The sequence below is a fragment of the Falco cherrug genome, chromosome 5, assembly GCF_023634085.1.
Source record: "Falco cherrug isolate bFalChe1 chromosome 5, bFalChe1.pri, whole genome shotgun sequence".
Classification (NCBI taxonomy): Eukaryota; Metazoa; Chordata; class Aves; order Falconiformes; family Falconidae; genus Falco; species Falco cherrug.
The window spans coordinates 78,719,787-78,791,875 of NC_073701.1; the positions used below are offsets into that span (position 1 = coordinate 78,719,787).

The 72,089-nt window shown below is 39.7% G+C and overlaps 1 protein-coding gene across 1 annotated transcript; it reads right to left on the reverse strand.

Annotated features, from left to right (window-relative positions):
* Positions 1-21,705: 21,705 nt before the first annotated feature.
* Positions 21,706-48,335, reverse strand: PPP1R3A (protein phosphatase 1 regulatory subunit 3A). Its single transcript, XM_005441763.3, has 4 exons — positions 47,542-48,335; positions 26,896-26,954; positions 26,648-26,784; positions 21,706-24,409 (listed from the first exon to the last, which is right to left on the reverse strand). The coding sequence occupies exons 1-4, from the start codon at positions 48,333-48,335 to the stop codon at positions 21,878-21,880; spliced, it is 3,522 nt and encodes a 1,173-aa protein (XP_005441820.2). The 3' UTR covers positions 21,706-21,877.
* Between the last annotated feature and the right edge of the window lie 23,754 nt (positions 48,336-72,089).

The following is a 72,089-nucleotide window of genomic DNA, read 5'->3' on the forward strand; positions in this document are numbered from 1 at the left end:
TCCATTTTCACAGTGGACTCCTACAGAGGAATTAGTGTCCGCACAAAGAACTGTTTCTTAGAGGTATTCCGAGATACTTTCCAACTAGACAAGCACTAACTGTTAATATATTTTAAAATATATATTTCCCCATAGTCATAAAATAACAAACCTGAGTACTTTTTCAGAGGAAATTAGAGTTCCTCAGAGACTAAATCACCCCCATCTGCTGTTTTGCAGCCCATGTTGTATGGCAGCCTCTCCTACTTAGACATGCTAAAACAGTGCATGAACAAAGAGCAACTCTGGCACATGCATACATTTCCCAAATTTACATAAAATTAGAATTTCTAGAATGCATAATGTGCCAGCCATCTCAAAGTATTGTTAGTCTGACTAGTCTTTGAACCGGGTTGGTACAGTATCGATTATATATGAAAAAGGCTGTTACTTTCCCTGTAGTACATGCAGTATTGCAGAAAATGTCACTACAATTTAAAAAATGTGCCAGACTGTTCATATAAAGTGGCATGCAGAAAGCAGGTACATTTTTTTTTGTTCAGTTAGGAATTAATTTCATCATCAAGTGTTTGGCTTTCCTTGCCTGGAAAATGTGAATGTAAGCAGCCAGTCACATCCCTGAAGCAGGTAGCTGAGTTACCTGTTTCACTGACCAGAAAGGTTTAGGTGTTGTCCATCAGGATGGGGATCAGCGGGCGAATCACATCACTTCTGCTAGTGGGACATTTCAGATACAAATACTATGATGCGACTGTGAGTGTTACTTAGTATCAGAATTTTAGATTAATTTTAAATATCTAGAAGTTTAATACACAGTATGAATTGCTCCAGGTCTCACCTAGTAAGTATTACTGGCATATCACATCTTAATTGCTGTTATTTTTGAGACAGATATGTGAGAAGAGGGACTACACAGAGAAAACATTTCCCTCCATTAGGAATAGAGCAAGGTAGCCCAAAATACATCCTGTCTGCTGAGGGTATAACGTGAGATTTATTACAAAAGTTTTGTCTGTATTTCAAGTTTAAACAACATTATCAAAATACCATAGATTTCGTTAGAACTCACACTGAGGGAAAGCAAAATATTAATGCAGTGAAAATTGTTTGAAAATAACAATTTTACCAATAGTATTAGTAAAAGGAGAACTGTATTTGAAGAAAAATTGCCCCAGCAGGTAATAAAAATGTACCCTGACATTTTTTAGAATTTCTTAGAACAATGAGACATAGAACATCAGCAATGTTCAAAACTGTGTTTCCAAAAAGAATCTCACTGTTTCTTGAATAGTCTATTGCTCTGAATTGTACCAAAAATGCTAACTCAGGTCTTGATATTCCATTTTTATTCTATTAAGAGTATGACTTTCCACATTTGACTAGTTTCATTTAGCACTTTTCATGGCACAGAAATGCCATGGAATGTCAATGTAAATAAATAAAGAAAGAAAGAAACGAAACAAGATCCCATTTTTTTGTTTTTAAATATTCCCACTAAACCTAGCAGGGGGTAATCAACTTTAGATGCTGGGTATTAATCAGATGGGAGCAGGCTAATGGAGTATCTCACAGCATCTTGTTATTTGTGAACTCAGCGTTTGTGCTGCTTGGCAGCCCTTGCTCAGCAGAGTTTGAGGACAGCCTCCAGCTCTTACCAGGAATTTCTATACTTCTGCCTGCTTCTTCAGTTCCAAGGTAGTAATAGGTCTAATTATTTATTTAGTTTTACTGATTGGAAAATATTTCTTAATACATATAAAATAGAGGTGGGGCTTTTTCAGTTTTGCCCATGTAATGATACTGTAGATTCATACCCTGGTCTTACTGCCATAAATGTTTATCTTTGAAGTTGGAACCTTGATGCTGAAAAAGGTTTCAGAGACATTATGCAGACTTGTTGCTTTTGTTCTTACCAACTGACTTCTAATATCAGCATACTTTTTCTCTCTGTATCTGGGAAATGCGACGAGTTTGGATTTTAGGGATTTTTGTTATTGATTTATTTTCTTACGTTTGCATGGACAAACTTTCACTTTAGTGAAAAGAACTCATACAATCAAAGAAACTGAAGTTCTGGGAATCTTCTGTTTATCTGATTTGTTTTTTTCTTTTTTTACTAGTCCCAACTTAATTCGGGACAAAACTTTTTCTAAAGATGCGCTATGAATAAATAGGGTTTTTAATGAGCAACCATTACACATTATTTCCTCACTCACGTGGAAACCCCCATAACTCACTAATGAAATCACCACTTGCAAGTCTTTCCTTGGAAATGGGTTAATCATATTTTATGATGAATGTTATGACCCCTTTATTCATATATAACATTCTTTCATTTGTATATACTGTATATTTTATGGTTCAGTTTCTTATTTTGTTGCATTATGACTTTAAATATTCTGAAGGACTTTTGGATACTAAAAATATGTCATGATAAGGCTTCTACTAGCCTAACTACGACAAAGATCCTTAGACTACTGACAAATAAAATGAATATTTTTTTGGTTTTTTCACCTTTTCTTCCAAGTGCTTCAATCAGCTAATGTGAAGAAGCCTATCAAATAGAAAAAAAACCAACGAACCATACATCTACTTTTATTTTCCTTTTCTAAAATTCCCTAGAGACATAATGTAAACTTCAGCTTGGTTGATGTTTACCCAAATGTGTCACTCTGTGACATGGCAACTATGCAAACTCTGCTGGAATAACACACTTTATAGTAGTAAACTGGTTTCAGACAAGCGATTTTCTGTAGCACACAGTTCTATTTTATTTTTGGTATTCCATTCTTCCTTCGGTAGTAGTTACAGTGAGCAAGAAATTCAATAAGGGATATCTTCAGTATTATTCAGTCTAATGCAGCACAATTTTCATGCAAAACCACCATAAAACTGTAACATTGCACCATGACCTTTAGGCAGTGTTTCTGCACAGTAGACAACTATCACAAAGGAACTGTGACTTATCCACTTCAAGTGATTTTATCTGTCGTTTGACCCACTGTTATTTCACGGGCAGAAAATGAGGCTGAGTACAAATACTGCACGTGAAACAGTACTTGCCCTTATCTTGGGAACACTGACATACTTTTCCGCCATATCTGAATTTGTTTTACACAGTGCCATATTAGGTTTCCCTTACAGAGAGCAATACCGTGCTAAACTAAACATCTAACTTGATAAAAACTGGGATTACCTTCAAATCCACAGCCCATGAGTTGTATTTCCAATGTAAAGCAGGCATTTGAAGTACGTGCATGCCTGGGTGAGATGTTCCTGCCTACTCATGAAATACTCATGTTACAGAATCCAAGACTACTTAAACGCACCATGAGCACAGCATTACAAACATTCCTTTACAGGCTTGTAAATGCGAACATTGCTTTCTGAGTGGCCATGACAAGGAGCACTTACCACTGTTTCTAAAGGCAGCAGGTGGTAAATAAAGGTAAATCCCTAGCAGCCAAAGATGGGTGACAATGAGTGTTTTGAAAGGTCACCAAAATTCACCTGCCTCAAGAGGAAGCACAAAGAGTTACCAAGATGAAGGCCTAAAGAGACATTAAATTGCATTCTGCCTCACAGATACACTGCCTAAATCCAGCAAATGCATGACTGAGACAAACAGGCCATGCGGTCATACCTGAAGTCTTTTGGACCGATTAGGACATATAATAGTCAACTTCATAAATTATGGGTTTTTTTAACTGTTTTGAGAAATTTCTACCCAGGATTATATGGTTTTGGCTATGGACTGCCCATCGCCCCAGATGCAGGTGACCGTTTAGATCCAGCAGATGTGGGAGAGCATCCCTTCCCAGCCCTGGCTTGCAGGTTCAGAAAGGTTTCGACTGCTTTCCACATAGCTTGAAGGTGGAATGAACAAAGGCAAATGGCTCTGTGGAGAATGAGCTCATGCAAGCCTGCAAGGCACTTTCAGAGCTGGAAACACTTAGAAACATCACAGTAACACTCAGCTGATCCCCTTGGAATCATAATGGCTCCTGCCACGTTTATTTGCTCTGGCCACGAGTGGTTTTGAACCTGAACTATTCCATGTTGCTCCACTAATTTTTCTCACGTTCCACAGTCTTTCTGTTTACCCTGGAAGGACGCTGTTAATTTGGGCACAGTACTATGAGGATACAGTCATCATCTCAGGACCAGCAGTTTGCCCAGCCTGGTGAGTTTTGTTGAACGCATAGTGACAGCACAGAGCTCCTTCCTAGCTCTGTGGGAACCAGGGAAGCTCCAGAAACGTGAACAAAACCAGTAAGCCCAGCTGCACCCAACTACCTTCTTGGACAGACAGCAGAGCGCCTGTAGTCCTTTCAGCTATTTTATCTGAGTTTTAATATGATCTCAGGCAGTGGCTGCCCATTATTTCAGATATGGAAAGCCATTACTTCTCTGATATACTTTTGTATTGAATTAATGCTACTGTGCTTTTAAAAGTCTGGCAGGTGACTGAACTGCCCTGTAATGGCTTCAAGGAGAGAAGGATCCAAGTGCAGAAATAGATTCTGGTTTGCCAAGCTGACTGCAGTGAATTGGTGCCAGGAGTATTGGCCTGGAGGACGAGAATTTATGAGGTTCCACAAAATCAAAAGGCCAGTTGAAGCCTGAGGTGCAAAGAAACGAGGCACTGCAGTCATGACTGAACCTGCAGGTATGTATGGTTTCCAAAGAAAACGCTGGGCTCTGCGAGTGGAGGGAGAACTGCAGAGTCGGACATCAGGCACCTCCTCAGCCAGCAGCCACCATTTGCCTGGAGCAGCAGTGCTGCATCATTGCTACCCGGTGATGATTTGTGACTGCAAAATTAGCGAGTTTGCAAAGAGCTGAAAGTATGAATAGAATGCATGTCAAAGAAAATAAGTCCCAGAATGACTTTAAGGATGCCAAAACCCATCCAGGTACTGAGATCTGTTCCTCTCAATGACCATAAGTGACTCTTCCTTGCTATTTCAGTCCCCATAGGACTTCAGCTTTATAAGACAAGTGTTTTTTTGGCTAAACCCAAAACGTTGGACTGTATAGCATTTCCCAGCTTTCCAGTTTGAGTGCAAATCTCTTTTTTTGGTCTCAACTAGGAGAAGAGCTGGGTGCATGGCATCTGCCTTGATCTCCTGTGTGGGTAGGGAAGCTGGGCACCTCCTAGGACACAGGTAGGTCACGTACCAGATGGAGGCACTCAGTGTACGGAGGTCCCAGGCATGCCATTTATGGCTCATTTTTGAGACATGGATGAAGTTATTCTTTGAAAACACACTGGATTAAACCAGCTCATCGCTATTACCGTGTGTAAACATTTTTTACTCTTGCTCTACAATAGATGTTGGAAGGGTGGTTGTAATATTGACTCGAAGTAAGGAATCATCATCCCGAAAAGACTGAGGAAGACTGGCCTAGAACACAAAGAGGTTATTAATGCTTTTGAAAAATATACCACCTGAGCTTGAGTCAATAATCGGTAAGGCAATTAATAAAGAGCAAGGCTAACAATATATTTGTATTCTCTTTGTGTACAAAATGTAACTGAACAGACATAAAATCCATCCTGCCATTGTCTTTCTCTTCCTGTGGTTGTGATGGAAAGGAGACGAATGGATTTAAGAGTGGTTTCCTATATAGTGGTAGTCTTGTACAGTATCCCATTAACATTACAGAATAGGATTGGTACTGCAATGAATTACCTAGACAAGAAGCTCTATATATACTTCTCTAATCACTCATGCAGGGTATGTGACTAGACTTTCACACAAATTCACCAACTTTCCACAGAAACAAAATATAAAATATGGCTACTCCTGTAAATTCTTTTCTCTAGGAAAGCTGGAATCCTGAAGAATTTTAAACATACTCCTTTCAAGGAAAGCAAAATAATTTTTCGTTAGGGCCTTTCATGCATTTGTTTTGAAATGTTTAATTTATAATATTACATTGCACTAAATCACTCTCTATTAGATTGTTGGGGTGCATGCTGACAGCTGATTTTTGAGTAAATTGCTGCTGGAAAGGCAGGTTAACTTCTCCCCACAGACCCAGTTGCATGCTTCCTTCCTCTCTTCATACTGGAGCATCATTGGTGCAGTCAGCTGGGTTCAGCTAGCAACTTGTTTATTTTTCTGGCATTCCAGGTGGATATCTGAGTGACAATTTATGTCACATCTGAGTAAATGGGTGAAAAGTAAATCAAGTTTGCTTTAGTCATATTCTAAGGTAGGTTATTAGCTTAAGCATATGTAGTTACCCTGTTTCCAAGCCAAAGTTGTATTCCAGCACAGATATATATATATATATATATATATATATATATGTTTGTACATTCCTTGAATGGTTCACTTCCAAGCAAGTTTTAAAGTTTTTTAGAGTAAAACACATTAACTCTAGGGGTTTTGCCAAAATAAACACAAAATCAAACAGAAGCGGAGCTTCCTGATATCTGGACTGCACAGTACTGTTCAAACAACTGGAGCACCTGCTGCTGTGAGTCCCAGTGCCGAAAGTCCAGGCGGTAAAGTATAAATGGATTGCAATATGCATCACAAGGTAAAGCATTTCAGTTACAGGGGACTGAAGAGCTGCCACAGTCACGCTATGCCTCACTGTTTCAAGGACCTTGCAGGCTAATTCCCTCTTTAATGAAAAAGACAGCTAAAAGAAGATAAATATTATGGAGTGAAAAAATAGTGGCATGCATAAACAAAGCCATTCTGAATTGTTCTGAGCAGCTTTATTGAATTTGGTCTCATGCATTGAACATTTCTTTGTCTATATTCCAAGTTTATTATTTAAAAAATGTTGTTAAATGTTATTTACATTCAAGGATGCACTTTTTTGTCTGTGAGGCAACACAAATATTTGGGAAGAAAAAATGAGCGCAGAGAGAAATCAGGTCCTTGAGCACAAAACACTGCCAAGAAAAAAAGCACTACAAGTGGCCCAGGCACAGATTATAAGAGGACCTGCTCAACGAATGCTGAGTTTTCCCCGTACAAATACTTGCTTAATCTTCCATCAAGTACTTTTCTGTATTATTCCCACTTTCCATAAACTGTATTCTGCATGCCTTAAAGGTGATGACAAAGAAAAGACAATAATATTTCAGAATCTCTGGGAGGGAGGATTAATGAATGGCTTAACCTCAGTTCCTTTGAATAGGCATTTATTGATCCTCACAATAACATAAAGGAGTGAATGATGGAGAATTCACTTACTCACTTTGTCTAGCTCACTTCTTTGGCGTGGCAGACTAAAAAGGATTGAAGCTAATGGTAGTGAGACTGTGAAAGTAATATACGAGACTTAAGAAACCTGTTTTCAACAGAGCAGGCATTCTTATTTTCCTCTTACATTCTGTTAACAGTTTGAAACTTGAGGTGCACATACGCTATTTTAAAATGCAGAATTTGGATAAATTCACACAAGAAAATTAGGTCCTTACTTTACAAGGTCAAAAGCAACTTTTTTTTTTCCATTGACAACTCAGCTTGACCTTGTTGAACATTTAAAAATCAATTTATGTTTTTTTCTGACAAATCTAGTACATAAGCATCAGCAATAATGATTTGAAAGCCACATATCTGTATAATTTTAGCTGTTATTCCTAATGTGACCATAACTATAGCATCTAGGTGGAGTACTGATAGCCTTGTTAAAGATTCATGCAGTGCCTGGGACACAGTTCTGTTCTATAGCTACATCAGCGCTGCTGGGCTGACAAATATAGCGCTGTTTTTCTTCCTGTGGTGTGACTCACAAGCACATCTCACAGGAACAAGATAATACTTTTATAAAATAAAAATGTATTATTATGTAAAAATTTACATCCTGCAGGATGTAAATATAATTTGTGAAATAAAAATAACAATAAATGAAAAATTAACATTTAAACAAGCCATCTGTAAATCTCATTCTCATTTAGCTTGGCTTACTGTGGAATTAGTAGCAATTACAGTATCTAAGATCAAACTGCTTTGAAAACAGCGATGCAAACTTCAATTTATGCTGTTACACCTTACCGTAAACATAAATAATACAAGAATTGTACAGTCACTGTTCACTATTTTACACCAGTCAACATTCTAACTCTAGGAAAGTTTCTCAGTTTACACAGGTTTTAAGAACAGCAGTGGACCTTTCTGTGCAAACACCACAGGTGCCAATTCTGTGCTATGTCATGACCCACAGCACCCTGTTGACTGTGACATGAATACATCAAGTCTGAGACATCACAGCTAGTATTTCCAAAAGCAACTCCTGTGCCCATCAGAGATGCCTGGCCCATATTCTGTTTCAGCCAAGCACCCAAAATCACAAAGGCACCTTCACAAATGTGCCAAAAGTTATGCCTGTTTCCTGACATTTCATTTGCAAGCTCCCCTATCATTTTTCCCCACTGGCCAGCTTAAATTCACAACTTGACCTGACAGCTTGCTGGAAGAGCTTGCACTGCAATGCATCGAAGCTGCCATGGGATCCTAAGAAACAAAAGAAATACATCTAGCCGGGTAGATTTTTGCTTCCCATTCTGCTGTGTTTCTCTGCTACCTCTTGGGCAACTGCAAGGGAAAAGGTGAGCAGTACAAACTATATTTAATCCAAACTACATGTCTTATATGTTCAGAACTGGTTTTAATCCAGAGACGAAGATTCTGCTGCATTCACAGAGTTCTGCTATGTTCTAAGACGCTGCAAGCTCTCATTGTTAATAAAGTGTGTGCAGGGCAAAGGAAATACACACAGACCTTCCATGTGAAATACGCCAGGACATACACTCGAGGGCATAAGGCTGGGCTCTGGTGAGAGGAGCCATGATAACAAAGATATCAAACAGCATGCATGCTGAACTCCAGCATCTCCCCAGCTGCAGCCTGTGGAAGGCAGAGACTGATGCCATAGTGCTGCCCTGCCATGATGTGCCCCTGCCAGCGGATGTATTTCCCATGACGTGACCTCACATTATTCCAGCTGTGTGCAGGCTCCAGTCTGAACCACCACACATGGCTGATCTTTACACCTACTTCTGACCCTTAAGTATCAGCCTCTTCAGCTGTTGCTTCTCCTAGAGGTGGATGCAGCCGCACGCACGCGGTGCCACAGGTGCCTTGGCAGCAGCATCACTGCCAAGAGCTCACAGCGCACACTGTCAGATGGCCAGAAATGTTTTGTAAGATCATGGATGTGGGGGAAGGGTATCACGGGCCGCAGAGAGGTGGGTCAAGCAGGTACCATGACTCTGTACTCAGTGCAGCAACAGCACGTAGGTCTTAACTTGTTATAGCTTCATTTTCCCCCATTTTATTCCTTGAGAAGTGAGACTCTGAGACTAGCTTTGTTTAGGGGCTGGCTCAGAATGCGTTGTCTCACACTGAGTGCAGTCTCATTTTGATCGGTAAAACTGTGGCCTTATAACAATTAAGCTGGTAATAAACTACTAACTTAAAGTGGTTTTCCCAATTAAAATAAAATCTAAGTTTGTTTTATAGAAATAAAAATGTCTTGCAACTTTACTTCCTAATTATAGCTTTTAAGCGCCAAATTCTTTCAAAAAATCATCACAAGCCAGCTAAAGGGAGAGGTGAAAAATAGTTTTATCATAATTATATAATTGGGAAGTTTTATAATAAAGAAGTATTTCAGAATTTCCATTTGTCTAAAGTGTCTTGTAATTTCTCCACGGTATTTTAATTGCACAATCAAAACCCAACACCTGTTTGAAATTAGCATACATCCAAACAACAACAACAAAAAGACATGTATTTTTGACAGTGAGAATAATTAACTGCTGGGACAGAGTATCAAAGGATACAATACATTCTCATTCACCCTCTTCAAATCAAGAGTAGGTCTTTTTTAAAAGACACCATCCTTACCCTGAGATGGTTTATTTGAAGTTCCACTACCTGTGCTATGCAGGAGATCGTAATAATGACAGTCATTTTTTTGCCAGAGATGTCAAAAAAACGTTTTGGCTTCTGGGACACTCCCATACCACATCCCTTGAGCTCGGTCAGCTGCTATCAGCCTGCAATCCCTCTTTCCTGCAGATGAAACAGCCAGCAAGTTTGAAAGGTATTTGTCCCCATTTGGTCTGCATCTCTCACATTGCCCCTAGTATACCGCTCCACCTGGCCCTGAAATGTCTTTACTTATTAGAATAATATAGTAATTGCTCTGAAAATGTTTTACAAAAGAAAAAAGTTATCCCACATCTTTTACTAAGATGTAAGAGCCCTATTAAGAGGTGTTTTAGCCATCTTTCATTGATTTCACTACCCTAATAACTTGAAAAACACTGCCGTTACATCTTAGACTAAAATATTTGGACCTTGTTGTGTCAAGAGTTGTTCAAAGACAGAATTAAATGCTGTCCCAGGCATGAATGGCTTATAAACCTGCTGCAAAGCAGGAAGCCAAATTCCACTCCGATGCAGAATTTTCCCCATTTGTACCTTAAGTATTTCCCACCCCTGCTGCCCTGGCTAGGGTAGGGACTAGACCTGATCTTGAATAACCAGAGGATCCGGGAGCCCAGGGGATGTCCCTGCACTCACTACAGGACAGAACCAGGCACCTGAGGATTTGTCACCCAAATCCAGCTTACCTCAGTCCTACCCTCTAGGGACTGTAGGAGGATAGATCCTAAACAGGGAGCTATCGCCGGCCTAAGCTGTACTTATAAGTCAGGTATGGATTTCTGTTAGGAAATCCACCCACGCACAACAAAATTGCACAATGATGGTTTCTTTCTGCTTTTTCTCTGTCCTCTCTGCATTCCTCTCATTTCATAGCTCAATGGACATGTCTGCAGCATCCAGGCAGCAGGCAAGATCCTCAGAAAATGTCTTTGTTATATCTGTAATTTTATTCAGTGGTTTTAATTTCCACTCAGTTTCAAGGGATGAACGTGTAGCTGTGGTATTAAGTATCTTGTTATGGGAAAATGTTCAGCCCAAAATACAGTCTTCATAGTACAGAGCACAAGTAATAATAGCAAGGAGGTGCTGTTAATATGGTGTAAGAAAATAGATTATCCCTGTAGCATATAACAAAGACTGTAGCCAAAATTACCCCAGAAGTCATACACTGTGATTTGTTAGACCTTCCAGTCACCCTCAGGCAACACAGACCTGCTCCACAAGTTGTGTCCTAGGCATGTAGTTTTTAAGTAAACATTTTTTTGTTTGTTTATTAAGTGCTGTCCAATTCTCAGATATGTACTGGAAAGCTTTTTCACTAATTCTTTGAGAGAATTAATTCTAAGTATCAATGAAATGTTCATTAATTTCCTGAAATTGCAATTGTGTCATTGCAATTGTATGAATTATAATTCATACCTTTTTTTTTATTTATATGAAGTCAATAAGATTTTATGAGCAAATCCATGAGAAGAATTTGTCTAAAGTTCACATATTTCAAATTGAGATTTGTGGAATAATTTGCTTGACATAACTTTAAGGCTTTTCAGCCACCTTCAGTTCCTCAGCACCTTCAGCATTACCCAGTCAATATATAAGCTATTTCTTCCTTTCCTCCAAGCATATGTGGGCTCATTGTGTCATACTTTGTGCCAAGCAAAGACCACTTTCTCACCTCAGTAGTTCAGAGTAGTTCGTCCCAGGGAAGGCTCAGAGGTCACACTTGGCAGTGTGCTTAACCATTTGGCACAGCAGGAATGCCACAAGCCCCATGCTGACCCAGGGCATGAGCTGACCAAGCCTCCACCTGCCTGCAACGCACCATTTAGACATATTTACAGTCACTCCACAGCTTCTGCAGGAGCCTTCAGGCCGAGAAGAGGGATTGTAGCATGATTAATAAACAGCTTCGCGTTTGATGCCAAATAGGAGGGAAAACATTGTGAACACAGCAAGGTAGGTAGGTATTTGAAGGGGGATTTCAATTTTTAATGTTGCGGTTAGAGAGGTTTTCCCTGAACCTGAATCTTCAGCTTCTGTAGCACTGGAAGAGTTGCTGTCCCTTTAGAAAAGAAGCCATTCAATAGACATTGCAGGGTCAGGAGTTTGACCCCTGTGTTTTTGCAGTCACTTCTATCTAGACTTTTCATAGCAGAGCTCTGTCTGTTTGACTGCCACCACCAGCGCATTCGGCATCTGTTTTGGGCTGTGATTTGCTTACCACTTATGTAATGGTCATAAATTAAATAATCCTACAGTTTTTTATTTGCATATGAGTAAACTACCTCATATCTTTGCATAAATAAGCCTTTGTGTTAAATGAAAGTAAGAAAAGCCAAACGCAGTCTTCATAACGTTGAATTAAATGGGAGTGCTTGTGGAATCAGAACACTTAAAAGGACATCAGTATTAAAGAACTGGGCACCTGAAAAAGGCAGTTCTCTTAATTATAGCTATGATGCCAAACAGGAGGCAAAATATTGTCAAGAAAGAAACAAGGTAGGTATTGAAGGGGAATGGCAAGTTTTTATTACTAATTTAATTGAGTGACATTCCATAATACTGTTTCTTCTCATGCATTGAGGCTGGATAACGTTAGCCTATACTCAATAAAGGTGTCAGGTGCTTAAAACAAGAATTGGCTGGAGCTCAGCTATGTAAAGCCAAAGTTGTAATCCTGCGACCCCTGATAACTTTTCATTGTAAGGCAGGGTCCACAGCGTGCCCCAAGTTACAGTCTCCTGGTCATCCCGTTAGGAAACCTGACATATACATGGTATCCTTTCCTCTCAGTGACCGCGGAGAAGGAAAGACAGATGTGTAGGGGAGTGATGGGGCAGCCCAGTCTTCCCCTACCTGGAGTTCAGAATGGAGTAAGACTCTCCAGAGTAATGGCACATCTTCCCCACGGTGCACACTCAGCCACAGCTTTTACCTAATTCTGGATTTATTTCGACTGACCAGGTGCCCTTCTGCTCAAAAAAATATATGAGTCCATAGTCAGTGGGTTTCTGAGATGTCATTCTGAAATAGCTGATTTCCCATTGCATTGGATAGAGCATGGAAGCCGTACTCAGGCCTCTGGGCTGCACTCCCAGGTGGTGAGCACCTAAGCTCTCCACTGGGCCAAGAAGAAAACTTGCCTACAACAGCCAACTGCCTTAAATATCCCATAGAACAAATAAGCATGAAAATTGTGATGCCTAGTGCGCAGCAAAAAAATGTACCTTTGTTTCCACACAATAAAACCTGGTTTAGCACCAGCTTATTAAAAACACAATTAATGAGATTACAGTTGTCATGAATCTAATTTATAATTGATTTTTACTGAATGTGTAAGTTCTTGATTTTTGTAGATTTAAAAGGAAAATACATGGCAAGTCATGCTATTGCCTTATGCAGTATCAGACAACACACTTCTGAAAAATCACAATGTTTGCTTCTCACTTAATATGTCTACGCTGGAAGATGATGTACAGCTACAGGTGTAAGTCTGTCCAGATCAGCGAGTCTAAAAGGTCGCAGCCACAGTTGCTAGTGTTGAGTTTCTTACACTGTGTCTTGAGGTGTTTAAAAATTTCAAGATAACAACAGCTTACTTAAACACTTCTTTATACCAAATTATATCTCATGTAATGAATAAAACAGTGCATTACTGTACATGCAGTTTACTGTGCACCTTAGCATAAGATTGAAGGCAAGTGTCTGTGCTCCAGGACCTAGGTGACTCAAGTGATTGATAATGGTCACATGAGTGGGTATACGTGAAATGTAGAGAGCAGAGTCCCAGCAAAGCGGGCTGTTAGCACGTCCCAGTCACACCATCCAAACACTGCATTTACAGCAGCCTGCCCACCTCGCCTGCAAGGGTAACAGAGGCACTGCCTTTGCCCAGAAACAAAGCCTTCATTAACTGGCTTTCTCTCACTGATTATTTTGTTATTACTAAAGTACAAGGGAGGGAAATGAAAAGGCTTGTCTGAGTTTGCGCCCTTTCCTGGTGTGCAGAGCACCTTAGAGAACAGTGATGTGTTGATCATAAGCTCAACCTGAATTTAGAAGGTAATGCTCCTATTCTGAATCTCATGGCTGCTATGGAACAATGCAGGCACACAATTGCTTATTCTCTCTCTTTGCCAGCTCTCTCTTTCTTTTTTCCCTCTGTTTTGTGAGTTTTACTAGCAGTTCTGCCATATTTCTACAAAAATGTTGTGTTATATAAAACTATTAGACACTAAAATTACATCACAAAATTGTGTGAAAGACTTCTAGTTAGTACTTACAAGTCCTTTTATTAGGTAAATACTTTGACGTGAATAAAGCAATAGTTTATTAACCAGTATTTCTTCCCTATGTAATCTCTTACAAAAAAGTCTGACTTCCATCCCCCGTAACATGAAATTAGGATGGATATAAGCCAAGCACCCCTATGACTATCAACTCGTTCCTCATAGGTTTGCCCAGTTCTGAGGACAGTCAAGGCATTGCTTAGTGTGTCTAACATGCCCCAAGCCATGCAATAACCTAGATTGTTCAAGGAGGTAAGAAATCTATATCAGAAGCCTCCTACCTTTGACACCTATCAGTCATGGATCTTGGCTCATCCATAACACAGAGGAACAGGCAAGCGTGATAGCTTATATGAAGAAGTAAGGAGCTCCCGGGGAACTTAATCAAGACTTTCCCCCAAACAGGTCACTGTTGTTGTATTTAAAGAGTTCAGGCTGCTCCTAATTGTGCCTGATTGCCCTGGGAGTAGGAAGTTTTCCTCCCTAATAAAGGAGCCTTAATTAGCATGCTGGCTTTTTCACTGTCTATCCCTTGGCAGTTCTCATTTCCCCTTCAGAGACACCAGGGAAGCATGGCACTATGGAGCTCTCCTCCATCATCTCCTGGAGAAGGCTGTGCCAGGAGCACAAGCAGTTGGCACACTCAGCCCCAGAAAAATCCCCTGGTGAAGAGAAAAAAAAAATTCCACAAAAACCCCACCACTATAGTGGCTCATATGAATCTGTGTGTCCTATGACCTCCCTACCATCACGTGTATGCAAGGCACGCCTGTGCCCTGTGGTCCCTGGGAGTCTGGATGTCCTCCTGCAGCCACGTATACTAAAAAGAAATCAAAAAACTCTTAGGTGTCTCTGGAGTATACTAGACAACACAGGGATTGCAGGAGTTTAACTATTTACAAATAGTTTTATATTTCTGCTAATAACCACAGGCTGACGTGTACTCTTGTTTTCTCCTTATGCACATAGCTTCATGTCATTTTGGGTCTGACCTGCAGGTCAGGCAGGTTTGTGGCTCCAGCTGGAGGCTGTCTTTACCTGGAGATCTATAACATCCTGGGAAGGAGCCTGTTTCTGCTCCTCAAAGCTGTGCTCTAATCTTGAATCCTTGACTATTAAGGTCAAGGGCAAGATGTTCTCCACTATAGTTCCATTAGGTGGTAATGGATAAGTTACAAAAAGAAGTTAGCATATACTTTAATTTTTACTACTACCATATTTGTGTTATCTGTCCAACCTACTCAGAACTTATTACATTTTCATGTCTCTAAAGAAGGCTGTTCGGAAACTTTCCAATTAGCCATTCTGTTTATTATTTCTTCTCCATTCACCTATGAAATCTAGTTCTCACCTTTCCACCCACTTGTCCTAGTGCCACCCACACAGATATGCACACACACATCTCATACATACCACCAAGCTATACATATCTCACCTGTTAAATGACTCAATTAGTAATACTCACCTAGTTCATGTCTTCTCAGAATGCAGAAAGAATCAGTTCCCTTCAACCTACCCACTCACAAATACTGTCCTCACTCAGGCATAGGTAGTTTTGGTCAAAAAATCTCCCCTGATTCCCAAAGAAGACCAGAGCTCTGGATTAACACCTCAACTCTGAATCCTCAGCAGCATCAAGACTTCCTAGATCAGCAAAGCATCCTGAGTCCCATCATTATCCATGTACCTCTACGGTCTCCTTTGCAGACAGTGCTCTGAGAAGAGCTGCAAGTCTTAGAATGCTCAGCTGAGAGTCACAAAAGGGCATAGCTGTCTGAGGTGGGACTGTGCTGGGATTTAAGTACCTTTGTAGGTCTAAGAGAAATCCCCAAATTCAACCTTTAAACACCTTTAAGCATTTACACATTTTACCATTCCAGGTCCTTGGTCTGGCCTATGTAACTGAGCAGAGCAATCCTGACTGTTCTTGACCAGGAGAGGCCTGACCTTAAAGTACAGTTTCAAGATCAAGCACTTCAAAAAGCACAGTGGGCTCAGCCACTGGAGATGTTACCCCTTCTCCTATGATACCTTCAAGGCTAGAAAAACTCTCCAGCCCAAGTTCATGAGGTACTGGTATAGGCTGGAAGAGTGACTGTAGACTACGGAAGAAGTTGGCCTCACTAAGGAGATATGAAGGGCTTAGTGTCAGTCTTGCACTTTATCTAACTAGAATTTCACATAAAATGCAAGTTGTTTGGGGAACAGGAATTATATTCAAATATCCCCTCTTAGATGAATGTCCTAATCTATGCTTTAAGAGGTTAAACTTTTCCTTTCTGCAGTCCCAAAACTCTGGGACTGTTTTCTGCTAAGTGCTCAGTTTCTGAAAGCAGCAGCTGAGGTACTTCAGTGCACAAGGTGGTTGCAGTACATGAAACCTGAACTGTTAAAACACATCCATGTCACCCAGCATATAGTATCTAACCCCTCTGACAGGCAAGGGTATAGACCTAACTCTGCTGTCAGGGTTTCCTACTGGATAACTTTGGCAGCTCCCTATTTAACACCTTGTCTATCTTGATTCTCATTCATAGGTTCAATGCCTAGAGAGCACAGGTGTGTTATAGGCACCTAAAATTTAGTAGAGTGACTCCGAACATGACCATATTAACCTTCCTTTAGGGATCTAGTTCATAGTCTGTTGTCTTTGTTTTTCACTTCCAATATTAAACAGGCCTTTAAAGGCTGTAGCTTGTTTCTGTAGCCTACCTACTGTTGAGCCAAAAGTCACTGATGGATAAGAAGCAGTAAGCAATTAGCAACAACAAATATTTGGAGCATCAATGATGCAGCTTGTTCTCACTATCTCCTAGCAAGGTATCTGGATAAAGAAATTCCTCCCACTCCTCTCCCTGCTGCCCTGAATATAGATTTAAGTAAATTCATCAGATTATAGCTGCTGCAATATGAAAATTAATTTATTCATTACATGTACAGTTCAGATAATAGCCATGGGACATACCTCCCATGGTATGGGATGTATATACCTCATGTCTGTAGTAATGCAAGCAAGTTTTTTTCCATTATATTCTTTTTAATCTCTGTATTATATCAGAGTTGAGTCTTTCATGACCATAGGCCTGGCCTGCCCCATAGGACCATACCTTCTTTCTGTTGCACAGCCTGAACAAATAACTAGAAGCTACTAGAAAGGAATCTATTAACTAGAAATGTTACTGAGGCCTAGTAGGCAAGCTAAGTACGAATAATTGCAAAAGTGCAACACATCACTTATTCCATGAAATAAGTAAAAGCCGAATATTTTGCCAATGTTATGAAGGTGTTGCTTCTATACTACAAACAAAAGTAAGAGGATTTTTAAAAGATAGCTTATCAAATGATAAATAAAAAAGATAAAATTACTTGCTTTGTTGTTTTAAGTACATAAGTACTTAAAAGTTTGGGCACCTGTGTTCACAGATCAGTCTAGAGTCCTGTTTTGCAATCATAAGGTACAATATGCTGACTAAATATCTTAAATATAGAACATAAAATCTCATTCCAAATCTGAGAAATGCTAACAGTATTCCACTTGTATGTAGATGAAATATGCTTATTCTAACATTCAAATATTTACCCTAAATTCCAACTCTGAATGACTGTACATGTTAAGTGGCAGACCCAGACATTCAACCTGTTGGACACAGTAATACAGCCATTTGAAGCTAGCTTTCTGTAGAGATTTAAGTAACTTAACTAAATTTTAGCTGATACTTAGTAACTGGCTTAAATATATTGTGACACACATGAAAAACCCACTGATTTTTAATGAATGTCTGTATTAATAGATCCTATTTATCCCCCTTATTCTCTTTGCAGGTCATATTGACTCTCCTGGGCTCCCTGTAACATTTTTCTGCTCTCCAGAGACTGATTCAATCCAAAAGCTTCCATCCATAGTCCGGGGCCCATCAATTCGTCCTGACCCCTTTTCTTGCTGTCCAGTCAGCTGAGCTGAATCTTTGACAACCAACCCAGTATTTTGGGTTGAAATAAATGAACAAAACCACTTCCAGCTTGCTCATTACATACAGAGGACCACCAGGCAAAGGTTCCCGTGGCTCCAGGATGTCGTGGCTCCCAGGTAAAAGAGAAAAAGATTCCTCAAAGTGCACACTCCTTGGACTCTCCAGGATTCAACAACAACAACAACAACAACAACAACAACAACAACAAAAAAGCAGCCATGCTTTCCCACTTTCATGGTGGCTGAACTGCTCAGCTCTGCTTGCAGTAAGGCTCGTGTACAAGATGTTTAAAGTTATTCAGCTGTCTCATATGCTTAAGCATTTGGACTATGTCTGATTTAGATTTCCCCAAGAAACAGATATTACATGTCTCTTTCAGGACCAAAGCTCTGGGAGAAGAAAACTCCCCCAGGATGTGAGCTGCAAATGAAAGTCTCTACCCTCAAATGGAAAGCAAAGTAGCTATTATTTTGAAAGTACAAACACACCTATACACAGAGGTACTTCCAAAGCCTGGGGACCAGAATCCTCCATCCTGCTGGGTGGAATGTCCAGTTTTGGTAAAGCTGAAGATATTCAGATATAGGTTTGAATACTGTGGCGTAGTGAATAGAGCATTTACCTAACAGGACAGGAACCTGGGTTTTTGTCATTGCTATGAATTTTATGAATTATCCTTTGAACAGTTATAGGATAAAGTAGATCAAAGAAGGCTTTGAACTGGGAACTGAATCTAAAGATTCTTATTTCTGGCATGGTGGTTTTAACTATTAGACTAAAATGTGTCTTATGTCCTTGTTCTCTCTTGCCCCAAGATTCTGTTACTTCACTGCACAGTGACAGTTTCATTAGGACAGGTGCAGGGCGCTTTCTTTACCTTTGTTAGCCCAACTGAAGACCTTGATCCTGTCAGAATATGTTAGACACTACTTGAGAGCTTCCTTGTACTGGGAATCATAATCATAGGCCATAGAATCAACCATAGAATCAAGCGGGGTTGGAAGTGACCTTAAAGATCATCTACTTCCAACCCCTTCTGCCATGGCAGGGACACCTTCCACTAGACCAGGCTGCTCAAAGCCCCATCCAACATGGCCTTGAACGCTTCCAGGAATGGGGCATCCACAGCTTCTCTGAGTAACCGGTTCCAGTGCCTCATCACTCTCAAAGTAAAGAATTTCTTCCTTATATCTAATATAAATCCACTCTTTCAGTTTAAAGCCATTCCCCCTTGTCCTATCACTATAGGCCCAGCTAAAAGGTCTGTCCTCATCTCTTTTATAAGCCCCCTTTAGGTGCTCAAAGGCTGCTTATAAGGTCTCCCCAGGGCCTTCTCTTCTCCAGGCTGAACAACTCCAGCTCTCTCAGCCTGTCTTCATAAGAGAGGTACTCCAGACCTCTTTGTGGCCCTCCTCTAGACTCAATCTTTCATTATTTTGAGGGTTCCAGACCTGAATGTAGTACTGCAGGTGGGGTCCCACTAGAGTGAAATAGATGGGGAGAATCACCTCCCTCAACCTGTTGGTCATGTTTCTTCTGATGCCCCCCAGAATATGGTTGGCTTTCTGGGCTGCAAGTGGGCATTGCTGGGTCACGTTGAGTTTCTCATCGACTAACACTCCCAAGACTTCCCCCTCAGGGCTGCTTTCAATCCATTCTCCACCCACCCTGCATTTATGCCTGGGACTGAAGCAATACCTGACATCTCTATTCCAGAGAGGCTGAAATTCTGATCCACTTAGACCAGGGACTTGTCACACTGCAGAGAGCAAACCAGCAAAAGTAAGAGAATGTCATGGTTTTTTACAAAAGTGCCTATAAACACCATGAAAAGCCAAGTTCTTTCAGCATTTGTGGTCTGCAGGTAAAGAAGAGTTTGCGATCATTATTTTGGACTTACACAGATCCAATATCAGTCCTGCTTTAAGTGTAAGCCTAAGCTTTTTATTGGATCTAGCTCCTAATGCTTGTTGAATTAACTTCTTTATCTCAAACATTTTGCTGCTGTATACCTTTGAACATCTGGACACAGACTTCTGTGTCACTCCTTAATGCTTCTAGCCCATCACTATAACTCGTTCATGGATTGCTGTCAAAAGTTGTCAGGGTATCCAGCCATTAGCATGTACATCAGCAGTGGATCACCCACATGCTTGCTCATGCCACTGAACACACCGCTCCCACAATGCTCCAAGGTTCCCCCCCCCCCCCCCCCGGAGAACAGGAATGACAAGGTGGCTCCTGTAGCAGAGTCTTAACATCCTGAAACATGAATGTTTTAAATGGCCCTTCAAAGAGTTATTTCAGATCTAAGCTAACTACTAAATAACTTCTCTGTTATGTAGCTTTAGCCATATATTGAAGCCAAGCCTTTCACAGATGATGTGGTGTTTCACAGTGGCAGTAAGGAGAGAGAAACAAATGCAGCTTAAAACCAGCTCTTTTTCCTTCTTAAATTCTAGGGCTCCAATAATATTATGTAGCCTAGGTGCTTCTTTAACATACTACTTATGAAAGCATTTGTGACCATCTGGAAAATGGCTGAAGAGCAACATAATTTTTCCATCCTTTTCTCTCCAAACTTTGGGCATGACCCTGTGTGGGAGACCCATGATGTTGGAGCAGAGGAGCCACCAGCATGCCTGCCCCATGGGATCAGTCTGGGATCTCCTTAGGGCAGACAGCAGGCTTTTCTGGCTCACCCAAACCACACAAAGCAGCCTCACAACACCAGGGCTAGGTCCTGTGTTTTCTCTTGGTGTTTGATTAGCTCTAGGTAACAAGCCACAGAAAAGAGCAGTAAACTGAATTCAGACATGCTCAACACAGTCATAACACTCCTTTGTAAAATTTATTTATTGCTTTGTAGATATGTTCAAGCAACACTGATGAAAAAGTCATTCAAAGGCTTTGTCTGGAATAACAGTTTGGTGAATTTCTCAGTTATGTCACACAGTCCTTATTGACAAAAACCAAAAACATTTGTGCATGTGAGTGAATGGTAAAGAGACCTGTGGCTGTGGCCTTCAATCACTTCAGGGTAGAAACAGCACATCTATTCTGCTATGCAGTTACATCCTGAAAGTTACATTACGTTACTGAAGTCAAAGCCTTAAATTTTTCAAACAGGGGTACCGCTGGAGCTCTAAGTCAAAACAATGAAATAAAAATTTGGAAAAAAATATTAACCTATCAGTGGATGTCATATTTCTTAGAGCATTGGCTAATTATGCTAGTAGAGTATGCAATGTCAGTACCAAAATACTGAGTTGGTTTTCATATCGTTCCTTGTGTTGTTATATACTACACAAAATTTTAGAAAAAAAACTCCCAGAAAAATATAAAGCTTTATTGCAAAAGAAATTAATGCAAGAAAATGGTGGTTTTACATACTAAAGGGATATGAAGCATTGCTTCTTCGTATCCTGCTAAGGAGCAACAGCTGTACTTCATTTTAACTTGACGTGCTTCAGAACTCATATTCATATAGGTATTTAATGATCCAAACATAATGGTCCTATATAGTATAATTACTTATATGAAGGCTCAACTTCATATGTAACCTTTTAAAAAAGATGCTTCAGTGGAAAATTTACTTTGGTTCTATCAGTGAATAAGCTCTTTAACAGTGAAAATGCTTTGGAGGGGTTGGAGGCTATTGACCATGGATCCTGAGCACATTTGACAATCAATGTTATTCCTTCTTGATAGACTCCTTGTTTCTTCCTCCTTCGCAGTATAGCCAATACAAGGAGAACAGGTAGAGTGCAAGACAAACCATCAAGTCGTAGTGGTAGAGTGTTGCAGCAAACAGAAGAAAGAAGAAGAAATAAAAGATTTTGCAAGCAATATGTTTTAAACCTGGAGACTCACTGGGTAACTTAAGTGCTTCACTCTTCTGGTTAGACATATCTGCAGAATCAGAAATGTGCTGGCTTTCTTTCTGTGAGTCGTCAAGCCAGTTTAGTGTTTTCCTCTCAGTTATTACATGGTCAGATTGAGAGCCTGTCCCTCCAACTTCTTTGGTAGGCTTATTAATTAAAACCTCTGGACTCGATGACTTCTCTTGTTTGAACTCTGCTTGATGGGAACATTGACCTATATTCCTTCCTCTTCCTTCTCTAGAAATTGCTGTGTCTGAAGTGGAAGGTACTTCTTTTTCTTCAGCTTCAGGAGAGAGGATTTTATTAGTACATGTCATTTCATTTGGTAGATTTAAAGCATACCCTGACTCAGCATACACCTTGTCAATGACTTTGAATTCAAAGTGTCTATACAGGTGCTCCATATCTCCTGCCACTATGGACCCTTCAGAAGATGCCAGTGAAGAGCTTTTATAATGGTAACTGGGCACAGTATTTGTACCAGAAGGTGGCATTTTTGTTTCAGCTTTAGCATGTATATAGGAAAGCGTACCAACGTGGCTTTCTTCCCTATACAGCTCTGCTGCTTCCTTGCTGTATAGATGCTTCTGGGTGCTCAGGGGACATTTAGATACTTCTGAATATAAACCTTGCTGCAAACCTTCTTTCTCTCCCGTAGCAGAAGCCTTTACTGCTTCTCCTACAGGTAGAATATTGCCAGCATCTGCTTGTTCTTTGGCACATTCTTCCCTGCTATTGCACAGAGACATCGTTTCTCCTATCAGAGTTTCATGTACGCATGCATTATAAATACCTAAACCTGATTCCTTTTCAAATTCAGTGTCATATAATACACCCACTGTGTTGAGTTGACAAAGAGCATAATGTGAACCATCATTTCTCCCTTCATGTGTATCAAACGCTGTTTCCTTTTCCTCTGTGGGCCTGTCACTTAGTGCAGTCTCTTGAGGTAGCTTAGCAATTACTGCTTTTTCACTGGCAGACATTTTTTCTGGAGCACTTTCTGATGTTGTTTTAATTATATAAGCTGTACCTGCCTTTGCTTCCTCCGTAATACCCTGCTTGGAGACAGAAGGCTTTTTACAACTCTCTGCCTGCTGGCAGGTAAACAGCTCCTCTGTGGAAGCTGCACTCCGAGGCCCCATGTCCCCCCTTGCTCCCCACCAAGCCTCATCACCTCTCTCTTGCCACCTCTGCTCCACAGGGTTGGCTTGGCTCTCCTTTTCCATCAGTGTTCCTCTGGTGGTGGTGTCTGACTTTCCTCTGTCTTTTAACCTCAGGAATCCTCTGTGTTCCCGCGTGTCTTCAGCTCCCCTTTCATCCCCCGGGGAGGGTGCCAGTGCGGCCTTGGGTGCCTGTTTGTTGTCTTCGGATGATGGGGGCGCCGCAGTCAGCGCATTTGCAGCACGCTTTCTGTGTGACTTGAAAGGCTTGGGTGCTTCCTCCTCACCGATTAGTGCTAAGTCTGCTACTTCGATGACTTTCTTCTCGTTCCCTGCATCAGCGTTGTAGTTCTTTCCCGGCATTTCACCAACTCCTTTTTCTTGTGTATATTGGCTTGTTGTGGAATCTATTGAGACATCAGCATGTGCAAAAGTGTCAGCATATACATCTCCTCTTAAATGTACCCTAACTTTGCTTTCAATCATCTTGATTTTTCCTTCATTTTTGTCAGCGTCTGACAACAATGAATCCAAAGTTTGGTGAGACGTTTGCGGTGCCTGGTGCTCCGGAGCTGGATTAGCATTGCCATCCAGTGTCCCTGCTATGCATGCATTTAATTGCATGGATTCATCATGCTCTGGAGAAATGCTTTCTGGTCTCGTTTCACAGGCCCCTTTTGAGGTATCCGAAGCATCCTCACTGATGAATAACCTCTCCATCATCTCACTTCCTGAGGCATTATCTGTTTCACCTTTTGAAATATCTGTGTGGCTCTCTCCTTCTCGGCTTGAGACAGTAGCCGTAATATCGATAGCCTCATTCTGCTTTGTCCCAGGAAAATATTTTGCCGATAAAAGGCTTTCACTAATACCAGTATGTTTCAAAGATCGCTCACCACTGTTTACCAAGCTAGTAGCGACTTCCTTCCCTGATGGCTGACTATTATAATCCCTCAGGGAATATTTAACTTTATCTTTTAATTCTCCTCCTATCTCTTGTGAAGTGTTTTCAGATGAGGAACTGATAGACACAGAGTGCAAGTCACTGCTTCTTTCCGTACAGGTTAGCTTTTTCTCCAATCTTTCAGTTTCACTTGCAAAATTAACTGGTTCTGTTGTGTATAAATTCCTTTCATCTCTGGAAGAGGTACCTCTAGCTCCTGTGAAATGCTGATTTAGCTGAAACAATAGAACAGAAAAGAATGATCAAAAAGTGCTTTGCAAAAATATGCCAAATGAAGGAGGCAGGATTTCCTTATGGAAAGTTTTGTTTTCAGTAGCAAAGCTTTTATGGAGATGTTTACCAAACCATTTGCAAAATTTGCACTGTATGTATTTTTCAACATAGGTAATGAGCTTTATGGTGGTGCTGAAAGGAGCAGGAAATAAAATAGCATTCAGAACCTTCTCTTTTTATTCATGAGTTCAGTAAGCTGCTAGTGTATTTTATACAAATTAAATCTGAAGAGAATATTCCCTTAAAGGGAGGCTAATTCATTCTCTATACATTCCATTCTAGGTTCGGAGAAAGGGAGGTATGGGGCAAGGGGGGAGGATTGGGACTTAAATGAGGGCACTGACACAGTACATCAAAGCCAGGTGATGTACAATATTGTCCGGTAAAACAAAGACACATTTCACACTGACAAATACTGTAAGGATTATCTGTGCCTCATTTCTCTCAGGGACCCTTTCACAGGCTTCAAACCAGACTGTTTTTAGACAATCTGGTAAGACATGAGTTGGAAATGAGATCAGCAAAGTAAAAAGGCCAGAAACTGATCACTCTCCCTCCAAGCTCCCAAATATCATATTGTATTATTCAGCTATGCCTGCTTGTCATTGCACTCTCTTCTCACTTTAGCACAGTCACACTGATAGCACTAGCTGATCAATTAGAGGCTAGCTTCTTGGGCACCCCTTTATGCATTTGCACTTGCTGTAGATACCCCCATTACAGTTTCTCTTATTAATATGTTTTCTGCAAAGCCTCTGCAAACTATTAATAGTAAAACGTCACTCAAAGAAAAGTGAGGGAGCTAATGTCTCTGCAAATTCTGTTTTAATGACCCTCTGCCAACCAGTGCTCAAGTGTATTTGAGTTCTTCGGTGATGCCAACTGTCAGGATTTAACAGTGAGATGCCTGTGTTTTTTTCCCCTCTTCATAACTGACATTTGCATGATCTCAATAATTATATGCAAATCTTAACGATTTCCCCTTCTTCTCACATAAGGCTCATGTTACTTGTCAACTGCACAGCTGTCTTGTGAGCCAATGCCTGTGCGTTTCAAAGATTTGGTTTTATTTCCATCTATTATAAACCTTCATTGTTTAATTCATTAAAGAGTGCATAGTGCAAATTAACATGTAAATTATAGCTCCCCCTTCATTTATTGTATGGACAATCCTGGCAATTGATAAACAAACGGTTATATTTGATCCTGCTTTTTGTTACAGGGTGGACCGAGAACAACAAGGGATTTTAAAGGTCCTCCTTTTTATGTTTCACCACACCAAAATAAGATAATAAAAAAAGGAGACATTAACTTCCAGGCAATGAAAGGTCCCACAATAGGCAACAATTTTCAACTTTTTTTTGGTAAGAGACCAGAAAAAAATATATTCAAATAACAGGAATTTATTCTCTCTATCAGTAAGAAAGAAAGAAGAAAAAAAGAATGGTTCTCATCTTCCTCTCCTGTCTGATTCAGCATTCACATTTTCACAGGTGATAGCTATTATAATCTATGATTATGAATCTATGCACCCAAATGATATGAGCTGAGAACAGACACTGAGAATAATAGATTGCTGTACGTGTCTCATTTATTGCCATTTTTTCTTTCATACTGAAAAATGCAAGCCAAACCACACATACACAAATCCAAATAGATTGAATGTTCACTGAGTGTGAAATTTATTACAAAAAATTTAATGTCAAATACTGATATAGAAAAATCTGCTATTATAAATATATCTATATTTATTTTGCTCATGTCTCATGTTACATAGTTATCCTTTGAAAAAAAAACAACAGCAAACACTACCATAAATATAAGAATTTTACTAAATATAAAGCATTTATTTAAGACTATTCCCATCCTAGAAACTAGGAGGGGAGATTTTTGAAATGCTACTCCTCCGATTCCTTCGAACTGTCATTTAGAACCTCTGGTAAAGAAGTAAAAGGGAGAAGTCATTAATTTAAGACCAGAAAAAGTTGATGCACTATACTGAAATCAAAGCACCTTCTATTGTTGAATCAGTTAGAGATTCAATGAAAGTACAGACCAAGGCTTTACATTTGTAAATTAGTACATCAGTCAGCTCTGTTAAAAGGGGGCATTTCACCAGCTTTGAAGCGTAAATGGATTCAAATCATTTAATACTGTAGATATAATTGTATAACACTTACCAGCAACTCTAATTCTTTTTCATCATCTTCGTGATCACTCTGGTTGTATTCTGCATTTCTATCTTTTATATTTTCATTAGCTGGTTTGGTGTCTTTGTCTTCTGCTTGTGAATAAACAATCTCTGGGATGTTTATGTCTGAAGAGTTAACAAAAACACACTTGAATAATTACCATGAGGTTGTTTGTTACACTATTTTTTTAATTAACAAGTGCAGTAAGGAAGAACTAATTAAACTGGGTATTGTACCTGAAGTCCTTGAATAATTCCATGTATCATCATCAGACGTTGCCAATATTTCTTCTTTGCTGTTAAACAAAAGGAACTTCCTGTGTTATTCTGCAAAAATTATTGTTGTAATTCCTCTTAGACTGAGATATAAAGGCCGCTAGTTAATTACACAAAATGCTGAATGCTGTCTGAAATTCTGAAAATAACAGCTTTATAAAGTGTAGGGGGGTTTGAGTGACCTGATATTAAGTCTTGGTCAAAGAAAGAATTGGCCAAGAAAATGAAAATGTGTTGACCTTCAGATTACATTGCAAAGCTGATGGGTTTTCCCAGGCCTTTTCTGAGAAAGCAGCACAAAGGTGATTAGATGGGTCAGTGACAGGAGAGCATAACTTTGGGGTCAGGCAAGGGTCTGGAAGGATATATGTGTTCAGGAGACTGGGCCTCTCTCTTGCTTGTATTTTTCAAATATTTGTAAGTATACAGAGATCGCTGGAAAAAAAGACATCTTTGTTACCTGAAATAAATCAAAAGATTCTCCCTGCATGTATACAGTATAAATCCTGTTGCTAAGCTATGCCTGGTCGGCAGGAATGAATTCTGCTTCCCTGCAGCCAGTGCAAATTTTGCTGTGGCTTTGCTGGCTGTGAAAACAAAGGCCAGGTCCAACAAGACAAACACCTACAGAGAGATGCTGAGTGCCCGCAGTCCTCATCAATATCAATGCAAAGTGATAGCAGTTTCAACTGCGTGCTTATAGGCATGTAACCTTTAGTGGAAAAGGGGGAAAAAATGTAAAAAGAATGTCACTTATGTAAAATGAAAATTATTATATTACTCCTAATGACTTCTCTATGAGGAGCAATTTTATTTCTGTAGGTCTTAATTTATGCGTTTTTCAACCAGCCGTCCACCTCTGTTACTGAAAATTACTTTCTAATTTTCAAATATTAATCTTTTCCCCTTCTATTTTCTCCTAGTGTCTTTCATTTGAATTGATATAACATTAACTCTACCACCTAAATGCTTAATTCAGAAGGAGGATGCTAAATTTATACTCTGTTAAAAGAACCTAGACATCAACTGTCACCAACTTTTGTAAAACTGAGCCTTTATAGGGATTGCCAGACTAAAGCAGACAGAAGATCCTGCCCATCTAGCTTCTGATATCTGACACTGGCCACCATCAAATACTTCAGGGGAAGATGTAAAGTTCTTGTAGGAAAATACTTAGTGTAATTTGCACTGCCCTATTAAATTTCCTCTTGGCCTTCTGTTGTTAGAAGCTGTCCTTGAAGCACAAGATTTAATGCTCTCTCAACAGTTCTTTTTCACCATTAATTGCAGTAACGCTGAATATTCTTGCTATCCATATGAATGACATGTCGCTCTTCAATTCTGGTACATGCATAGCCTCCACACGTTTCTCACTCTCCTACTCACACCGAGTTGTACTTTCCCCTGCCAGCAGTTGCTACAATCTGCATTTCATCCTCAAACGGTTGGCAGAGCCAGGCCCTTGTTTTTGGTAGATCTGTCGGGGATTTTAAGGTAAATCATTACTGCTTATTATTTATACATCATTATTATTATTTTTTCTTTACTGTTCAAATGCATGTTACATCTAGTTCCCAGTTTTCTCCTGCTTTCTCACATCTTTTTCACCCACCTGTTTCCATAAGCCTAGACACTGTGTGGGTTGGGGCGTAACCATGAGACAGATGCATTAAAGGTGTTAATAGGGTGTCTGCAAAAGTCCCAGATTAGGAGCCAAGACATGTATAATGCATGAGCTGAGTCACTCACCCCAAAATAACAACCCCAAAGCCACACGGGCACAGGAGGAAACCTTCAACTGCTATCCAGTGGGGAAAAAAAAGAATGTCTCAAAGCTTTTCTTTGAATGTAGCTGGCTACCTGTATCATTTAGCCATATAGATGCAACTCTCAGGAAGGAACGGAGCCTGACATGTTTTTCTCTTTCAAGAAGCATTCCCACGAAGAAGGGGAGATGTTGATGCCCATAATAGTCTACTGGCAGTCAGAGCTCGCATCCAAGATGCAGTGGCACGTTCAGCTTCTATCATGCCCTGACGTGATTAAAAACCTCACTGCACACACATCTGAAAAATACCCTGATTACCAGGATGCAGACCATTTAAGGGAGAAACTGGAGGGCAGATTTGCCTGCTGTTCTTGAAGTTGGATGTTCAAGCAAGATCCTTATTCTTTACTCTTCATTCCTTGGAGAAAATAGAAACTGGATTCCATCCCCTGTACCCTGCATTCCCTATCCAGTGAAAATGTTTGGTTTTGATTACAGCTTTTCAGTGTAAAATACAGATACAGTCTTTGATTAAGGATGCTAAGGAGAAGTATGTGTTTTCTGAACCTTTAAACAGGTATAAAAATATATATAAATATATATATATATATAATATAAAAATAAACAGGTATAAAAGCTGTTTTAAGCTGGATGCTTATGGGTATGTGCCAAGATGGAGTTTACCTTATCTAGCCTTAGTTTTCTAAGCATCTGTGCTCACATGTACATCACCCCTATCATCAGCAATAAGAGATTAACACTTCCAAAGGGAGAGTTGTTCCCACTGTCACAGACATCACAAGTGAGGTGGTGTGATGCATCCTTCTCTGCCTCTGGAAGAGACTGACCATAAAGGGAACCTACAGTGACTGCCTTAGGCTGGAACCATAAGTTTTAGACAACTGGAAACAGCCGAGTGAATCTCACTTTGCAACTCTAAATTCCAGCTGGAACACAGCTATTGAGTTTTAGTGGCTGGGGCTGTAACACGCGGTGTGCGACCTGAGCCCCTCAGTTTTACAGGTTTTGTGATTAGAATTGAATTTGTCCTTAACTCTTGTTCTAGTAGTATCTGGAGTCCTGGTTCATAAGTTTCTTTTCACAACTGCAACATAGGTAATGAATAGCGATGATAATACAGCCTCACAGCCTGGATCCACACTGCAGGGCTTGTCACATAACTTCTTGCATGTTGCACTGAATTTTGTAAAGGTTGCTGGTTTATAGTCCATTATTTGTGCACACTGTCCTGCAAATACCTGAGTACAGGGAAAGTCAGTGTAACAGCTATTTTCCTTATTTTACTTCTACATCAGAAATATCTGTCATCATATAATTATTCTGGTGGGAAATCTAGAATTAACCTAAATTGAGCATGTTGATACTGCAGTCTTTGAGGGTCACAAGGAACATAACAGCCATTTAACAGCACTACTTCAATCTAAGAAGTGATATGAAGATGCTGAGACTACCTACACAGGTGCATCAAACTACAGAGCAATCTCAAACATATAAGTAGACTCCAAAGAGTGAAATGCTTCCCAAAAGCCAATAAAATTTAGCTCTTTCATTGAGCAGTGGCACTTACAAGGTGTTGGTCTAGTTAGTACGTTTTTTGATTGATCGGTTTTCTCTGAAAAGTCCTTAGCTCACTCTCAGAATTCCATGAGCAGAGTTTTGAATTATAATATCAATTAAGTTTTTGTTTTATAAACTAATTATCTCACTGCATTATGGAGGGTGGTCTAAATGTGCCTACATTTTTTAGTGATAGACATAAAATTTGTGTTCTGTTTAAAAACATTTATTTTTAAGTGATCCAGGTGTTCTGACCACAATGTGAGCTGGGAAAATCCATATCAGCTAATGCAGTTCCCCTCCAGCATAAGTACCTGTATAGCTGCAGAAGCTCAGCTGCATTTTCTCCTTCAGGTGAATGAGACACATCTTTGTAAAGTACATCAGGAACTTAAGAATTCCTACCAGCTTAAAAAAAAATCCATACAAACCAATAAAACCCATATGCTCACATGATTCAATCTTGATGGCATTATCGTTCCCTTGGACTGAGTGATAAAAAGAAATTGGGAGTGAAAACAGGTTATCACTATAATTTGGCATTTAGCGAGAACAAATGGGAAGTTTAAGGACTGGTTAGTAGGACTGAGAGGACTGAAAATTTGATGGGCATTATGGGAAGGAGTTCAGAAGACCCAAAGTTATGTGGAATTGGCATCCCAGAGAAAAAATGTTAAACTTTGAATCCAAAAGATGTGAGAAGTAGATAAACAGTGTACAAGTGATGAGAGAAAAAAATTAATTAGCCAATAAACAATATTACTTTGACTTCAGAAAGGGTTCAGATAAAGGAAGACATGTCAAGGCTTTGGAATTAGTCTTTTTAAGGTAAACAGGATTTTTTTTTTAGAAGTGAGGTTTGATCAAGATTTCAGATAATCTATAAACCCACAATCAAAAGACTTCTAAACTTTTCTACCACAGTGCCAGTAGTGGTGCAGAACCTTATAGGATCAGAGATCTTACAGGGTGTAACTTAGAGGAACAGAGATTTAGATAATTATATTATTTCATGCAGCCTGGGAGCAGAACTTGGTGTTTAAATATGCTCCAGTTAAGAGGAGCAGATAATCTCCAACATAAAGTACTGAGAGACCCAACAGAGGAAATCACACATTAGTTTAAAATCTTTGCTATTCAAATCTATCAGACTGGTCTTGATACTACTGTAACACTATCAGAAGAGTAGGAAAAGTAGTGGCTATATTGAGGAAAAAGAGGAGAAATAGTGTCAGGGCAACTACAGGCCCAGGTGTCTTCAAAAAGTTTTCATGATAAGTTTAGAATAAAACTTAAATGAGAGAATAAATACAGATAAAAGGAAAATGGTATATAAATGCCAGGCTCACCTGGTAATATCTGTCTTTGATAAGATTACTATATTTCCCATGTCTAAAAATCGGTTATCTAATCTATCTGGACTTCATTAAAGAATTTTTTGTGGGGCCACATGGGAAATTTATTAATTAAACTGGAGAAGAGGGAGATGAGTACAAGAGCTGGGCGGTGGAAGAGGGGCTTTGTGCCAAGCAGGGTCCCACGAGCTGGGCTGTGCAGGGCTGGCAGACGTCACCAGAGGATTGGAGAGGACCGGTCGTGTAATCAGACTTACTCAGTCATGTTATTACAGACCAACGCACAAAAAGTCAAAGTTAAATTAAATCCATGGCAGATAGGAAGTTGGGAGACATCACTAATGCAGAGGAGGATTGAAAGAAATGGGTGGCCTGGAGGATCAGAATAATAGGTAAGGGATGAAATTCAAATTTATAAAGTGCCAGCTTATACATTTAGGGATTAGAAAGATTTTCTGTCACAAAATGAGGGCTCAGAAATTGGAAGAAATAGGTGAACAATAAAAAATTGATTTGTTTTTGGAATGAAACATTTCCAAGCCAACAGGGTGAGATGGCTGTGGCAACAAGGCAAACAGTCTGCAGTAATGTGTCAGAGAAGGTATTCCCAGTAACAAAAGATTTCCACGAAACATTCATCTCACAGCACCAGGTACTAGTAAGAACTCCTCTGGAACATTTGTATATGATGTTCAAGAAAGATTAATTCAAACTGGAACAGGTGCAAAAGAAGACTACAAGGAGATTGGCAGGATGAAAAATCTATATTAACCAAGCAGATAAATTTAGTATTTCTATTTTCAGACTAGCAAAAAACAGTCTGAGAGGAGAAATAAATGCCCTCTATTAATATAGCAAAGGGGTAAATACTGAAAAGGCAGAAAAGACATCAAGCAGTAGGTTTCTGATAGTGTATTAATAGAAAGATTTCACAGAACCATTTGTTGTGGAAACTTAAAAGATCTGTAAGCATTACAGAAGTATATTCTGTAATTTTTCAGTGCAAGTAGCAGGCCCAAGAAACTGAGAAAGTCATGGTATGAAAACATGGAAAGATTTTTGTGAACGGGATTATGCAACACATTTCCCAAAGGGATAAGGCTTCATGGTCCCGTAGTTGCAGTCCAGCCCCATTTCAAATGCTCCCACGCAGCTCTATGCCCTGAGAGTTATGCTTCCAGGAGCACCCATTTCACCATGGAACAGCAGGTGCCTTTGGTCTGCTCTGAAATAGGTTTGGGACTACAGCCAAGGGTACTCGTCTCTTCGAGACGAGTGAGGTTGTTATAGCTTGTCCCGGTTTTAATTCACACACCAATATTTGCCAAAAGTTGTGCCTGTATATTTGTACGACACGCCACACTTGGTCACATTGCTCTGTGTCATATCTACTTATGCTAGATCTTAATACCTAAATCACAAGATATTTATTTTACAGAATGTGGGAAAAGGATACAATTGTTGGAGTATGGAAAGATGAAAATGTACCTGTAAAACTCTGGAAATTAATGCAGTCTGAACATTTTTATGCAATCTAATTTTTAAAAGAAAATGCGGGAATATATTATTTAGTGTTAAATTTAGGGAGGTATGGGGACCTTAAGGTATTTAAAAAATGTAAGTCTAAAATATTTAGTTAAAAACATGTAATGGGGGAAAAAATCAGTAAAATTTTATTTAGAAGTCCCAATAGGCTTAGGGTGTCACAGAATCTTTCATGTTTCTGTTTTTTACTTTAAGATGGATTCAAAATCAAGAAAATCCTCTTCTACACTGAAGTTGAGATGAAGCTAAAATGTCCTTATGAAAGGAGCTGGCAAGACTGAAGTTGCTAACCAAACACTATTTCTATTTTGATTTCAGGTCAGATTTTTAAACCTAAGAGGAGCCTAATACAGCAGCAACCTTTGATGCAACTAGAGCTTTTAGATCCAGTGTTGAAAATACCCAGCCTTGCAGAACAATGGTGCCAGTGGGATGTAAACATACAAGATCCTTGAAAAGAATAGTTAAATGTGTCAGCAATGTTTTACTGAGAAGCAGAAGAGCAAAAAGTAAATTAGTGCCGATAAGTGCTCAGGTTTGAGAAGTCACTGGAGCATCCAGCACAGAACTGTAATTCCACAGAGCTGTGAAGAGGGAAGGGCTGGCAGTTTGGTTTGTACTTTTGTATCATTAGCAGCACACTTCATGTCAAAAGGAAGTAGAGAAGGAAACAGCTGCGTTTATTAAAAAAAAAAAAACAACCCACCCAAGCAACAACAATAATTATTTTAAAAATTTCATGTGCACATCGGAAGTAGAAAGCCTGTAAAAGGTTTGGAGGAGCTGGGTTAAAAGCACATTGATGAGAAGCTAAATAAAGGATTTTCCACATGTAATTCTGAACTTTAGTAGCATTATATGCAATGTCATTCAAAACCCACAAACATGCAACAAAAATAAATTTATAATGGAGAAGGCATTTTGGAAAGCAGTAGGAAAGACTGTGTATGTGTGAAGTTCTAAACAGAGCTTTAAAGTTCTATCATATTGTTTGTAAGACTCAGTAGAGTAAGAATTCAATCATTATTTTTTTTAATAACATAATCCCCCATAACATTTAGGTTACTGGAAAATTACATTTAAAATATTGCTTCATTTATATTGGCCTTAAAAAAAACAAAAAACAAAAAACAAACAAACAAAAAAAACACCAGAAGAAAATATTAGCAAAAACCAATTCATGGAAAGAAAAAAAATGGAAGAAATGGAAGAAGGGGAAAAGCCCTAGTACTATATATAAAAAAAGTTAAAAACGTAATCTTGATTCTGGTCTCATTATTACGGTGATGCTACCACTAAAGGCACATCTCACCACCATCTGGCATCTAGATCCAAATCATGTCCTGACATGTCTCTTTGTATGACAACTCACGAAGGGGGTTCAGGAGCTGCCAAGGATCCTGGTGTGGATGTCCAAAGTGTAGACCTTGACTTCCTTGTGATGGTGTCTCCATATTTAATTCTATTCTATCTTCCTCACTGAATATATGAACTAAATACTTAATGAGTAAAGATAAACGCATTCCTTGCCTCATAAGTCTCAGGTGAAAACTCACTATAGGAACAAACCTCCTACTGATTTAAACTGATGCCCGTGTTACAAACTGTTGAAGTTACAGTCTTATAATACAACCATTTCACAATTTCTTATCACACATGGTTCTTGGACTCAAACCCTGGTGCAGCCAGAGAATTCACAGCCCAGCTCAAGCCAGAGAGGTACAACCTTGGCTTCAAGCCACCTTTGTGCTTCCTGGGGCCTCGCTACACTGTGCCTCTGCACAAGCCAGGGTCCGTGAGGTGCCGTGGAGATGGCGGGGAGGCTGAGGGTTACCTGCCCATGCACTAGCATACCTTATTTCTCTTCTGGAGTATTTCTAACATGGCAGACTGTGCCTGCTGGAGGCGTGTCAAACAGCCTCTCCACCAAGCAATGCTTGACCGTTTTATTTTTAGGCGCGTGAAAATCGAGAGGCCACAAAACATCTGCAGCAGAGCTGCATGTGGTGGGACATCTTTAAGCACAACCACCTAAGTGTGGTGGAGAGAAGCCATTAAGTGCATGCTCAGCTTCCCAGGAGCAGACCGGTACCGTGCACAGAAGCTCCAGTGCCCAGCAGTGGCTGGAGCCAGCCAGGATCTGGCCTTGCCCAGAGGTCCACCTGCAAGGTGTGCCCACCAGGCTTGGAGCTTCCTCTGCCTAAAGGAGAGAAAGAGCCCTGGTAATGCTAAGGAGCAAAATCATTCTTCTGGCAGGAACCGGTGCTTATTTCTGATTTGTTTACCTGCATATTTTGTCTAAACGAAGGCAGAATATTATTTTTATGAACGGTATGCTCTCATTTGGAATTGACACTAATGAATGCAAGGCCCTTTCCCCCTCTTGTTTGTACCATCAAATTAATTAGCTCTACTGTGACATCAGTATTTTTCTCAAGCAGTTCAAGGCTTGAGCATTTTCCTTTCTTTTTCTAAAGGGCATCTTCAGTGCCCTTTATCTACCATAAGAATCATGCATCAGTCCTATTTTTCACAACTAATGCTGTTTATTATAAAAACTGATTGTGATGTGAAGATTTTTATACTCTGTGGCAAATTGCCCAAACAATTACTGTAAATGCATGAGCCATAAACTGTACTGCCAAGGACACTGGTAGGTTAGCTCCTATAAAAGAAACAATTAGAGTCTGAGGTGAAAATAATAGAGATGAGATGACAGTTATTGAAAAGGCAGAACATCCAGTTTAATGTTGTAAATATAGGTTTGTGGATTACACTGATGGTTTTAAAGTGTTCATGGCTTATTGAATGGAATAGAATATTACATACTTTAGAACGGGGCCATAATTATTATTCCTTTTTAATTGTGATGTCTGATGCATTTGTGAACAGTTGTTGAGAACACCCTCACATTATACTGATTCTAGTTCTAAATTATCATCCTGCTCCAAGGGTTGGGTTGGGTTTTTTTATTATTTTACTTTTTTAGCATTTTGTTGTTCAGGGTCTGTTCTGAACAAAGTATTTTCTCTTGAGGAACTTAGAGTGCTTAGAGGGTTACAGCAATAATTATTTCAGTTTCAGCCTACACACTTCACTGCTTTAAATCATCATTAGAAGTTTCATCCCTCAGCAACTCCTGCTGAGACAGTCTTAGGCTCCTAGAAACAATTAGATAAGAATAGCTTATCTTTATAGCAATTTGTATACAAAGGTATTGATAAGAATTTGCTAGAAATTAAGGGCATACATTTTTCTCTTAGGAACCATCTAAATACAGAATAAGATTTTTTTATGATTGGTAAACAATTTCAATCTTTCAAACCAGATTTGCAGCATGTGAATATTAGGTTGCATAAAAATGATGTTTGTCCTATAAGAAGATGTGTTGCAACAGACTATGGCAGATACGAAGAAAATACAAGAAAAGGGACATTACTGCATGACAAAATTAAATGACCCTCTGCTCTTTTAAGAGAGGACATAGGGATAAAACCCAATTAAATAAAATTCAAATATTAGACCCTAGGGAGAGCACTAAACAACTGGGTACAGAATTATGACTGGCAAAGGAGGCAGAGGAGCTGGGCACGTAAAATCAGAACTGCAGAAAGTCTGCCCAGGGTTTGGAGGAGAGGACAAACTGAGCAGCAGAGCAAAGGTTGCTTGCAACCAATGAAAGGCGGTCAGTGTCAACGCTGCAGCATGTGTGAGCTCTGAAGTACCAAATCCATTAGGGATGGGGGGTGGGAGGGTGGGAAGCAGTAAAGTGGCTCTGAAAGAAAGTTGTGAGGAAACTAAGTACTCAGCTGTATCACCTTTCAGGGAAATGCTCTAAGTCATTTTCAAGCTTTTATATACTGTTAAGAAAAGCTGATCTTAATGCTAGCAGGGGCATCACAGCTGCGCTGGAAACTGATGCTGCCAGGCTGAAGTTCAGGGAGGTGGGGGGGGGTGGGGGTGGGGGGCAGAGCTGGGGCAGGGGCTGGGCTGGGGCCTGGGCAGCTGGCTGTGTCCTCCGGCTGAAATAGCTGCCTCCTACGAAAACTCGAGCTAGAGTCCTGGGGACTAGAGCTTCAATCCATCAGAAACCAAACCCGTTACAGGCAGACCAAGACTGCAAAGGGTGGCAGGAGCTCTTTGCGCTGCTGTCTGTGCTGACAACAAAGCAGAAGGTGAGTGGAGCTCAGCAAGCACCACCCTTCCTCACTCCTGGGCTCCTAACGCACACACCTGAATTTCTGCTTGCCAGGTGGCTTTCTGAAAACACGGCCGGTTCCTGCTGAAGAGCTCTTCAGCTCCAAATGATCTCTCCCTGTGGAGATGTGATGTTATGTGTGCCTGAACTACAAGGTTGCTATTGCCATCATGTGTGGCAGTATCGTTCTGTTTATATGTTGAATTTTTTCAGGAGGTGTTTGAAAAATAGAAGCACAATAGAAAAATAATGTGTTTTAAACAATGCAGAAAACAACAACTGAAATCACATCGTTAGAATCCAACTGATTGAGACCACACAGGAAAAGACTCAGAAATTAAAGCAAAAACTGCAAATAAAACCAACAGCCATAAACGAATAGCTGTGTGAACATTAAGTAGAAATTACTGAATAATATTTAAAAATATTACGCCATTACAAGTTATGCTATTAGAATGAAGCTGTACGTAAAATCAGAGCCCTTATTGCAAATCTAGGCAAGATTGATTTTCTTATATGACCTTCACCTACCAGTGGTATTAGAAAAAGGCTCAATCTAGTTCTTAGTAAATAGGTGTCACCAAACAAACAGGACTGACACTAATTAGCTCCCTTGTTGCTAGTCAAGACACAGAGGATAGAGGCAGGGAGACAGAGTGACCCTGTTCATCATTAGAGTGGTAGGTGAGGATATTTGCACACTGGTGTAGCAATGGGGGCTTGCACTGCAGCTACCATTTCAAAACTACGCTGTGAACAGAGGACTGAATGATCAGGAGAGCCAGTCTTTTTGCATGAAAATAGAGCCACAAAGAACCTCTACTGAAATGTTTGCAATCTGAGGAAGACAGTAACATTAATCTGTGGTATTTCCCCATCTTGGGGAAATACCCCTTTGTTTTGGTCATCTCATCTAAGAAAAGGGGCCGACACCAGGAGAAGAGAAAAGGCAGGCACGCAAAAGGACAACTAAGGATTGTCAGTAGCTCCTAAACAAGGAGAAACTGGAAAGGAAGTTTGGAAAGCAAAGTGAAAAAAGATGCTCCAAATAAGCAGTATATAGTATGATGATTAATCATATCAGGGGGGACAATTGATCAAGAGAGAAGCTGTAAGGGAATTTGAGTGGTTTTTCTGAAATGATAATTCCCAATAGGGTTCAGGCAATGTTTGTAATAAACCAATTTTTATTAAGATTATTGGATTGGTGCTATCCAGGGGATTATATTTTCCAATTACTAATATTTTCATTTTTCAGTCTTAGTTTATGATTGAAGCAGGGACATAGGTGGCACAGAACAAAATGCATTGGCTTGGTTTGGGATGAGAATAATCATAGCCTCAAAGCAAACAGAGTCCCAAGAAATTAGTCTTTATTTTCTAGCTCATTAAAAAAGACCTTGAGTTTTAATGGTAAAACATTCGTACACGTTTTTAAAAAAATAGAGCGGTATATCTGTCCATTTGAAGATTTTACTGCCATACAGTCTGAACCAGGAGCCCAAAACCAATTTGGTGCCAGGCTCAAACCTTTAATATAGCCCTATCTATCCCCAAGTCTCATGACTATAGGTACGAAGACTGCAGAAAAACCTGTGCATAATGCATCAGTTGTACCTCATATGAAGCTACAGCGATTATGAAGAGGAAGACTGCAACTTTTTTCAGGTCCTTTTATAGCTCTGTCATGAGTGTTGTACCTTATTATGATATCCACATAACAATGTTGAAAAGAAGACAGTTCAGAAGTCTTGTTACACAGCTGTTTTTATATGCAGATTGGTCAGAAAACTGTGTTGAGTCCTTCAGCAGAACGGGCTACCTACTTCAGAAACAGAGGATTTATTTAGGAAAGATTCCCCTGGATGGGGTTTGATCTATTGACAGCTCCACTGTGAGTCAGTAATGCAGGACCTTACTGTTGGGGTGCTTTTCTCCAGGGCCAAGGTGTTGAAAAACAGGAAAAGGTGAGTCAGGAGTTGTTTCCTGAGGCTTGGCCTGAGGTCAGAGGATACGTTTGTCAGCTTGCTATGTTGTCTGGAAGGGACATGATCAAATATCAAAATGGTGTTGTAGAAAAGAGTTGGGGGTAGGGCCCCTCTGTTCTCTTGCTTCTTTCTCCCACTGTTTTGAAAGATGGAAGAGGAGAAAAGCAAGTACCACCCACAGGTCTTGCATCTCTCTCAGGTTGTGTCTATTTTGGCTACATCTGATAGGAAAAAGACCTTAGCCTATGTGCCATCTGGTCTTTCCCTGGAACTCACATGGAAAAAACAGAGATGAAGCAGTGCCCTACTGGCATGTCAGAAGCAAGTAATTTCCTAGAGGCTGACTGCAGTATGCTGAGGCACGTATGCAAGAAGGTGACAGATGCCTTACAGAGACCGTAGATAGATAGATGGCAGTCAGGTGAGACTAAGACACAGATACTACCCCTGGAGAGGAGAAGGGAATGGGTGACCACAAAAAGCCTTAGCCAGTCGTTCTTGATAGAGGACAACTATGATCCAAATCTTGGAAAAAATTGTGAATTCAGTAAGTATCTCAAGATGATAAAATTCCTAGGTGCTATCACGAAAAGGACTTTTATAATCTTTTGTTTTCTGCATGTCTTACTACCACACAGCAAGAAGGCAGCTGTGTGATAGGTAGCAATATTTCTATCAAGAAGACCCAGAATATAACCTAGAAGGTGCTTCTACGGATTTAATAGGCTAGCTGGGGAGAAAGACTGAAAAACTCCCCAACCCTCCTCCACAACATGAAGTGATTGAACACCTTATGCTTATCATCCAGCAGCCATTAACACCATTACAGGGACAATAATTATGCAGCAAAGCAACATGTAAATGAAAATCCACTTGGTGCACCTCAGTTCAAGGTAAGAAAAACCTGCCAGCTTTACCTAGTTCACATTCAACTATGTAGCTCAGTGCTCTTCAGTGCTATTAGTAACCAGGAGTAATAAATCTTTGGGTTTAGTGTCAGAGTATCAGCTGGTTCCACAGATCAGGAGGAGAGTGGAGAGACACTAAGAAAACCAAGCCCCCCATTATGCTTTGGCATATCAACTAATATTTTCTTGTCACTGAAGGGCTAGGGATCAAATAGCCACTTCTAACATGCTCCCATGGTGTTTAAAAGGTCTTATCTCTTCCTTTGCCCTATGACAGGGACTGGATTTAACTTACAAAGTATTTGTTTGGACCGGTTTTTTCTTCCTTTCCCAACTGAGAAGATAATCCACATTTTGTCTTAAAAATATGATGTACGATTGGTTCTCTGGACTTCCATTGAAGCTGAATCAATTGCTTCAATTTCATAGCTGCAGTGCTGCGGCTGGATCATGGCTTAAAGTTCATAATCAGAATAAACAGCTCAAATGACACTGGTAGTGAATGCATTGAATAAATATGGCTCTCAGTTAATGTTTCACTGACTTCAAACATCTTTTCAAGACTAACATTTAGCCAAGTCAAGGTGAATGCAATGGAACAATTTTTCTCCAACTGAACATTTATGAACGGCAGTACCTGAACAGTGGACAGGAGACAGAGTATTGAAACAGTCATTACCAGACTAGTTCAATTTGCAAGACAAAAGAGTCATTGAACAATGGAATACAGGAGTTCATTTAGCAATATATTTCTATTTGTCCAAAGGTTCTTAATCAGTGATCTGAAAGAGCATAGAAATAAGCTCCGGTCCTGTAAATATTAACATTCAAGGATAATTTTACACACACAGAGTTCTACAAAGTTCAGTGAGACTCCTGATGTTCATTAAATTATTTATTGTGCCTGTTTCAGGATGAAGCCAGTTGCTGCATTAAAGAGCTCTAAGAATCAGTTGTAATAGTGTTACAGTATTGGCATATTTAAATAAGCTGATGAAATTGTAGCAACTGCAAAAAAAATCTGACAAGTGTAAAGCCAAGCAATGCATGTATAATTACAAGTACTTATTGTATGGTTGAGAAATGATACTCACATTAGAAAGCATCACTTTTATACAGTTTTATGCAAACAAGTGAAAAAGCTTTATAGCAATCAATATTTCCCATACATTAAAGTATAAATTTCTGTTCTGTGACATTGGTGAGAGCAGTTTCTAAGGTAGATCATGGACGAGAATGAGAAACCACTGATACTAATAAGATCCAGAGTAAACACTACGCTAGGATTGCCAGTAAAGCAACATGCTCTTTTCATATGTTGTTACTTAAAAGTTCAGAAGCTTCTTTTAATATTTCCAGTGCAATAAGTGGATGGTACATGGGTAGCACAGGTCACAATCACCAAAAGCAAAAATGAGTCAGTTTTTTAGTCTTCAGGTGCTCTCCAATTAGGAGACCACGAGCATGGTTAGCTCATGTCTAGGTGCCCTGTGCATGCCATTCTCATCCATAACTTCCCCTGTTTCTTTGCCATTTCTGTGACAGAACTCAAAGCCTTATGCCATTAACTTAGATATCTGTCTTTAGGGTCTTTAATATATTTCCTAGTTCAAATAGTAAGTATGCCTGGATTTTGAAATATTATGATTAGACGGATAGAAAAAAGACCATTGAGCGTAGTTCCTAGCCACGTAGGATTGTTCCCTGTAGAATATTTTTCAAGTAGTTTATCTTAGCTTATTTTAAATGTCTTTGGAGGGTAAGGCTGCATCAATTTCCTTAAAAGATAACTCTAGAGTCACTACTGAGAAGCATTTCTAATACTCAGTCTCGGTTCCACAGCTTGCTTTTACCTGACTTGTCTGAATAATATGTTTTAGATCACCTGAAATAATTATCCTGTGTCCCTGATAATCACAGTCTTTAAGTACGTGGAGAAGTCTTGTTTTGGTGCCAGTGCTACCAGCTTCTACAACCAGCGAAGACTGGCCTGGCAATGGCCAGGAAGCAAGAGAAGGGCTGGGAATACTAGGTCAGATTGAACAGCAGAGCAATGCTGCTTTTAGCTGGCTCTCTGTGAATGGATAGCTTCTCTAGCAGCTGCTCTCCTGGTAAAAACAGTGACTGCAGTCACTCCCTAATAATAGTAATAAACTTTAGTCAAATCCCATATCTGTATGCTGATCAAGGTGTAACTTGTGACTTCAGATGCCAGAAACAACCTTGAGATTAAACAGCAGTACACAAAGGCGACGTGTGTTTTAACGCCTTTTCTGCTCTCCTTTTCCCTTTCTGATTATGATGCGCAATAAGCAAAAGAACAAGGATTAAAAAGGCACGTCATTTAAACGCCGTATTTTAAATGGACCAGCTGGGAATAATACAGTTGTTCCTCATAACAAAGTACATGCAAAGCTATTTCCAAGCATCTTCCTCAAAAGTCTTTGCCTTTTTTAATCCTATCATGCAGTTTGTGGGAAAGGCCAAGAGATGCTGATGCAGGACTGCGTTTCTGGGGCAGCCTAGGCACTGGTTTGCCATCTGTCTGGGGAAGATGGACTAAGCACCGTGCAGTCCCACCAGGATGGATCTTCAGCAGCATACTTCCTTTGCCTTCCATCAGAAAGGGGATGAGACAGCAGCTGAAGACAGGAGAGTACTCATGCACAGAGGACGTTTTCTCACTGGCAATTTCTTTAAGACCATTCAGGATTTATGATGCTGAAGTTGGCACTGGTGGCCCACAGACCCAGAGTTTTTAATATCTTCCTTCTCATCGCACGTTGTACATAGAGCTTCTCACGTGAGACATTGCCCTATTTTGTGTTCTGTTCTAAAGTGGCATCACAGGGGGAAGTAAACTGATGCACTGTCATTCAAAGAAAGGTACAGTCTGGCAATTATGAAGAAAAGCACAGGACCAACATCAGTTCAGAGCCATACACTTGTGGGCTCAGAGAGCTAAGAGGGGGATAACTCTAAGAGTTAGGATAAAACCACTAGCCTCATCCTTCTTTGTCAGAGGACAGGAGTCCAAATACACATTTTCCTCTTTTGTAAAACAATTTTCATGCTTATCAGCCATTTTTCTTGTGCTTTTGCTCCCGCTGCTCTCTTGGTAGATGGCAAACCAGGACCAAGCACAGAAATGGGGCGCAGCCTCACCAGTGATGGGGAAAATGGTTTGCAGGTCGTTATCACTGTGCCGTGCAGCACGATCTACAGGAGTTTGCCTCATGCAACACACAATCAGTCCCTGTCTGATCAGATGGATGCAGGAGCCTGGGGTCCACAACAAAATCATGTGGTCCAAACCTGAGGACCAGGAGAAATTTGTGTTCAGAATCATTAACCATGTCCCAACAAGCACGAGAATCAAACAAAAAGAGAAAAGAGTGGAGCTGATACTTCACATTTTTCTGAATGTTTAGATATATGTATATGTATATATGATAGAAATCGGCTGGTTACTGACAGAAGCTCTCTCTTTTCCAGTGACAGCCTTAGAATTTTAGAAGCAATTTTTTTTCCCCAAAGTATATTTATGAGTATGTGTTAGTTAAATGCATGCTTTCAGACTGACTAAAACATAAATTAATTCATTCAAATGTTATTTTTTCAAACTATATTTTGTGCCTATGACTCCTTTCAAGATTTTTGAAAAGCACAAAAATTGTTAAAAATTTATGTTAGAAAGAATCTTAGCTTGGAAAAATACAGTTAGAAGCAAATACCTTATGAAACTTTAAGAGAAGACTATTTGTTCATGCCTAGACATAGAAGCAAAAGCAAACGAAACATGCAATGAATAGGCAGGAATTTAAGTCATGTGACTCTGAATATCCAAATTAGACAGTTTTCAGCGTTAATTATTCCATGCAGTTTTGCTTTTCACTATCATTTTTTGGGGTTCAACTCCTGAGGGTTAAGTCCATTTTCATTTTATCTTTTAATAGTGGTATCAGAACCCACCCCATTGCTCTCATTCACACAACTTTGTCCTGGCTCATATTCTTAAGGGTAACATGATACAGTCATACTGTGTTTCCTCAGTAGCTTCCTCTGAAAGTGCATATTACTCCTTTCACTTAACTAACGCGACTAATCCTCGCTAATGACATTTAATGAGCCACACAAGTATGCCCTTGCTTAAATGCTCTCTGCTTAAAACCCAGAATTCCACAACAGTCATATTTTTTGACTGAATAGGTAAAATGCACATTTTAAGAAAAAGTATAAATATCCCAGAGTGAAGATTTAAAAAAGAAAGTTATTCCAGGTTTCTAAATTTGAAATAGAGGCCTAAAAGAGTGTCCTGTTAAAATATCCTTCTATTCAGATTGCTATAAAGAAATCTTCAATTTAAGATGTGCAGCTCATGGGCATGGACAGCAGTATTCCTTACCTGCACATTTATTTTTTGAACCATAAGTAAAACTGTTATTACTTCTGTGTACACGTGTTTGCATTGCCACAGCTCCTAAACAAGCTAGTTATGGTCCAGGACCCCCACTTTGCTAAGTGTTCAATAAACATGCAGAAAAGCATATATAAATGCTGCAGAGTTTATCATTTGAACATAAAACAAGAGGTGAGAGAGAGATGGGCTGGTGGAGGAGAGCTGGGAAACAGGCAGCACTGTTCGACATGAAGTGAAGGAGTCACAGCACATCAGCAGCCTCACTTTGCCAATTTTGGGGGGTTTGTTTTTCTTGCGCTTTTTTCTAGACATCAAAGCAAAGGAGTCTTAATGAGGGTCTGAAGGAGAATAATGAGGTACTTTTGCAGATGTCTGCAGGGTGTTCCTCCTCACTCAAAGGGGCAACATGTACAAAGACTCTTTGAAAAACAAGTGAGCAATGGAGGTTGGCATCTTAGTTCTTTTGAAAGGAAAGGCCCTGATGCTGACCTCATTTACAGTGGTGAAATCTGTAACTCCTCTGAAGTCAACGAAGTCCCTGTAGCATAAAATTGGTCCTGGATTACAATCTGCCAGAACTGTCTTTCAGAAACCTTGGTGACCACTGAAACCATACTCCAAAAATTCTTTCAGCTCATTTTTACGTTTACTGTAAAGTCTCTTTACATCCTTCTGCCACTAAAGAGGGTCTTGAAAGTGTACATTAGGCAACTGTTTGCCAAAAGTGTGTAGAAGATCTTAATGTCAACAAGAATCTGACCACTTTCATTTTAATATCGCAAATATACATGTGTATTTGTATGCATGAAAAAATATGCACATGTATGTATATATACATATGTATATATACATATATATGTATACATACATACACACAGTCCTCTACAGCCTAGTATGGAGGGTTACAACTTTACACTCTGATTAGAGACAAGGTGATTTCATATTAAGGAGTAGACATGTTATCTCCTTTCCCATTTTTTAAAATATCTCTCTGTCTGACTTACATATGATACATTTAGCATATACACGTACAAGAGGATCCCCCAAAAGAAATGCTTCTACAACTTATTTTAGGACTAGGCATGTCACAGAAGACTTCAGGGAATTAAACTGTTAGGAGTCATTTGACCTTAGATGCCTAACTGTATCCAAATTTGCAGGTCAGTCCTAAAAGCATCTGGAAGCCCAGGGCTCACTAAATTAAGACTTAGCTCTCCGTGTCCATCATCTGCTCCGTATGGGCTACCTGAACTCACACTGAAGTCAAACTGCCTGCATATGCTTGTGGTATTTGATATCACAGCCGATGTGCAGACGATCTCAAGCTATCTTATTTACCAAGACTGGGTCATGTGATGCTTCTTGAAGGACAGAAACAACGTAGAGAACCAGGCACAAATGTCAAGATCTGACCACACAGCAGGTAAAGGCATCACCCCCTCTGCTCTGACGTACTTCAACGTTCCCCCCATGGAAGCATGAGTGTGGTGACCCCAGAACTGGACCAAGGGACACTTATCAGGAGAGCTTTGCGGACTGGCTATGAACCTGGGTTGGCCTCAGAGTAGCCCCAGTGACGGTCCCACACCATGGTGTGGACGGAGGCACTAAGCTGTATGGCTCACCGCTCCTCACAGGGCTGACGTGCAGCTGGGGCTGGCTGAGGCTCTCTGCACAGTGAGTCTGGCTTTTGGGAAGGGAGGTTCTGCACAGGGGAAGCCTTGGCTGTCTCCCTTCTCTTTAAGCTCCCACCACTGCTGCGGTTTTGCTCCTCTTTTCCCACCAGTGGAAGAGCAGCAGGGAAATCAAACCACCCTGCTTTACTTGGAAGGAGTATAGGAACCGAAAACTCCACATGAATTCAGTTCTGGGACCTAAGCATTGCAAAGGATGCTGCAGGTAAAGTATAGGTTCGGTTCTGCAGAACTCCAACTAATCTATAGCAAATTTGGTAAGCAAAAAATTGAGAAATAGATGTTGACAGGCAACGTTGTTTTGCTTACAGAAAGAAGTTAAAAACAGAGTAGGGAGCCAAAAGTTACTAGTCCTGAGTGTCTCTTCATGTGGCATTAAGTTATAACTTAACTACTGACACTTTGCTCTGTAATTAACATAGTACTTGCCTACATTTACTTAGAATAATATATATGAGATAAATTCTACATTTTTTTTCTTTAATATATTACCAATTCTGCCTTATAGATCATTATTTATTTCACTATTTGTGAAACAGAAACATCAGCCAGTGGCAGGAAAAAGGCATTATTAACCTAACATACAACTTGCAGAACAGCCCAACCACTTGCAGAAAAGTTTTTCCCAGCTATTCTAATTGCAGTAGGATCCTTCCCTGAGTTACCAGCTTGCTGAACCACCAGTGCCATTTCTGTTTTAATAATTGCATGTAGAGAATGAAGCATGAAATAAATCACATGAAAACCCAGGATTTGTTTTGCTTTTAAATTTTTGTTGACTTACCAAGGAAGTGGATGTAAAGTGTTTTAACTGTACAGCTACCTCAATCTGGAGCAAAGCTCTCACTGGTATCAGCTCAATTTATATCCTACAGGGATCAAAATCAGTACACAGACCATAATCTGTAGACCCTCACACTACTCAAATGAGTGGCATGCATGCTATATATTAAAACTATGATCCCAACCAATCTGTCTGCAGAAAACTACTGACTGGTATATACGAAGGCTGTACTGAAAACAAGTCTTGGTCTAACTTATCAGTTAAAAAACACAGTAAGAGAAAACAGCGTGGGCAGTCTTAGCTCCAGCTAGCACACTTAGAATCAGCTAGCTATATTGCAAATTACCAGAAGTTAAGATGTAGCCTCACCTGCTTTGTGTTGTCTTTAAGCAGCCTTTAAGATGTCTATCCGTAACCTCTTTGTGTGGTTTATTATCCACCTTGGACACAGTTTCTTTCTTGTGACAAATCAGTGTGTAATTCTTGTCGTCATTGTTTGCCCAGAAGGTACCAACCGATGTCTCGTAGCGTATACAGAATTCCACCTTAGCTCCATCTTTCTGGTACGGAGGCACCAAAGAAATCTTAAAGCAGAACTGATCTGTCTCACTACCACAAGAATTAGGCATGAAGTCTGCAAGGATATCGTAATAACTGAGCCAGTTATTCAGTGTCATTCGAACATACACCAGTTTTTCAAAGGATACATTGAGGACTCGTATGATGCCGTTCATACAGGTAATCCCAGGCAGGAAGACGATCGACTCTAACAATACTTTCTGCTCTCGCACTTTTCGCAAAAGCTCTTCTTGCGAAGCAGGCAACGTAAAGAGTTGAGAGAAAAAAAATTCCTCCTGAGGGAAAACTTCATCTTCTATGTCATCATTTTGTCCTGTATTTGGAACATCCCAGGTATCAAACTCTTTAACAGACACAAGATCAAACCCAAATGCATCAGCAAATGAAACTTTTCTTGCAATGGTGGTGGGGGTATCTGCCTCCTCTTCCTCTGAAGAAGCAGAATTCCGCCTTCGGGGTAACGGGGAGAAACGCTGTTTAACGTCAGGTTTAACATCCTCATCCTCTGAAGAGAAATCGTTTACTGTGGGGACTTCTAATAAGTTAGCCCTGCTAACCTGACCAGGTCCTTCGAAAGACTCCATTGGGCTCTCTGATACAAAATGAAAGAGAACTGTACAACTAGTAACAGCTGATATTTGAGACACTGTGGTTTAAAACAAGGATTAATGTTACAGTTGACATTGCAGAAGGGAGTCAGGCCTATTAATAGATGCTATGGCGTGTGAGGTATGTTGGCCTGTTCTCCATCTGACAGTATTGGGTGTTACAATTTCAATGTTACATTTCAAATATTGCATTCCCTATTTTTACATGACTCTAGGCACTAAGAAGAAAATATTTAAAAACCAACTTCTTTGCATTGTTAAACTGCACAAATGGAGCTATTTCGGATGATCAGCTTCCGTTACACAACAAATTCAGTATGTTGCACAAACAAAGAGCTCTTCTCTGATCAGGATGTATACTTCACCAGGTAAAATGTTTCTATATTGTAAACTGCTCCTGCATATAATTTCAAGGCCATTTTTTCACAATGTTTTCAGATACAAAAGCACAATATCATATTCTGCCCTGGCTTTATACCGTGCCAACTTGGTGGGCCAGATCCTAGGACTACGCCAGGTTTTTTTCTAGCTAAGGATTAGCCATCACAACTTAAATGAACCAAGAATGCTATAAAACACTGAAGTGAGTACACTGGAGATGAACTTGTGATGCACCATTGTAAATATGACTGAATTCACCGCTAATTAGATTATGAAATCATCTAGTGCTAGACTGCATTTAGCATCATCCAGCCAAACGGAGAGAAAAGCAACGCAGAGAATTAACTTGTGCAGCCAACCCTGAAACACAAACCCTGTGCCACACAGCTATAAACAGGAGGAAGAAACACACTGCACTGCTTGAAGTGTTTTCAACCTTTGTGCAGGACATCTTCCTACGATATGAAATGAAACTGTGGCTTATCAATCAACTTAACCAGTTGGCATTTGATTTTTATGGCATTCCACACATGGAAAGATGCAGTCTTTATGGAACAAAGATCATGAACTCAAAATGTCACCTTTTTCCTTCGTATTATTTAACCTCTCCTTTTTCCCCTGTGTCTATCTCAAAGGGTAAGCCTACACTATAATCTAATGGTGCAGTACGAGCTAAGAAATGTAACAAGACTTTCCTAGAATTAGCCATGTCAGAGACTAACAGCATTAGTGTTATCATCACAGATTTCAGTGCATGCTAGAAACCTAATTCTTCATTCGCATTCTCGAGTGGCTCAGGTCTTGCAGGCCACTTGAATCCTTCTCCCTGCTGTTACAGTATCACTGGTAAATTTAAAGCTGACCTGGTATGCCTATTACCAGACAACAGGGTAAACCACATCTTACCATGAATCCTCATTTCTGATGAGGCAACCTCCCACACCATGAGAGCATCTCCAGGTCTGACCAATGCTTCTCCAGCTTAACCTCTCAATAGCTGTCCCACCTGCTATTGTAGGAACGTTCCTACTTCCCTAGTACCATCACGCTTTGACACAACAGCATATAAGGAGAGATTTATAGAATAGTTTTCTACCATAAACTACACACCCCCTACCAAAGCCCATAAACTTCAGTGATACCACTGATTCTGAACAAGTACTGTACAATGCTGTATTTTTCAATAAGGGCCAACAGTAAAAGCATTCAAGATTTGCTGTTTAAAGATAGATGGTAGTGCTATCCAGCCACGTATTCGTGAGTGTCTGAGAAAGAGGTGAGGTCGCAAGAGCTCCCCCACAGAAGAGTCCAGAGTTTTTCTCAGTGGGATCCCACAAGCACCACCTCTGCCTGGTCGCGCTTAATGCTCTGCACAGAGCTGCAGAGCTGATTTGCCACGTGCGTGTTTTGGCTTTGTACTGTGTGAATTACGGACAGCTTGGGAAATGTGGCTTCTTGCTCTACCGGTAGCTCAATTTCTTCTGTCAACGTAACCTAAGAAATTACTACTGTAATAATTACGCAAACAAGGAGAACTTATTTATAAGACACTGTTACCTTAACGGTTCCGCCTGTTTCTATGAAAAGCCATTTCCCCTTTTTCATTCTGTGTGTTTCTTTACAAAAAGCTGCATAGGCACATGCAAATGGGAAGGTAACTTCCCTGGTAGACTCCAGTGGGTCGCAGAAGCAAGAAGTGCAGGCAGGAGGAGGACTGCCCACCAGCTGCGCTCGGGGGAAGGAAGGGTGTATCTCAGAACAAAGCGAGCTTTGAGAATGGGTTCATTTCTAGTTGAAAATGGAAGGAGAAAAGCAGAAAAGAAAAACCATGGAAACTAGTATTGCTGCTAGACTGTATGAAAATAGGTTACAGGCTGCCCAGAGAGGTTGTGGAGTCTCCTTCTCTGGAGACATTCAAAACCTGCCTGGATGCAACTCTGTGCAACCTGCTCTAGGTGACCCTGCTTTAGCAGGGAGTCGAACTAGATGATCTCAGAGATCCCTTCCAACCTTGGCCATTCTGTGAAAGTCTGGTTAAAGACGGTTTTGATCTGTGGATTATTTTTTATAGTAATTTGTGTTTTCTTAATGCTTGCTGAAACCAATCAGCAATTTGTCGTGGCCCAGTCCAGCAGCAGTTCAGTCAAGGACATTCTTCCCATTGGCTTCAGCAGTGATAGTTTAGACATTCTGCCCAAGCCATCCAACAAATCAGTGCATGCCACAACAAGGGCTGCTTATGAAGGAAGGATGGGCTGCAGGATGTTCTGAAAACAAAGATGCGTTCAAACATGGTTTTATTTAAATCAAGCAATATCAGCAACATTAATTAATTCAGATTATTCTGCGTACCTGTAACTGTCTTGCCATTCATTGATTTCAAATCCTTTACTTCTCTCCTGGGCATAAAGAAAAGAAATGTGGGAGCTGGGAAACCAAGTGTTGTTTAGTAGTTCAGCCTAAGTGCCACCACTGAGTGACAAAGTCTTCAGTCTCGTGCCATTATCTAGCGAGAGAAGCAGTATGTACTTAATAAGGTCAATTAAAACAGGAAACAGAAAACTGTTGTATAAGAAATAAACATATAAAAATATATATATATATATATACAAACTTAGCTAGAAAAAAAAAGAAATAAACATATATTTATATATAAAATAAAAATATAAAAGAAGGAAAATATTCTGCCTTTGTACAAGAAAGAGATAACAGCGGTTAAAAGGGTGAAGACCAACAAGCACAGCTGAGAACAGAGAATAGCCACACCACTGTGGAAAACAATTTCCTATCCACAAGCTTCATCTTCTTCGGTGCAAAGGGGTAGAGGTTTATGTCTGTTCTCCACTCGATTTAGGTCTTGCCTGGACAGTTTGTACTGGGTTAAACTTTTAATGACTATGCAAATATTTTATCAGAAGTGCATATAGAGTTACACAAAGCAAGCATAGTTATACATATAAGAATTGCGTTAACACTGTGAAAATACTGTAATGAAAAAGAATACTTTTTGTTCTCTGCATCTTGCAAAATGGTGCCCAAAAAAACCTAAATCAGTGCCTTGGTTTAACCCCAGCTGGCAGCTAAGCCCACTCCCCCACAGCGGGACAGGAGAGAGAATCAGAAGGGGAAAAGTAAGAAAACTCGTGGCCTGAAGTAAAGACAGTTTAATAGGTAAAGCAAAAGCCACATGTGCAAGGAAAGCCAAGCAAGGAATTCATCCCCACTTCCCACAGGCAGGCAGGTGTTCGGCCATCCCCAGGACAGCAGGGCTCCGTCATACATAACAGCTACTCAGGAAGACAAACACCATCACTCCAAATGTTCCCCCCTTCCTTCTTTTTCCCCAGCTTTACATAGTCAGCGTGACATTCTGTGGTATGGAATATCCCTTTGGCCAGTTCAGGTCAGCTGTCCTGGCTGTGCCCCCTCCCACTTTCCCTGTGCCCCTCCAACCCTCTCACTGGCAAGGCCTGAGGAACTGAAAAGTCCTTAACTTAGTATAAACATTACTTAACAACAACTAAAACCATCAGTATGTTAAATTTATTCTCACACCAAATCCAAAACACGGCACTGCACCAGCTACTAAGAAGAAAATTCACTCTATCTCAGCCGAAATCAAGACAATCAGGCAACGGAGTAACTATTCCCTTTCAGACTGTAACAGCAACAGGCGATTTTTAGAACATTTTAATGAGAGAACTTCTCTAATAACTTCTTTTCTAAAGCATCATCTTCCCTACTGCTTTTGGACAGATCAAATTAGAATGTTGGATCAAGATGAATGGTTTCCAGGTGTCCTTAAACACTGTTTAAGTAACAGTGGAAACAACAGGTAGAATTGAGGAGGAATGTGTAGAAAATAAAGACAACTCTATGTGGTGTAGCTTCTCTATTGAACAGCACAGTAAACATTACAGGGAAGAATGTCACAGAGTTAGCAGGCTTGAGACTTAAACACACAGCAGAGCAACAAAAGCAGTAGCCAAATAGAGCTTTAATTAAAAAATGCTTGCACCTGCCTATGTTTTTGGTATCTCTATTATTGGCAATGGGCAGCTGATCTTTCTTGGCCTGAACAGGAAGAGAGAACATACCTTTCTCTGTCAACTGAAAAACAATGATGTCTTAAGCATGAACTAAGGATAAGTAGTATAAAATCTGGTTCCACTTGGCTTCCTAGTGCCCTAGGAAACTGCACTTCTTCAGCTGAGAGCTTGAGATGTATTACTTACTACGCTGCTATTAAATAAATCTATTAGGATAAGGCATAAAAACATTTTCTCCTTGCAGAAAACACTACTCTAGCTGACTGTTGAATGGTAAAAAGTGCTGAACAAGAGGTAGAAGAAAGATTTTAAAGGTTATATCCTTTAGAAAAAAACATCACTGACATATTGCAAGAGGTATTTTGAAACAGCAATTCATTCTTGAAGTATGTAAAGCTAAGGAAGAGAGCACACAATTTCACTTAAGCAAGATTTTTTCTCTAAATTCCACATGATTTAAGTTAAATATCAGTAATAAAGGCTGAGTGAGGAAATAGGCTGCCCTCAGTTGTTTTGTGCTCTTAGTTACAGATTGTATGCACTCAGAATTTTTTAACAAAACTTTATCTTATGACTGCAACTGGTCTACTCTGTGACCCAGAGTAGAAACCAGCTCACTCTTTAAAATTTGTGTTGTTTTCACCATGCCAAGTAAACCAATTGCAGTCTTTGTAAATATATAAGAAAAGAAACATCAGCATTTTTGTAAGGGGATAGCCCGTATTCACACAATCACAGCTAAGCCACTGACAAAACTATCTTTAACCTAAATTGATGACAGAGCACCAAACACTAACAGAGGAAAACACAATCTTTGCACAGTGAAAATTCAGAACAGATTCCATTACTGCAACCGGATTTCCAAATACTCTGGTTTCCCCATTCACCTTTTCAAGAACACTTCATTTATTATCAGATCAAAATGATAAACAATTTAGCTAGTCTGGCTGATCAAGCTAGCCCCGTCTTTGTTTCGGTGTTTTGTGGGATATCTCAGATTGCTAACCACCCAATGTTTTGGTAACACTGTAGAGAATGCAGTAACAAAAATGCTGCTTTAGTAAGTTGTGTGTGGATATTTGAAGAAGAATCTTATTCCCTGTGTTGGAAAAAGTTTGTATAGTAAGAGTAGACAGTATGCTTTCCCTGCCTCTGATTCTTCTTTTTAGATAAAACTGAACATTGAGCCCGTGAAGGCGATTCTTCCTCTAATGTGAAAGATTTGCAGACATTTCAGGCAGTGACAAGAAGACTCCCACAAAGAATAAAGATAAAACAGGGAAATTGCCTTATATTTTTTAGAAGGAACCTTGATTTGGGGAAAGAGGGAGATTTTCACCCTTTCACCTTTAAAGACAGGACTTAGAGGAAAACAAAAGACACCTAGAAGTATGAAATTAATATTTTCCTTGCTAACATATCTGAAAAAAACCAACCAAACAAAACTTGATCTTGGAGATCGAGGCTTTCATCCCTTCCAGATGTAGCTCTTTTTGCTCATCCTTTTTTCTTTCATACCCTGTAGAAACTTCCTTTACTTACAGAAAAGATTTTTCATCTCTTCAAGTATGGACCCTTTCCTACATATTTTTCCTTCTTGCTTATGTTTTGAGTTCAAGTTTCATGTTTTGACTTTGGGGCATTTAATACATTCAAATTTCCAAACTTTTCAGTCTGGCTCCCTTTAAAAACCTCAGTTTCCTCTGTTTCTGAAAATCTGCCCTTAAAATTGAAAACTGTAATAAGATGGTTTTGCTTATTCTTGATTTAATTTGGGTATTTGTAGGCAGTCAAAGTCTAGCCTCGGTGCCTAGTCCTTCTTTAAAATCCCCCCCATTTACAAAGTCACTACTAAAATAGCAGAACATGTGGTTGATTCTGTTTCTTTGTTAGAGATATGGGGGAAGGAACATACAGTCCTTTTCACAGCGAGTGGCATTTGTTCTCCAGTCTGCAACTGCAGTGTTCCATAAAAACACAAATCTCAGTAGAAATAACCTAATACTGTATAGTGAATCCAGTATTTTGAATTGAAATCAAACTTTTGATGTTATTATTGTAGGAACCCCTTTAGCCATGACCTGCTTACAGTTGCAGCAACAAAAATGGGAAGATCTCAAATAAATAGTCTAAAGTGCTAGGTCACACATTTCAGAGCTAATCTCAATAATTTCTGCTATGATCTGGCAACTGTTCAGATGCAAATAAGAGAGGAAGAGAACAAACCGGATAAATTAGCTATCAGAAGGTTATGAAAAAACACCAGTAACAGAAAGATGATGGCAGCTTTGGGATGTGCCTGGCAGGGAATTGCTGGTATGGATAAAGCAGGTCAAATGAACGCCTTTAAAAGAATTCATTGCTGAGACTTCAGACCCAGGAAAAACAATTAGTAGCTCATTATGTCATCACTAGGGTTTTTGAACAACCAAGGCTGTTAAAGGACCAGCTATGTCCCACACACAACGGTGAGTGGAAAATTCCTCTATTATATCTTGTGAGCAAGTAGGTGACAATTCTGTACTGACACAGAAATGCTGGATAACCCATGTAAACTATAGAGTTGCATTACGAGTCCTGTTTCCTGATTTAATTTTAAAATTTTAGTTTTTAAGTTTAGTTTAAAAATTTAAAAACATTGTGGCTACCAACTGAAACATTGGCTGGTGGATTTGAAAACCTGAGAAAAGGCTTGCAAGTTTCCAGTCAAGATGATCAACCAGGATGTGAACTTCAAGCTCAGAGGGAAAAGGATCAGTTTAATGGGTGCCCTAGTCCATCCCCCCATCCCCCCATCCCCCTGTCCCCATCCCCTTTGCCAGAATTAGCATTTGAAGGAAGCAACCAAGGGTTATTTTCAGAAGCCTGAGCAACAATGTCAGCTTCAGCTTGGTAAGGTTAAATCTTTGAGGCTGTTGCTGATGCCTCAAAACACAGCTCTCACGTGGGAATGCATATTCTACACGTCAAAGGTGACTCAAAAGAAGACAATACATCTTCTTTCAAAGCTTCTACCATTGTTTTTTGCTTGTTTTGCATTAGCACATACTTCAACATATTTAATTACCTTCCTTGACTAATCAGATGAGTATCTTGTCTTTAACTGTGTCAGTCCTCAGGAGGCTGAGGACAATGTCAAAGTTCAAGCAAATGCTCATGCTCTGAGGGTCCCAGAGCACAGCACTCGCTTGCTCTGCGTGGTACTTGCTCCTTCAAGTAGTTTCCTGGGTCAGGAGGGCCGGTCACATGCATACTCAGCATGAAAACTAGTTGCACAATTGGGATCAGAGAGTTAATATGAAAAAAGGGGAGCAATTTGTGTGTAGGGGTTGTGCTTTAATTTAATTTCACTAAGAATAGGTACCCCGCAGCTACAAATTTTGATAGCAGGCTTCATTTCACACAGTACTTTCTTTTAGCACGTAAAACAAATGTTTATTGTACTAAATACAACATGTTTGACTAAGTGTAGAACACAGGAACCAACATGTTGGTTTCAATTTGTTCTGTGTATCACTGGAGGGTCTAATCCTTTCACAACTCTATCTGGCCACCATCAATTTCTCATTAATCATTATGTTTCAATGGGGAACACTGAAGGGTGTTTTCTCAGATTACAATGAAGTGAGAGGCTAACGTCATGGTCTGTTTATCTTCATACTTAACATAGTATAATTATTTTGTATTTTTTTTTCATTCAGTTAAGACTTGCACCTTGACTTCTGTAAACATAGGCAGTTCAGTTTTCATTGTTAAGGATGTTGACTTAACCGAGTATAAAATGGGAATCTGGGTATGTAGGAGAAGCACATTTGAAATCCAACTTTCATTTCTCCTGCTGTTTATATTCAGCAGACCAATTATTCAACCGACTACTTGCAGTAAAATATCAGGACGCTTAAAACAGATGCTAGACTTTGTGCTGCTATGATGAATGAAGACTTTTCTGAAAACAGTGAAAGAAGTCTAGACATCTGTACAGTAGGAGGAGAAGAAGAAGGACAACTGGTTCACAGGATTCCACCCAAAATTCCCAGCTCTCACAGACATGCCAAAACGGGTCTTTCTGTGACTGTGGATGATGCAAGATTTCTGGAAAAACCACCTCTGTCTTACATAGCCCTAATTGCAAAGGCAATTCTTTCTTCCCCTACAAATAAACTGAATTTAGCTGCTATCTACAAGTATATTGAAGATAATTTTCCTTTCTACAAGAACAAAGGTCGAGGCTGGAGGAACAGTGTAAGGCACAACCTTTCACTAAATGATTGTTTCATCAAGGTGGGAAGATGTGAGGATGGCAAAGGAAACTATTGGGGTATTCACCCGTCAAACTTAAGCGACTTCATTCACGGAGACTTCAGGCAACACAGAAGGTCACGAAAGCGAGGGCGTCAAAAGGAGCTGGAGCATTGCCTTGCTGTGAATTACTTCATGCCATGGGGATACTATCCTTCCCACCCAGCACCAAACTGGCTTTACCAAACGCATTATTTTCTGGATCCTCTGTGGAAAATGCTGTACGCTGACAGACTGCAGTTTGTGCATGAATACCCAAAATGGAATGTAAACAGTGATTTAATCATGGGGAAGTTTTCCCCTCCACTGCAGACCAATAAACCACACAGCATTTCTGCGGACTGGTTTTGTGGATCTCCTGCTGCTTCAGTTACGCAGCAGAATATTTTCCTAAATATTCAACAGGGTTTCCCTAATTCCCTTTTCTCCGCTTCTCAAAAACAGCAGCAAAGTGAAACATTCAGGCACATCTGTAAGTACTAGAAAGTATTTGAAGTGCAGTAACTTCACAGGCAGCTTGGGACTCTTGTCAAGATGCAATGTATTAATATGTATTGCACAGTTTTGAACATTTGTATATGTTTAAAAATGGCAAAAGAGCTTACTTATGTAAGCCAGTGATTACCAGTGATTATTACCTAAGTGTATTAGCTTTGAAATGATAACAATGAATGCTGTTATATAATTCTACTAATCAATGGCCATGCATAGATTACTCGGTATGAGTAAATCCATTAGCACTAACTGCCCACTAGTTTTAATTGTCCTGCATTAATCATATTACTGTGTACCACTTCTTTATTAGAATCAAGTTAATACACATGTATGTGTATTTATAACTATATATTCAAACATGTACATCCATATATTTTCTTTTATACTATAGTGAGTAGGAAACATTAATATATTTTCCTTTGTCAGTTGCGAATGTCTTTGAAATGTTACTTGTCACCTCCCATACTGTTGGAAATATTGAGTGAGTTATTTTTCTACTCATTTAATTTTATACGTTGGTTAGGACTCACTTGGCACTATTAATTCCAATGCATTGTATTGATCCAAAAATCATTGTATATTTATGCATCTTTAGCAGTTACGTAGATACTTGCTTCTGTTTGAATAAATGTTCAGATGAATAAATGTTCCAAGTGAAATAGGATTGCAACATTATCTTTAATATGGTTTTGAGTTCAAATCTGGTTCTTAAATGCACTGCCACGTATTAGTTAACCTACTTAAATGACTAGTTAATGACAGCATCACTAATCACAAGTTTACCCACTAGCTGGCTATAATTCATTTAAGTTCACTTTTAAGATAATGTCACCTATGCAAAATTGCTTAAGCTTATATCTGTACTTTCAGTTTACATAGTCATATTTATGTACATGGTTGCTTACATAGCTATGCAGTCTGTGATGATACAAAGTACTCAAGTAAATATACTTTTAAAACGCATGTATCTGGCACCCTCGCTGTAACACTAACCTGTAATCATGAAAGTGCAGCAAGTATTAGGGTGAAAACACCCAGCTTTTGCCAAGTTACGAACTTTCAAAAAAACTTGCTTTGATGTTTACTCACTGAAAATGTAGGTTTAAGTCGTGAAGACTCTGCTCTGCCTCAGTCAGGAAGAGCGCGAGCACGTGGGCAAAACTTGAGGTTTGGGCAAAGATGGGGGGAGGTGGGGTTCAGGGTCTGGACGGATGGATGGATGGATGGATGGGGAGACCAGGTGGAGGAAACAATGGAGATAGCTGGGCTTGGGTCAAGGAGCCCAGATGTGCTAAGCAAGCAGCTATGAGGAGCCTGAGGAATCCAAACTGAGAATGCCAGGCGATTGCAATCAGATAAGGATGAAAGATAGGAATACGAAGACTCAGGGCAGGTTGGGAAAAGTCTCTGCCTGCTATAGTCTATGTAATGGAATGCCTGGGGTGGAATTTAATACTCACAGTTCTTTAGCTGTCAGCAAATTACTTGAAAATTACACAAGACAGCAAGTTATTCCTGTTTGTTCTCACTGACTCCATTAGTTTACTTGGCAAAAGCTTGTGAGGTGCACCAGAGGATATTCCTAGAAGGACACAACACCATTGGACTTCACCTTCCCTTCTAAATTAGAGTTGGAAGAGAGAAGTAAGTTCATAACATGGGACTTTGATTGAGCTAATGTGACCTATTGCTTAGCAGGACATCCTTTAAGCCTGGAGCAACCATCTTAGTTTGCTCTTGAAAAAGAATTGCATTTTACCAATTAGTGACGGTGGTGGAAACGTGGCAGGTACCAAACCACACACAGACTTCCAGATCTTCACCCCAGTTTCTTGCAGGAATGCAATAAGGGGAACTCACATGCAAGAGGAGACATTCTTCTACTCAGATGCTCATATTTTATTTCAAGACCACCTTGAAATAGTTTTCATATCACTAGCAGTACACATACCATAGCCTGAGAACTCCCATCTTAGATATTTCCAGTCTGCTTATGTAGCTGTCAGTATGGTTTCTTATGGTTTTTTTCCAATGTGTTTTAACTTCTTGTTTGTTTGTATAGCACCTGCTTGCCACTGTGGAGGAGGATTCTTCTCATGTAATGAGCAACTATTTATTTTGTCCTCATCGTTCAGTGGGTATCTGTAGCTTTCTCACTGTGCATAGTGCAAACACTGCTCTGAAGACAAAATTACCTAGTCACTATTATATTACTATTATTCGTCAAAGCCGTAATATAATTTACTTTCAAAATAACCTGAGAGATGAGGAACATCTTGAAACAGGCATAAAAGACTGAGGGCAAATGTACATATTCACTTTGGACATCATATCTGTGAAATCACTGTGTAGCATTTCATGTGCTCAAAGCCCAGCTCCCATTGCCCTGGCTTTCAGCTCTGAGTGTTCAGAACATTTCCAATGATCCCAAGCAACAAGGAAACTAGTGACCATCTGCAAAAAGTTTGATTTTGATAACTTGTCCAGAAATGCTGCAGCAGATGAAAGAGTGGAACCATGTCTTAAAGGCAAACTGGAACTGTCATAATACTGACAACCCTTTTTTTCCTGTAATCCGCAATTGAGTTTGCTGAATACCTTCTAACTTCTGCAACAAAAGCCAGCATTTCTTATTACATGATTCTAATCAATCTGCAAAACAGGTCTACTTTGGGTATTAAATATGGTAAGAGAAAAATAGACTTTTTGATATAATTAAAGCCAATATTGTAATGCCTTCAGCTGGGGTAAGGGCCAAGTTAGGAATGCACTGTTTAGACAAGATGCTATTTCCGCCCCCCCGGCTTCTGAAAGCCTGACATTGTAATCTTAATAATGTTTTTCATCACAGCTGAAGGGGTAGGTTAATGTGTCATTTTGTGATGAAAATGTCAAAGTACTAATTTGCAAACAACTTGAAGTAAAAATTTAAAAGCAATAAGAAACAAATCAGGTTGTGTGTTTTACCTGAATTCCAAACCCCTAAATCCACTTAGCATACAACAATAAATAATTTTCTGATCTTGAAATATCTTCCTACAATTAGAGAGGACATTACATTTCTGATACAGGAAATTACCATTTAATGAGAAGACTGAAAGGTTCTTGAAAATTAAATGGATGAATTACATGCTTGTACAGGAATGTCTGAGGCAATACACATGGTGTAAGAGACTCCCTTAGAAGTAAAAATAACAGTTACGAATGCTGAATTACAGAAAATCTGACAGGAACACAATATCCGAAAACTACATGTTGACAAGTTCAGCATTTTCCAGCTGAAATACATTACCAGCGTTGATAAAAATGTCAAGAAGTCAGAATCACAACATTTTGACTATTGTCACCCCTGTTCTGCCCATAAATAAGACAGAGGTCATCTTTTTACAGCAGATCTACTTTGGGAGTACACAGTTGAAATACCAGTGTATGACATAAATAGCTGGAATGGAGGTCATGTACGCTTTCATAAATAAATACTGCCAATTGCTGTCCTCTTATTTTTGCACTAAAGAAAATGACTTCTGCATAATGAAATTATGTTTGAACCATACATTTGCTAACACTTTCAATAAACTGTATCTTAATGATGAGCAGTAAGAGAACTAGGCCTGAACATGAGGACCTTTTATTAATAACACTTTACAGGTAATAATTTTAAGCCAGATAATAACTTTGGCTTTGCAGTTGACCTTCACCAGTTTATACAAATATTTATTCTAAATGTTCAATAAAATGTCTCAGCCTATAAAGACCAGAAAGTTAGTATACAGTTTAATTTCTGATACATTTGCAGCCTGGCACAACTGCTGACTCTGAGACTTGTCTTCTTTCATATTGAAAATAACCACTGTCCAGGGGCACAAATAAAAGCTTTCTAGAAAAAGAAGCCTCCAGGCTGTATAGCCACTCCAACTTATGCACACTAATTTGTGCTTACCCAACAGTTACCCATTTCTTGTACTCCCTGAAACAGGTTAAAGAAGACAGTTCTCTCCTTTGGAGCACAAATTCCTCTTCCAGTGTAGTGAGGGCTGTGTATATGGATGCATGAGGATATGTCAGGTTTGGCCTGTAGTGACACCATAAGGTAGAAAAAGAAAAAAAAAAAACAAAAACCAAAAAACAACAGAAACCTTCAAAGCCTTTTTGAGAGTTGGTGCAATCAGAGATAAGATTATGAAAATGAAAATGCCCCAATCACATGGGAACAATATAGCATCCCTGCAGGACACATTATGGCTGACTGATTTAAATGTGCCCTCCTGTAGATAATGCTTTTAATTTCTTTGAAGTTTAATTGTAATGAGGACATTCCCAGGTTTGCATTATCTGGTCTGTGTATGTTAAAACCATACAACAATTGTAACATCCCTAATATATATATTATGCCAAATACTGATAACTACTTGCAAATTTAATTCCATCTGTGTTAGTAAGGTGTAGTGTTGTGTCAAATGGATCACGCACACATGGTCAAACTACACAATTTTTGTACCATAAACCAAGTTTTGAACCTTTTTGCCAATAAAGACTCCTGACCAGGCGCATCCAAGCACCTGAAAAATACCCTGGAATGGCCAACTCAAAAGCCACTGTAGCACCCATGTACCATCTTGCCCCAGTGGTACTGTGGCATAGAGGATGCAGCTGAAAGAAGATGGAGGTCAGAATCTCCTGTGATCTTTAAGGCTGTTTTGGTCTGTGTTTACACTATGTTTAGGTAGGAAATTGGATATAACATCCACAAATGGCTCCTCTGCTTCTTACCTATTCCCAGTACAATGGAGGACCTGGTCAGCTGCGTTAATTAGTTCAACCTTTCTTCCTCCTCCTCCTCCTCCAGCCTTTAGGCTGTCCTGTGTCTGCATTCACTTTGCTATCTTCCAGTTCCAACCTGAATTTCCCACTTCACATTTTCCTGTGGCCCTACTCTGTTACCTTCTTATGTGTGGTAAAAGCAGAACCCTGGATTCCAGTATTCCCAGTTCATCAGAGATAGAACAAAGCTTATGTCAATGTACTGGATGGAATAAGACTTTAAAAACTCCTGTAAGAACAATGTAGAAAGATGATATAGGGCCTGATTCTGAGCTTATCAACAACCATGGAAACAAGAACTATTTTCACTGGAAGCAACAGACCATACAGTTACTAAAACTCGGGCTTGCGGACTTTATTTCTATCATAAGACCATACTTTACTAATTCTCCTGTATGCTTAATAGATTTCCTGGCACAATCTGTAGTAGACTTGACTCAACCTGATAGCTCGGCAAGCAAAGTCTCAGTTAACGGATTTGCTCCTGGGAAGTTCTTGTCTCCAGGCAGAGCTGTCAGCTATTCAAAAACCCTTTGGAGCTATCAACACTTAGTATTTTTATTTAATTCTTTTAACATTCATTTTAGCACATATGTGTTTTCAGCACATAGAGCTTAGCTACGTGTGTCATTTGAAGACAGCGCGTGGTTTATGCCACACTTGTCAAGTGTTGGTGCATCTAAGGTGTGGTGTGTCTAGAGCTGAGAATAAACATATGATCAGGTAGAAACAAGACAAAGTGCCAGAACCACTGGATTTTTAAATGGCTGATGCTCTCCAAGTGAAAAAGCAGAAGAATAATGGGGGAGTCCTCAGAACCAGGAAAAAACACCAGACAAATTTGAACTTGTGAAAAACAGCCTGAGAATAGGCTTCTTCTAGAGAGCATTGGTTTTGTTTTGGAGAAGGAGACATTTTCCTTTTTAAGCTGTGATTTGCAACAGAACAGCTTTTCCACTCTCATTAGTAAGAAAAAAGACATGAATCTGCCTGCTGGAAGGCTGTTCTCATGCTTCCATGCAGTCCAAATGGGTGTAAGAGAAAGCTTTAATAAAGATATGACACAACAAAGCTGGGGACACAGGGACACACCATGTATCAGTTAGTATATACTTAATTTTGTAGCTAGAGAGGGAAGGGAATAGAGGGCCACCTAACTTGCAACAGAAGCTTCAGCTCTTGGACATCGTGTAGGACTGAGACACTGAAGACCCCTGACTCTCAGCACTCTTCCCCCGTGCTGCCCCTCCCTAGGAAAGCCCAGCTTTCCATGCTCAGGAGAGCATCGTTCCACTTCCAAATAGCTACTCTACAGACACATCAGAATTCTGGACTATGAGAAACAGAAATTTCACCCTAAATAAACATATTTAACATGTAATTCCAGTGGTTTGCTGTGGTAGAAGCCAATTCCATAGCAAGTCTTAAATGGAGATAGTGTTACCGCATTGTCCTCCAAGCAGTTCAAATACTCCAACCTTCTAGTGTTGATGTTGACAGTTACATATGTATTTCTGTGCTGTAAATAGATTAGACTTAGCTATACGTGCTTAGGCCAGAATAATTAATAACAAAATATGAAATTCAATCTTTAAGATAAGCATTTAAAAATCAAAATAAATTATTAGAAGACTGTACTCTTTCAAAGCTCAAAAAATTATAAAAAGATTAGATAACAATTAAAAAAAAGCAATATCTCTATACCCTGGGATATATAGTTTCACTACAGGAGAAAAATTTATTACCCTTCTTTGCTCCTCTTCCATAAAAATTCTGAAGCTGTGGATCACAATCCAGTCTGTCCAAGGCTTATGGAATTATTTAGGAATTCTAATACACAAGCAACATGCTGGGGTTCCTCATATGACAGTAATATATGTAAATACTAAGGACAATAAAAATATCTAAATAATCAAGTAAAGCAGCTATTAAATGCCATTGAAACAGCATGTGTTCCACTATTCCCAACCTAGGTATGGATTCCACAAATTGATTTTCTAACTTTCAACTTTCTAAGAATATTTTCATGCTATCCTTTTATGTAAAACAAGTAAGTAAAATTACTGAAACAAGAAGTTGTAAAGGAAAAACATTGTAATCAGAGATTGTTCTAAGTCTGGAGACTGTAGAAGGAATTTGAGAAAAGCCTGCAGACACTTTGAAATGGATTGTGTCTGCCAATAGCTTCTAAAAAAGATTGTGAAAGTATTTTTACAGAAAACATACATAAACTGAATTTTATAATCCAGAAGAGTTTACAGTGTTAAGAAATCAATGTTGCATATAAAATAAACTATTGGTATAATTTCAGTACAAGACATTTTGAGCAGCTCAGGAGTAAGTTGCTGGGATTGTTTACCTAATACAGAAATGTTCACAATTATTTGCAGTGTGTGCGTGTATGTCTGGGTGTGCACATAAGCATCTCTGCATATTCATGAATGCTCAAAATCTCATGCCTAAGTGGCTTATAACTTTGGAATAAGTTGAACACCTTTATATAAGAAGTACAGCTGGTGTAAAAAGCAAATCAGTGATGCTTCAGTATTAATAGCTGGTATGTTTGCTGCCTTCACTGCTCCTCATATTCATGACGGAGATGCTGGCCATGGAGATAATTATCCCATTATGTTAGTAGTACTGTCTCAAAGATGAGATTAAAAACTGTAATTCTGTTTAATCCCTGTAGCCTGTGACACAATCAAAGAAAAAAGGAAATGAGAATACAAGTCACCAAGCAGAAATAAAGATAATGTCCTAAAGGATGCTCCATCAGTTAAAACCTCTAGATGTACATCTGATTGCGGCAGACGAAGAAATCATTGTATAAAACATCAAGCACTGGGTTCACAGAACAATTCTGAAATGTGAACCAACAAATTAAACAGCACATAGTAAGAGTCAGAATCAATCAGAACAAAATTTATGTCATGCTTGAAAGCCTTACTAGAATTCATACGGCAATGCTTCAGTTAGTAGATCTTTTGTTAATTGAGATACAACAATACATACCAAAATTTAGTAAGAAATGGCAGATGTGCTACTAGCTGATAATTACTTTGCAAATCTGAATCAAATAATAGCTTTCTAACAATTAGAGTAATCATAGTAATTTTAAGGGTGGAGAGAACAAGGATGATATCAAGTTTGCCATATAAAAAACTGGAATTAATACTTGAATAATCTCCATCATTAATCAAGAAATAAATCCATCTTGCAAGTGGATTTCTTGAGAGCAGTTAATAACTGCCATCACACTTCCCTGAGCCTGCAATCCAAATATAGATAGTAGAATGACTGATATTAGTTGTCTGAAAGTGACAATTCCCTTCTGAATATCACCGGGACATGTGACTTGTATAATATGAAGTTTTGAAGTTAAATGATCTATCTTATAAGGAAATAATTCAGCAGCCAGCTTGATGACTACTGTGCATCACAAACACAGAGACTTAGGTAAACCTGCTATATACCTTAGAGCTTGAAAATATACTGGGTTGTTATTTATTTTTATATATATATATATATATATATATATATAATGACACACATTGTTGGTGTGTATTTTTTAAAATTAAAAATCAAAATTTGGTTTCTACCAATTTGAAAGCATTTAACTGCATTCATAGTGATCTCCAGAAGACTTGAACCTCAGTTTAGATGCATCACCCAACAAACCACGGGGTATTTCCCAGGCACACTGATCTTCCTGCTGAAGCAGTTCCCCTCTGCCCTGCAAAGCCACGCAACACGCGGTCAGCAAAAGCTGAACTAGATGTTGTATGTTCCTACAGCCCAGTGGCAAGGGGAAGATTCCTGCAAGAAGGCAAGTCTGAAATGCCGTCCCTGCTGTCGCACATCATTATTTGCTCCAAATACACAATAGGTCAGGGGCCACAGAAGAGATCGTCCTCTGCCTCTCCAAGGAGTTTCATAAACATACTCACAAAGCCAGATTCTCACCCATTCTTGTCCTTTCTGTCTTTGTTTCAGACTACAGTCTGTACCCAAGACAATCTGCTCTTCTGAGGACTCGACTCATGAATGTTTGAGATGGCTGGTAGCACTGTGACTTGTTCAGAAAAGAATCTAAGCAACAAAAAATTTAAAAAACAAAACAAACAAAAAAACCCAACCTCGTTTTGATCATGGTAACTCTGAGAATACAAACTAGAATCGCATTTGTCAAATACACGTTTTGCCACATTTTAATCTATTTTTTTTCCTTAATAGCCTGATCCTTAACTCTCGCAAGTCAGCACTGACTTTTGTGCCGATGTGAATGTGCAGGGCAGTGGAGAAGAGACCTGCTATACCACAGTGAATGCATCATTTTACAGATTCAAAACATGCCCAAAGGCATTTTTTAAATCCATCACCGATCTGCAATATGACAAACTCCACAGAGGCCAAAGACTGTTGACACATCTGGGGTTTCAAACATTTCAAACAATTAGCCAGGGGAAAACGTATGAATGGGAAAGCAAAGTTCTCAGTGACCAGAAGACATCTATTCATATAGAACAAGAACAAGTGAATGAAACAGCTGGGAAAAAATGAGGTGCTTGCTAAACCTTTGGAATTAACAAAGTAATCTGTTAGCAAACAAAAGCAATGACAAGTTTCCAGGATCCAACATGCCAGGCCAATGAATAGTTTCCTAGAATGGCAGTTTGATGTATGCATGTGAGAAGCAACTGGAAAGGCTCATTTTTCTAAACTGTACTTCAATAGAATACTCACACTTGAAAGACCAAAGAGGAAATACGACCTAACACGGCCAGCGGATGTCGCTGTGAATTTATGCTGTGATTTAAATAGTTCCTTACAGGGACAATACTAAAAGAAGAGAAAAAAAAAAAAATTATACTAGAAAACAGAACTTTGTTTTTAAAAGCATTTTTTTTCCCTGAAAACTATTACAGCTGGTACTCTGAAAAACAAAATCACCCGTTTGTCTGCAGGATGGCAAACTTCTCTACAGTATCTGAAAAAAGTACCTTAGACTTGCCTATATTATGCATTGACTCTTCCAGGCAAAGTACATATGCAAACCTATTGCAAAACAATGGTGTCCAGGATTTTACTGAAAGGTGTACGCCAGTGATGACACAAAGTCTGGTCCTCCATGGCTGTGTGAGTGAAGACAATAGTTTTAAATATAGTTTTATGAATTTTTCTGTCCTGTGACTTACAAGAGAAGGCAGACTAAATTAAGGGTTTGCTGTACCTGCTATGGAGAACTGTGTACTTTCTGAATTGTGTGGCAGAGATGTATTCAACATATTCAATATAGCTGGCTTTTTGGCAAATATATGATAAGACACTTGAAATATACCATCTCCATTTTCCTAAAAGTGCCGACATTATCATTTTGAATAAAAGAAGGATTCAAAATGCTTTAGGCCTGGTTCAGTGCAATCATCTCACAGATGTTTATTGTCCCAGCTCCGTGGAGGTATTTCAGATCTGGCCAGAATCTTGAAATGGCACCAAATGACACTGAGTGACTGAGGGAGTCAAAAGGAGGCATGTAATGAGGGAAAGAGAAGTAAGCACAGCATGTCCTCTGAAGGCTGATAACAGAAGAAATGGTCCCAGATTTGTAGCCTGGGAGCCAGTGAGGGTTGAGGTTGATGTGACTTTCCAGGGATGCTGAACTGAAGAGATAGCGAGGACAACAGCAGCACGCAGGTGCATGTTCCTCAGTAAAGTTCCCCTGGATTTTATCTCACCAGCGGCCTTAGCATCTTTCTGACCATTTGTGGCATTTTCTTGTGCCCTCCAGTCCTGGCTGTACTGCATCCCTTCCCTGGCAGCTGCCTGCCCACAAAGCAGCCCTGGGAAGGGGAAAAGCCCTTCCTCATTCCTCTTTTTTCTACGCCCTTTGAATTGTTTTCTGTCAGTCACTTTGAACTTGGATTCAGAAGGCTCCATGAGCTTCTACTGTTTTTTCTTTTCTAATATTTTGCAGTTTTCAGATGGGTGTACAGCATGGTCAGCGTAAGGGGAATTGAGGGAACCCAGAACAGGAACCTCTGACAAGCTTTTATACATATGGAGCCACCACAGGGAGCTTGTGGCGGGGAAGGGGACACTTGGTGGGGAGAAAGCAGAAAATGGGGTGACAAGGGATAGGCGGTGGCAGAAAGTCTGTCCATTCATCAACCAGGGAGCTTGCTCATTCGCTTATCACAGACTCCAGCTGCCTCTCAAAACTTTGTTCACTCAGGAGGACAGGAGAAAAGAGAAGAGTGGCAGTGACCTGACACAAGCAAGAGCCGCGCTACTGCATTCTCACAAAGTTTCAGCACTGCTTTGGGTCCATCATGTCAATGGTATGAGTCAGGGAACCAGGAACACTGCTCAGAAAGTGGTGGTTTGCAGCTCTAAAGGAAAAGCTATATATTAGATAATGTCACAGCCTGTCAGACCTCTGACCTTTAATTAAAGCATGTGCAATCATGCTCTGCAGACCTCTCAGCAGTGATACTCAGCTCAGAATGTTTGCAGAGGCGGAAGGCTGATTGGCAATGGGTCCTTAAGGGAGGGTGCTAGGTCAATATTTCTGAGGTCCCGGTTGAGCCTGGGTGAATCAAAGCAGGATAGCACCCTGGCATCCACAGTTGTGACTGGTATCAGTCTTCTTCATGGAAGCAAGCGTTGCAAGACTGACATAAGAGACAGACAGGAGACACAACCTTGTTGTGCATTGACAGGGTCTGAAACAAGGTGCTGGCTGATGCTGGCATTCTGCATCATCAACAGTCTAACTAATTGCTCAAACTTGACAAGTCCTTAGCTTTCTCTGAGAACATCTTCACACCCTTTGTTTCACTAGAGCTTCATAGGACACTGCAGTGAAGACTTTGCACTGCCATTTTCTTAGCAACTTTGTCCAAAACGTTTGTGTGACTACCTTTGAACTCCATTAATTCCTTCTGCATTTTTACAAAGAAATTGAAGAGCTTCAAGATGCTGACAGAGCTCTGACCAGAAACACAGATACAGATATAATATACAGATCTGAGCCAGCACGTAATGTAATGTAACAATGTAACAATGATGGGGCAGGAAAGATCATCCAGGTAAACAGACCAGCTGGTCAAGACAGGAGAAGAGTTCACAGTGACTACCAGCCTCAGAAATCATCAGTGCTGCTTAACTTACTGTAAGATGAAACTTCTGATGATGCCAATGGAGTCAAATCCTCAGAGTAATCTGCTAGCTACATCACTGCAGTTACACTGCATGGATGCATGTCTGTTTAAACATATGCAATTCCTACTGCATGGGTGAACTACACATGCAGATAACCTCCTGCTTTTCCCCAGACTTTCATAGGGTCAGCGTTCCCATTCCTTCAGGCTCTGGTCACCTGATAAGATCTGTCAGCAAGGGTTATAATCATTGCAAATTGCAGTGGTGGATTTCTTTGGTGACACGACTAGTGAGCTTTGGAAATAACTGACAGTCCCACATCACTGGATGTTCACTAACAGGGTACCAAGGTGTGATTCTAACCTATCGATGAGATGCACTGTGTCCTATTATCATCATGAAACCATGCAGCCTCTGGATTTGGCTTTTTTCGTATATTTACTTAAAGAATTAACTTGCCAAAAAAACCCCAAAACCCAAAAAAAATAGCGCTTACAAGATTTACATTAAAGGCTAATGCTGTTGTGAGGGAATTTGAGAAGAGCATTACCAGCATCTTTGCCAAAAGCTATACACCTTCCTGCAAAATGTAGTATGTCCTAAAATGCTTTCCTGATGCTTCTGTTTGTCAATGAGTTAAGTACATGCTGATGTAGGGATAAATTTTCTAGATACTTACCTCCCATTTTTGTCATCTGCATGTCTAATCTATGTGCAACGCACTGTTAATTTACCCCATAGTGTTGCCATGGAATATAATTTGTATGCACATAAAATATCAATGTAATATCTACAGATGAAACCCAATGGAAACAGTTTACTGTGAAATTCAGTCTTTGTTCCTTCATTTTTCCACTTCACTGACTATTGCTTTTTCAAACTACTCCTAGAGCTCTCTGGCACAACCCTTCATTAAGCTGCATTATTTCTTTATTTGGGAAATGAAACTAAAAAGTATTTTTATACAACCTAATTTCCCATAATTGTTGGGATAATGTTAAGACAGTTTTTCAGGACAGAAAATGCTAATCAAATTTATTTCAAAACCACATTGAAATTCCACATATATTGGTGCCAGAGTGCAAATTCTACTCAACTGGGAATGGAGAGGGAGGGAAGAGAAATATATGACAACTCTCACTTCAACACAAAGGTTGTGAGATAAGTTTTATTTGAATCAAATGCCATTTAGCAACTTAAGCATCTGGAGCACATCTGATAACTCGGGTGAAATGTATCGATTTCTCTATTGATTTTTCTAATATAACTTCTCTATGAGGAGCTATAACTGAAAGTAGCAAGTGACTCCACTAATTCCAACTCTAAGTAGCATGGAGATGTTCACACATGCAATTCCAGAACACAACGGGTCCTTGCCTTACGCTTGGAGGCAACACATGGCATTGGTATCTTTCTCTCTTGGCTTGCAGTGTTTGAATTTTTTTCACTATTAACCATTTTATGCATTTTTCCATTGCTAGGAATGAGTGGCTTTGTTCATAAACTATATGTACACATGGACTGAGATAGTATGAAGCCTCAACACTACCATACATTAACTTCAACCTTAGGATCAGGCACATAGAGCCTTTTTCTTCAGTCCTGAAACTGATTCCTATGTTGAAATAATACACAGGAACATACATAACACCTGTGGATTTCTGGGCAGTTTACTGTGAAACTCTGCAATGTTTGTCACTTTCTCTGGAAAGTTTTGTATAAACAAAGGCTAGCAGGACATTCTTGCATCTCAAAAAGATTAGTCTGTCATTGCTTTCAATGGGACCAGAATTTCCTGGGCACAAACAAAATTTGCCACTGAACTCACAGCAAATTTTACGTCATACTGTTGGATTTAGCCTTTGGTCTGTTTTCTGAAATTTAGATCATAGTCACAAAATATGGCTCAGAAGCAAAGGACACACACACACACACACACACACACAAAAAGGGGGGGGGGGGGGGGGGGCTAAAAAATCCAAGAAGGGAGGGCTAAAAAAATCCAGGAAAGGCAGCCTTGAGTTACACTTAACATTCTAAATATTTACACACAGCAAGTAACACTTGAAATACACTTTCTGCAGCAGGAACCCAAACGTGAAGTTTCAATTCTAAATGTCCAAGAATGGAGTCTGTAATAAAAAATACTCAGGGTCCCCACGGTCCCTTAGTTGTGCGCAGGGTTTTCTGTGTGCCCTGACTGACACTGCTGCTCAGACACTGATTGCCACGATGGAAGGGGAAGAGGTAAATGAGTAAATGAGGCCAGACAGGTAAATGGCTGCATTACAGGAAGCTTTTGCTACTCTTTGCACAGGTGCATCACAAAGTTGGTGGTCACTTTTCTTTCCCCAGCAAGAATTGTGCTTACTCCTAGTGTCTCGGTCAGACTTTATTCACGTGTTGTTTAGCAAAATAAATGGAGTGGAGAGAAACAGCCTCTCTGTCAAGCAAAGGGTCAGGGCTTCAAGGTGAAACCTGATGTGGCAGCACACATCTGGTTCACCTCAAGACTCCTCCAATT

Coding starts and splice junctions, on each gene's coding strand:
- PPP1R3A (XM_005441763.3), bottom strand. CDS start 48,335: ATGGAGTCTTTCGAAGGACCTGGTCAGGTTAGCAGGGCTAACTTATTA. Junction 26,955..47,541: donor TTAAAGACAACACAAAGCAG/GTGAGGCTACAT, acceptor TTTGTTTAACAG/CAAAGAAGAAATATTGGCAA. Junction 24,410..26,647: donor AAAAAGAATTAGAGTTGCTG/GTAAGTGTTATA, acceptor CTATTGTTTCAG/CTAAATCAGCATTTCACAGG.